This window comes from Passer domesticus, chromosome 1, assembly GCF_036417665.1.
Source record: "Passer domesticus isolate bPasDom1 chromosome 1, bPasDom1.hap1, whole genome shotgun sequence".
NCBI lineage: Eukaryota > Metazoa > Chordata > Aves > Passeriformes > Passeridae > Passer > Passer domesticus.
This window is the reverse complement of record NC_087474.1, coordinates 95,312,030-95,383,771: the sequence shown is the minus strand read 5'-3', so window position 1 is coordinate 95,383,771 and position 71,742 is coordinate 95,312,030. Positions and strand designations below refer to the sequence as shown.

At 42.4% G+C, this 71,742-nt stretch overlaps 2 long non-coding RNA genes across 3 annotated transcripts; one reads left to right on the top strand and one right to left on the bottom strand.

The window, feature by feature from the left end:
* Nucleotides 1–39,326: 39,326 nt before the first annotated feature.
* On the bottom strand, nt 39,327–43,693 carry LOC135288935 (uncharacterized). Of its 2 annotated transcripts, none has more exons than XR_010351760.1 (3): nt 43,299–43,693; nt 42,450–42,972; nt 39,327–41,353 (listed from the first exon to the last, which is right to left on the bottom strand). It is a non-coding gene; the product is annotated as an uncharacterized LOC135288935 (long non-coding RNA). The 2 variants fall into 2 exon arrangements; XR_010351759.1 differs by having other exon boundaries at nt 42,660–42,972.
* Nucleotides 43,694–51,695: 8,002 nt separating this feature from the next.
* On the top strand, nt 51,696–56,992 carry LOC135288927 (uncharacterized). The gene is made up of 3 exons (XR_010351757.1): nt 51,696–51,888; nt 56,291–56,535; nt 56,632–56,992. It is a non-coding gene; the product is annotated as an uncharacterized LOC135288927 (long non-coding RNA).
* The last annotated feature ends 14,750 nt before the right edge of the window (nt 56,993–71,742 follow it).

Sequence of the window (71,742 nt, the reverse complement as noted above, 5' to 3'; positions counted from 1 at the left end):
GGAAGATATGAGAGCCATGGCATTGTTGCTGAAAAAAATAACAGAAAAATCATCGCAAAAGACAAACCCATCAAAAGGCATGAGACGCTGTTGAGTGCTGGGACTTGGTCCAAAGATAGCCCAATTGATTCCCATTGAAAAGGCAAGATTTCGTTTCCCTTCCCGAAAGGAAATTTCATTTCCTTTCGGGAAGGGAAACGAAATCTTGCCACCCTGCAAAGAAAGGCTTCCAAACGCTCTGGAAAGGAGAGATGATCAAATGAAATGCGCCGGAAAAAAATCCCAAAACCCAGAAAATTTGGCCATTTAGTGACTACAAGAAAATGGTGTGGGAGGAAACGTGGGGCAGTGCAAGGGACCAAAAGGTACAAAAACTAAGCTCACAGATGCTGGGAAGGCAGGGCAAATAGTGGAGGAGGAAGACACAACTTGCAGGGAAAGATATGAGAGCCATGGCATGGTTGCTGAAGAAAAAAAAAAAAAAAATTTGCAAATTTAGTGAGCGCAAGAAAATGGACCAGGATTACATGAGGTGCAGTGCAAAGGACCAAAAGATGCCAAAGCTAAGCTCACAGCTGCTGCAAAGGCAGGAAAAAAGTCGAGGAAGAAGACACAACTTGCAGGGGAAGACATGAGAGCCATGGCATTGTTGCTGAAAAAAATAACAGAAAAATCATCGCAAAAGACAAACCCATCAAAAGGCATGAGACGCTGTTGAGTGCTGGGACTTGGTCCAAAGATAGCCCAATTGATTCCCATTGAAAAGGCAAGATTTCGTTTCCCTTCCCGAAAGGAAATGAAATTTCCTTTCGGGAAGGGAAACGAAATCTTGCCACCCTGCAAAGAAAGGCTTCCAAACGCTCTGGAAAGGAGAGATGATCAAATGAAATGCGCCGGAAAAAAATCCCAAAACCCAGAAAATTTGGCCATTTAGTGACTACAAGAAAATGGTGTGGGAGGAAACGTGGGGCAGTGCAAGGGACCAAAAGGTACAAAAACTAAGCTCACAGATGCTGGGAAGGCAGGGCAAATAGTGGAGGAGGAAGACACAACTTGCAGGGAAAGATATGAGAGCCATGGCATGGTTGCTGAAGAAAAAAAAAAAAAAAATTTGCAAATTTAGTGAGCGCAAGAAAATGGAGCAGGATTACATGAGGTGCAGTGCAAAGGACCAAAAGATGCCAAAGCTAAGCTCACAGCTGCTGCAAAGGCAGGAAAAAAGTCGAGGAAGAAGACACAACTTGCAGGGGAAGATATGAGAGCCATGGCATTGTTGCTGAAAAAAATAACAGAAAAATCATCGCAAAAGACAAACCCATCAAAAGGCATGAGACGCTGTTGAGTGCTGGGACTTGGTCCAAAGATAGCCCAATTGATTCCCATTGAAAAGGCAAGATTTCGTTTCCCTTCCCGAAAGGAAATGAAATTTCCTTTCGGGAAGGGAAACGAAATCTTGCCACCCTGCAAAGAAAGGCTTCCAAACGCTCTGGAAAGGAGAGATGATCAAATGAAATGCGCCGGAAAAAAATCCCAAAACCCAGAAAATTTGGCCATTTAGTGACTACAAGAAAATGGTGTGGGAGGAAACGTGGGGCAGTGCAAGGGACCAAAAGGTACAAAAACTAAGCTGACAGATGCTGGGAAGGCAGGGCAAATAGTGGAGGAGGAAGACACAACTTGCAGGGAAAGATATGAGAGCCATGGCATGGTTGCTGAAGAAAAAAAAAAAAAAAATTTGCAAATTTAGTGAGCGCAAGAAAATGGACCAGGATTACATGAGGTGCAGTGCAAAGGACCAAAAGATGCCAAAGCTAAGCTCACAGCTGCTGCAAAGGCAGGAAAAAAGTCGAGGAAGAAGACACAACTTGCAGGGGAAGATATGAGAGCCATGGCATTGTTGCTGAAAAAAATAACAGAAAAATCATCGCAAAAGACAAACCCATCAAAAGGCATGAGACGCTGTTGAGTGCTGGGACTTGGTCCAAAGATAGCCCAATTGATTCCCATTGAAAAGGCAAGATTTCGTTTCCCTTCCCGAAAGGAAATGAAATTTCCTTTCGGGAAGGGAAACGAAATCTTGCCACCCTGCAAAGAAAGGCTTCCAAACGCTCTGGAAAGGAGAGATGATCAAATGAAATGCGCCGGAAAAAAATCCCAAAACCCAGAAAATTTGGCCATTTAGTGACTACAAGAAAATGGTGTGGGAGGAAACGTGGGGCAGTGCAAGGGACCAAAAGGTACAAAAACTAAGCTCACAGATGCTGGGAAGGCAGGGCAAATAGTGGAGGAGGAAGACACAACTTGCAGGGAAAGATATGAGAGCCATGGCATGGTTGCTGAAGAAAAAAAAAAAAAAAATTTGCAAATTTAGTGAGCGCAAGAAAATGGACCAGGATTACATGAGGTGCAGTGCAAAGGACCAAAAGATGCCAAAGCTAATCTCACAGCTGCTGCAAAGGCAGGAAAAAAGTCGAGGAAGAAGACACAACTTGCAGGGGAAGATATGAGAGCCATGGCATTGTTGCTGAAAAAAATAACAGAAAAATCATCGCAAAAGACAAACCCATCAAAAGGCATGAGACGCTGTTGAGTGCTGGGACTTGGTCCAAAGATAGCCCAATTGATTCCCATTGAAAAGGCAAGATTTCGTTTCCCTTCCCGAAAGGAAATGAAATTTCCTTTCGGGAAGGGAAACGAAATCTTGCCACCCTGCAAAGAAAGGCTTCCAAACGCTCTGGAAAGGAGAGATGATCAAATGAAATGCACCGGAAAAAAATCCCAAAACCCAGAAAATTTGGCCATTTAGGGACTACAAGAAAATGGTGTGGGAGGAAACGTGGGGCAGTGCAAGGGACCAAAAGGTACAAAAACTAAGCTCACAGATGCTGGGAAGGCAGGGCAAATAGTGGAGGAGGAAGACACAACTTGCAGGGAAAGATATGAGAGCCATGGCATGGTTGCTGAAGAAAAAAAAAAAAAAAATTTGCAAATTTAGTGAGCGCAAGAAAACGGACCAGGATTACATGAGGTGCAGTGCAAAGGACCAAAAGATGCCAAAGCTAAGCTCACAGCTGCTGCAAAGGCAGGAAAAAAGTCGAGGAAGAAGACACAACTTGCAGGGGAAGATATGAGAGCCATGGCATTGTTGCTGAAAAAAATAACAGAAAAATCATCGCAAAAGACAAACCCATCAAAAGGCATGAGACGCTGTTGAGTGCTGGGACTTGGTCCAAAGATAGCCCAATTGATTCCCATTGAAAAGGCAAGATTTCGTTTCCCTTCCCGAAAGGAAATTTCATTTCCTTTCGGGAAGGGAAACGAAATCTTGCCACCCTGCAAAGAAAGGCTTCCAAACGCTCTGGAAAGGAGAGATGATCAAATGAAATGCGCCGGAAAAAAATCCCAAAACCCAGAAAATTTGGCCATTTAGTGACTACAAGAAAATGGTGTGGGAGGAAACGTGGGGCAGTGCAAGGGACCAAAAGGTACAAAAACTAAGCTCACAGATGCTGGGAAGGCAGGGCAAATAGTGGAGGAGGAAGACACAACTTGCAGGGAAAGATATGAGAGCCATGGCATGGTTGCTGAAGAAAAAAAAAAAAAAAATTTGCAAATTTAGTGAGCGCAAGAAAATGGACCAGGATTACATGAGGTGCAGTGCAAAGGACCAAAAGATGCCAAAGCTAAGCTCACAGCTGCTGCAAAGGCAGGAAAAAAGTCGAGGAAGAAGACACAACTTGCAGGGGAAGACATGAGAGCCATGGCATTGTTGCTGAAAAAAATAACAGAAAAATCATCGCAAAAGACAAACCCATCAAAAGGCATGAGACGCTGTTGAGTGCTGGGACTTGGTCCAAAGATAGCCCAATTGATTCCCATTGAAAAGGCAAGATTTCGTTTCCCTTCCCGAAAGGAAATGAAATTTCCTTTCGGGAAGGGAAACGAAATCTTGCCACCCTGCAAAGAAAGGCTTCCAAACGCTCTGGAAAGGAGAGATGATCAAATGAAATGCGCCGGAAAAAAATCCCAAAACCCAGAAAATTTGGCCATTTAGTGACTACAAGAAAATGGTGTGGGAGGAAACGTGGGGCAGTGCAAGGGACCAAAAGGTACAAAAACTAAGCTCACAGATGCTGGGAAGGCAGGGCAAATAGTGGAGGAGGAAGACACAACTTGCAGGGAAAGATATGAGAGCCATGGCATGGTTGCTGAAGAAAAAAAAAAAAAAAATTTGCAAATTTAGTGAGCGCAAGAAAATGGAGCAGGATTACATGAGGTGCAGTGCAAAGGACCAAAAGATGCCAAAGCTAAGCTCACAGCTGCTGCAAAGGCAGGAAAAAAGTCGAGGAAGAAGACACAACTTGCAGGGGAAGATATGAGAGCCATGGCATTGTTGCTGAAAAAAATAACAGAAAAATCATCGCAAAAGACAAACCCATCAAAAGGCATGAGACGCTGTTGAGTGCTGGGACTTGGTCCAAAGATAGCCCAATTGATTCCCATTGAAAAGGCAAGATTTCGTTTCCCTTCCCGAAAGGAAATGAAATTTCCTTTCGGGAAGGGAAACGAAATCTTGCCACCCTGCAAAGAAAGGCTTCCAAACGCTCTGGAAAGGAGAGATGATCAAATGAAATGCGCCGGAAAAAAATCCCAAAACCCAGAAAATTTGGCCATTTAGTGACTACAAGAAAATGGTGTGGGAGGAAACGTGGGGCAGTGCAAGGGACCAAAAGGTACAAAAACTAAGCTGACAGATGCTGGGAAGGCAGGGCAAATAGTGGAGGAGGAAGACACAACTTGCAGGGAAAGATATGAGAGCCATGGCATGGTTGCTGAAGAAAAAAAAAAAAAAAATTTGCAAATTTAGTGAGCGCAAGAAAATGGACCAGGATTACATGAGGTGCAGTGCAAAGGACCAAAAGATGCCAAAGCTAAGCTCACAGCTGCTGCAAAGGCAGGAAAAAAGTCGAGGAAGAAGACACAACTTGCAGGGGAAGATATGAGAGCCATGGCATTGTTGCTGAAAAAAATAACAGAAAAATCATCGCAAAAGACAAACCCATCAAAAGGCATGAGACGCTGTTGAGTGCTGGGACTTGGTCCAAAGATAGCCCAATTGATTCCCATTGAAAAGGCAAGATTTCGTTTCCCTTCCCGAAAGGAAATGAAATTTCCTTTCGGGAAGGGAAACGAAATCTTGCCACCCTGCAAAGAAAGGCTTCCAAACGCTCTGGAAAGGAGAGATGATCAAATGAAATGCGCCGGAAAAAAATCCCAAAACCCAGAAAATTTGGCCATTTAGTGACTACAAGAAAATGGTGTGGGAGGAAACGTGGGGCAGTGCAAGGGACCAAAAGGTACAAAAACTAAGCTCACAGATGCTGGGAAGGCAGGGCAAATAGTGGAGGAGGAAGACACAACTTGCAGGGAAAGATATGAGAGCCATGGCATGGTTGCTGAAGAAAAAAAAAAAAAAAATTTGCAAATTTAGTGAGCGCAAGAAAATGGACCAGGATTACATGAGGTGCAGTGCAAAGGACCAAAAGATGCCAAAGCTAAGCTCACAGCTGCTGCAAAGGCAGGAAAAAAGTCGAGGAAGAAGACACAACTTGCAGGGGAAGATATGAGAGCCATGGCATTGTTGCTGAAAAAAATAACAGAAAAATCATCGCAAAAGACAAACCCATCAAAAGGCATGAGACGCTGTTGAGTGCTGGGACTTGGTCCAAAGATAGCCCAATTGATTCCCATTGAAAAGGCAAGATTTCGTTTCCCTTCCCGAAAGGAAATGAAATTTCCTTTCGGGAAGGGAAACGAAATCTTGCCACCCTGCAAAGAAAGGCTTCCAAACGCTCTGGAAAGGAGAGATGATCAAATGAAATGCGCCGGAAAAAAATCCCAAAACCCAGAAAATTTGGCCATTTAGTGACTACAAGAAAATGGTGTGGGAGGAAACGTGGGGCAGTGCAAGGGACCAAAAGGTACAAAAACTAAGCTGACAGATGCTGGGAAGGCAGGGCAAATAGTGGAGGAGGAAGACACAACTTGCAGGGAAAGATATGAGAGCCATGGCATGGTTGCTGAAGAAAAAAAAAAAAAATTTGCAAATTTAGTGAGCGCAAGAAAATGGAGCAGGATTACATGAGGTGCAGTGCAAAGGACCAAAAGATGCCAAAGCTAAGCTCACAGCTGCTGCAAAGGCAGGAAAAAAGTCGAGGAAGAAGACACAACTTGCAGGGGAAGATATGAGAGCCATGGCATTGTTGCTGAAAAAAATAACAGAAAAATCATCGCAAAAGACAAACCCATCAAAAGGCATGAGACGCTGTTGAGTGCTGGGACTTGGTCCAAAGATAGCCCAATTGATTCCCATTGAAAAGGCAAGATTTCGTTTCCCTTCCCGAAAGGAAATGAAATTTCCTTTCGGGAAGGGAAACGAAATCTTGCCACCCTGCAAAGAAAGGCTTCCAAACGCTCTGGAAAGGAGAGATGATCAAATGAAATGCGCCGGAAAAAAATCCCAAAACCCAGAAAATTTGGCCATTTAGTGACTACAAGAAAATGGTGTGGGAGGAAACGTGGGGCAGTGCAAGGGACCAAAAGGTACAAAAACTAAGCTGACAGATGCTGGGAAGGCAGGGCAAATAGTGGAGGAGGAAGACACAACTTGCAGGGAAAGATATGAGAGCCATGGCATGGTTGCTGAAGAAAAAAAAAAAAAAAATTTGCAAATTTAGTGAGCGCAAGAAAATGGACCAGGATTACATGAGGTGCAGTGCAAAGGACCAAAAGATGCCAAAGCTAAGCTCACAGCTGCTGCAAAGGCAGGAAAAAAGTCGAGGAAGAAGACACAACTTGCAGGGGAAGACATGAGAGCCATGGCATTGTTGCTGAAAAAAATAACAGAAAAATCATCGCAAAAGACAAACCCATCAAAAGGCATGAGACGCTGTTGAGTGCTGGGACTTGGTCCAAAGATAGCCCAATTGATTCCCATTGAAAAGGCAAGATTTCGTTTCCCTTCCCGAAAGGAAATGAAATTTCCTTTCGGGAAGGGAAACGAAATCTTGCCACCCTGCAAAGAAAGGCTTCCAAACGCTCTGGAAAGGAGAGATGATCAAATGAAATGCGCCGGAAAAAAATCCCAAAACCCAGAAAATTTGGCCATTTAGTGACTACAAGAAAATGGTGTGGGAGGAAACGTGGGGCAGTGCAAGGGACCAAAAGGTACAAAAACTAAGCTGACAGATGCTGGGAAGGCAGGGCAAATAGTGGAGGAGGAAGACACAACTTGCAGGGAAAGATATGAGAGCCATGGCATGGTTGCTGAAGAAAAAAAAAAAAAAATTTGCAAATTTAGTGAGCGCAAGAAAACGGACCAGGATTACATGAGGTGCAGTGCAAAGGACCAAAAGATGCCAAAGCTAAGCTCACAGCTGCTGCAAAGGCAGGAAAAAAGTCGAGGAAGAAGACACAACTTGCAGGGGAAGATATGAGAGCCATGGCATTGTTGCTGAAAAAAATAACAGAAAAATCATCGCAAAAGACAAACCCATCAAAAGGCATGAGACGCTGTTGAGTGCTGGGACTTGGTCCAAAGATAGCCCAATTGATTCCCATTGAAAAGGCAAGATTTCGTTTCCCTTCCCGAAAGGAAATGAAATTTCCTTTCGGGAAGGGAAACGAAATCTTGCCACCCTGCAAAGAAAGGCTTCCAAACGCTCTGGAAAGGAGAGATGATCAAATGAAATGCGCCGGAAAAAAATCCCAAAACCCAGAAAATTTGGCCATTTAGTGACTACAAGAAAATGGTGTGGGAGGAAACGTGGGGCAGTGCAAGGGACCAAAAGGTACAAAAACTAAGCTGACAGATGCTGGGAAGGCAGGGCAAATAGTGGAGGAGGAAGACACAACTTGCAGGGAAAGATATGAGAGCCATGGCATGGTTGCTGAAGAAAAAAAAAAAAAAAATTTGCAAATTTAGTGAGCGCAAGAAAATGGACCAGGATTACATGAGGTGCAGTGCAAAGGACCAAAAGATGCCAAAGCTAAGCTCACAGCTGCTGCAAAGGCAGGAAAAAAGTCGAGGAAGAAGACACAACTTGCAGGGGAAGATATGAGAGCCATGGCATTGTTGCTGAAAAAAATAACAGAAAAATCATCGCAAAAGACAAACCCATCAAAAGGCATGAGACGCTGTTGAGTGCTGGGACTTGGTCCAAAGATAGCCCAATTGATTCCCATTGAAAAGGCAAGATTTCGTTTCCCTTCCCGAAAGGAAATGAAATTTCCTTTCGGGAAGGGAAACGAAATCTTGCCACCCTGCAAAGAAAGGCTTCCAAACGCTCTGGAAAGGAGAGATGATCAAATGAAATGCGCCGGAAAAAAATCCCAAAACCCAGAAAATTTGGCCATTTAGTGACTACAAGAAAATGGTGTGGGAGGAAACGTGGGGCAGTGCAAGGGACCAAAAGGTACAAAAACTAAGCTGACAGATGCTGGGAAGGCAGGGCAAATAGTGGAGGAGGAAGACACAACTTGCAGGGAAAGATATGAGAGCCATGGCATGGTTGCTGAAGAAAAAAAAAAAAAAATTTGCAAATTTAGTGAGCGCAAGAAAACGGACCAGGATTACATGAGGTGCAGTGCAAAGGACCAAAAGATGCCAAAGCTAAGCTCACAGCTGCTGCAAAGGCAGGAAAAAAGTCGAGGAAGAAGACACAACTTGCAGGGGAAGACATGAGAGCCATGGCATTGTTGCTGAAAAAAATAACAGAAAAATCATCGCAAAAGACAAACCCATCAAAAGGCATGAGACGCTGTTGAGTGCTGGGACTTGGTCCAAAGATAGCCCAATTGATTCCCATTGAAAAGGCAAGATTTCGTTTCCCTTCCCGAAAGGAAATGAAATTTCCTTTCGGGAAGGGAAACGAAATCTTGCCACCCTGCAAAGAAAGGCTTCCAAACGCTCTGGAAAGGAGAGATGATCAAATGAAATGCGCCGGAAAAAAATCCCAAAACCCAGAAAATTTGGCCATTTAGTGACTACAAGAAAATGGTGTGGGAGGAAACGTGGGGCAGTGCAAGGGACCAAAAGGTACAAAAACTAAGCTGACAGATGCTGGGAAGGCAGGGCAAATAGTGGAGGAGGAAGACACAACTTGCAGGGAAAGATATGAGAGCCATGGCATGGTTGCTGAAGAAAAAAAAAAAAAAATTTGCAAATTTAGTGAGCGCAAGAAAACGGACCAGGATTACATGAGGTGCAGTGCAAAGGACCAAAAGATGCCAAAGCTAAGCTCACAGCTGCTGCAAAGGCAGGAAAAAAGTCGAGGAAGAAGACACAACTTGCAGGGGAAGATATGAGAGCCATGGCATTGTTGCTGAAAAAAATAACAGAAAAATCATCGCAAAAGACAAACCCATCAAAAGGCATGAGACGCTGTTGAGTGCTGGGACTTGGTCCAAAGATAGCCCAATTGATTCCCATTGAAAAGGCAAGATTTCGTTTCCCTTCCCGAAAGGAAATGAAATTTCCTTTCGGGAAGGGAAACGAAATCTTGCCACCCTGCAAAGAAAGGCTTCCAAACGCTCTGGAAAGGAGAGATGATCAAATGAAATGCGCCGGAAAAAAATCCCAAAACCCAGAAAATTTGGCCATTTAGTGACTACAAGAAAATGGTGTGGGAGGAAACGTGGGGCAGTGCAAGGGACCAAAAGGTACAAAAACTAAGCTGACAGATGCTGGGAAGGCAGGGCAAATAGTGGAGGAGGAAGACACAACTTGCAGGGAAAGATATGAGAGCCATGGCATGGTTGCTGAAGAAAAAAAAAAAAAAAATTTGCAAATTTAGTGAGCGCAAGAAAATGGACCAGGATTACATGAGGTGCAGTGCAAAGGACCAAAAGATGCCAAAGCTAAGCTCACAGCTGCTGCAAAGGCAGGAAAAAAGTCGAGGAAGAAGACACAACTTGCAGGGGAAGATATGAGAGCCATGGCATTGTTGCTGAAAAAAATAACAGAAAAATCATCGCAAAAGACAAACCCATCAAAAGGCATGAGACGCTGTTGAGTGCTGGGACTTGGTCCAAAGATAGCCCAATTGATTCCCATTGAAAAGGCAAGATTTCGTTTCCCTTCCCGAAAGGAAATGAAATTTCCTTTCGGGAAGGGAAACGAAATCTTGCCACCCTGCAAAGAAAGGCTTCCAAACGCTCTGGAAAGGAGAGATGATCAAATGAAATGCGCCGGAAAAAAATCCCAAAACCCAGAAAATTTGGCCATTTAGTGACTACAAGAAAATGGTGTGGGAGGAAACGTGGGGCAGTGCAAGGGACCAAAAGGTACAAAAACTAAGCTGACAGATGCTGGGAAGGCAGGGCAAATAGTGGAGGAGGAAGACACAACTTGCAGGGAAAGATATGAGAGCCATGGCATGGTTGCTGAAGAAAAAAAAAAAAAAATTTGCAAATTTAGTGAGCGCAAGAAAACGGACCAGGATTACATGAGGTGCAGTGCAAAGGACCAAAAGATGCCAAAGCTAAGCTCACAGCTGCTGCAAAGGCAGGAAAAAAGTCGAGGAAGAAGACACAACTTGCAGGGGAAGACATGAGAGCCATGGCATTGTTGCTGAAAAAAATAACAGAAAAATCATCGCAAAAGACAAACCCATCAAAAGGCATGAGACGCTGTTGAGTGCTGGGACTTGGTCCAAAGATAGCCCAATTGATTCCCATTGAAAAGGCAAGATTTCGTTTCCCTTCCCGAAAGGAAATGAAATTTCCTTTCGGGAAGGGAAACGAAATCTTGCCACCCTGCAAAGAAAGGCTTCCAAACGCTCTGGAAAGGAGAGATGATCAAATGAAATGCGCCGGAAAAAAATCCCAAAACCCAGAAAATTTGGCCATTTAGTGACTACAAGAAAATGGTGTGGGAGGAAACGTGGGGCAGTGCAAGGGACCAAAAGGTACAAAAACTAAGCTGACAGATGCTGGGAAGGCAGGGCAAATAGTGGAGGAGGAAGACACAACTTGCAGGGAAAGATATGAGAGCCATGGCATGGTTGCTGAAGAAAAAAAAAAAAAAAATTTGCAAATTTAGTGAGCGCAAGAAAATGGAGCAGGATTACATGAGGTGCAGTGCAAAGGACCAAAAGATGCCAAAGCTAAGCTCACAGCTGCTGCAAAGGCAGGAAAAAAGTCGAGGAAGAAGACACAACTTGCAGGGGAAGACATGAGAGCCATGGCATTGTTGCTGAAAAAAATAACAGAAAAATCATCGCAAAAGACAAACCCATCAAAAGGCATGAGACGCTGTTGAGTGCTGGGACTTGGTCCAAAGATAGCCCAATTGATTCCCATTGAAAAGGCAAGATTTCGTTTCCCTTCCCGAAAGGAAATGAAATTTCCTTTCGGGAAGGGAAACGAAATCTTGCCACCCTGCAAAGAAAGGCTTCCAAACGCTCTGGAAAGGAGAGATGATCAAATGAAATGCGCCGGAAAAAAATCCCAAAACCCAGAAAATTTGGCCATTTAGTGACTACAAGAAAATGGTGTGGGAGGAAACGTGGGGCAGTGCAAGGGACCAAAAGGTACAAAAACTAAGCTGACAGATGCTGGGAAGGCAGGGCAAATAGTGGAGGAGGAAGACACAACTTGCAGGGAAAGATATGAGAGCCATGGCATGGTTGCTGAAGAAAAAAAAAAAAAAAATTTGCAAATTTAGTGAGCGCAAGAAAATGGACCAGGATTACATGAGGTGCAGTGCAAAGGACCAAAAGATGCCAAAGCTAAGCTCACAGCTGCTGCAAAGGCAGGAAAAAAGTCGAGGAAGAAGACACAACTTGCAGGGGAAGATATGAGAGCCATGGCATTGTTGCTGAAAAAAATAACAGAAAAATCATCGCAAAAGACAAACCCATCAAAAGGCATGAGACGCTGTTGAGTGCTGGGACTTGGTCCAAAGATAGCCCAATTGATTCCCATTGAAAAGGCAAGATTTCGTTTCCCTTCCCGAAAGGAAATGAAATTTCCTTTCGGGAAGGGAAACGAAATCTTGCCACCCTGCAAAGAAAGGCTTCCAAACGCTCTGGAAAGGAGAGATGATCAAATGAAATGCGCCGGAAAAAAATCCCAAAACCCAGAAAATTTGGCCATTTAGTGACTACAAGAAAATGGTGTGGGAGGAAACGTGGGGCAGTGCAAGGGACCAAAAGGTACAAAAACTAAGCTGACAGATGCTGGGAAGGCAGGGCAAATAGTGGAGGAGGAAGACACAACTTGCAGGGAAAGATATGAGAGCCATGGCATGGTTGCTGAAGAAAAAAAAAAAAAAATTTGCAAATTTAGTGAGCGCAAGAAAACGGACCAGGATTACATGAGGTGCAGTGCAAAGGACCAAAAGATGCCAAAGCTAAGCTCACAGCTGCTGCAAAGGCAGGAAAAAAGTCGAGGAAGAAGACACAACTTGCAGGGGAAGACATGAGAGCCATGGCATTGTTGCTGAAAAAAATAACAGAAAAATCATCGCAAAAGACAAACCCATCAAAAGGCATGAGACGCTGTTGAGTGCTGGGACTTGGTCCAAAGATAGCCCAATTGATTCCCATTGAAAAGGCAAGATTTCGTTTCCCTTCCCGAAAGGAAATGAAATTTCCTTTCGGGAAGGGAAACGAAATCTTGCCACCCTGCAAAGAAAGGCTTCCAAACGCTCTGGAAAGGAGAGATGATCAAATGAAATGCGCCGGAAAAAAATCCCAAAACCCAGAAAATTTGGCCATTTAGTGACTACAAGAAAATGGTGTGGGAGGAAACGTGGGGCAGTGCAAGGGACCAAAAGGTACAAAAACTAAGCTCACAGATGCTGGGAAGGCAGGGCAAATAGTGGAGGAGGAAGACACAACTTGCAGGGAAAGATATGAGAGCCATGGCATGGTTGCTGAAGAAAAAAAAAAAAAAAATTTGCAAATTTAGTGAGCGCAAGAAAATGGACCAGGATTACATGAGGTGCAGTGCAAAGGACCAAAAGATGCCAAAGCTAAGCTCACAGCTGCTGCAAAGGCAGGAAAAAAGTCGAGGAAGAAGACACAACTTGCAGGGGAAGATATGAGAGCCATGGCATTGTTGCTGAAAAAAATAACAGAAAAATCATCGCAAAAGACAAACCCATCAAAAGGCATGAGACGCTGTTGAGTGCTGGGACTTGGTCCAAAGATAGCCCAATTGATTCCCATTGAAAAGGCAAGATTTCGTTTCCCTTCCCGAAAGGAAATGAAATTTCCTTTCGGGAAGGGAAACGAAATCTTGCCACCCTGCAAAGAAAGGCTTCCAAACGCTCTGGAAAGGAGAGATGATCAAATGAAATGCGCCGGAAAAAAATCCCAAAACCCAGAAAATTTGGCCATTTAGTGACTACAAGAAAATGGTGTGGGAGGAAACGTGGGGCAGTGCAAGGGACCAAAAGGTACAAAAACTAAGCTCACAGATGCTGGGAAGGCAGGGCAAATAGTGGAGGAGGAAGACACAACTTGCAGGGAAAGATATGAGAGCCATGGCATGGTTGCTGAAGAAAAAAAAAAAAAAAATTTGCAAATTTAGTGAGCGCAAGAAAACGGACCAGGATTACATGAGGTGCAGTGCAAAGGACCAAAAGATGCCAAAGCTAAGCTCACAGCTGCTGCAAAGGCAGGAAAAAAGTCGAGGAAGAAGACACAACTTGCAGGGGAAGATATGAGAGCCATGGCATTGTTGCTGAAAAAAATAACAGAAAAATCATCGCAAAAGACAAACCCATCAAAAGGCATGAGACGCTGTTGAGTGCTGGGACTTGGTCCAAAGATAGCCCAATTGATTCCCATTGAAAAGGCAAGATTTCGTTTCCCTTCCCGAAAGGAAATGAAATTTCCTTTCGGGAAGGGAAACGAAATCTTGCCACCCTGCAAAGAAAGGCTTCCAAACGCTCTGGAAAGGAGAGATGATCAAATGAAATGCGCCGGAAAAAAATCCCAAAACCCAGAAAATTTGGCCATTTAGTGACTACAAGAAAATGGTGTGGGAGGAAACGTGGGGCAGTGCAAGGGACCAAAAGGTACAAAAACTAAGCTCACAGATGCTGGGAAGGCAGGGCAAATAGTGGAGGAGGAAGACACAACTTGCAGGGAAAGATATGAGAGCCATGGCATGGTTGCTGAAGAAAAAAAAAAAAAAAATTTGCAAATTTAGTGAGCGCAAGAAAACGGACCAGGATTACATGAGGTGCAGTGCAAAGGACCAAAAGATGCCAAAGCTAAGCTCACAGCTGCTGCAAAGGCAGGAAAAAAGTCGAGGAAGAAGACACAACTTGCAGGGGAAGACATGAGAGCCATGGCATTGTTGCTGAAAAAAATAACAGAAAAATCATCGCAAAAGACAAACCCATCAAAAGGCATGAGACGCTGTTGAGTGCTGGGACTTGGTCCAAAGATAGCCCAATTGATTCCCATTGAAAAGGCAAGATTTCGTTTCCCTTCCCGAAAGGAAATGAAATTTCCTTTCGGGAAGGGAAACGAAATCTTGCCACCCTGCAAAGAAAGGCTTCCAAACGCTCTGGAAAGGAGAGATGATCAAATGAAATGCGCCGGAAAAAAATCCCAAAACCCAGAAAATTTGGCCATTTAGTGACTACAAGAAAATGGTGTGGGAGGAAACGTGGGGCAGTGCAAGGGACCAAAAGGTACAAAAACTAAGCTGACAGATGCTGGGAAGGCAGGGCAAATAGTGGAGGAGGAAGACACAACTTGCAGGGAAAGATATGAGAGCCATGGCATGGTTGCTGAAGAAAAAAAAAAAAAAAATTTGCAAATTTAGTGAGCGCAAGAAAATGGACCAGGATTACATGAGGTGCAGTGCAAAGGACCAAAAGATGCCAAAGCTAAGCTCACAGCTGCTGCAAAGGCAGGAAAAAAGTCGAGGAAGAAGACACAACTTGCAGGGGAAGATATGAGAGCCATGGCATTGTTGCTGAAAAAAATAACAGAAAAATCATCGCAAAAGACAAACCCATCAAAAGGCATGAGACGCTGTTGAGTGCTGGGACTTGGTCCAAAGATAGCCCAATTGATTCCCATTGAAAAGGCAAGATTTCGTTTCCCTTCCCGAAAGGAAATGAAATTTCCTTTCGGGAAGGGAAACGAAATCTTGCCACCCTGCAAAGAAAGGCTTCCAAACGCTCTGGAAAGGAGAGATGATCAAATGAAATGCGCCGGAAAAAAATCCCAAAACCCAGAAAATTTGGCCATTTAGTGACTACAAGAAAATGGTGTGGGAGGAAACGTGGGGCAGTGCAAGGGACCAAAAGGTACAAAAACTAAGCTGACAGATGCTGGGAAGGCAGGGCAAATAGTGGAGGAGGAAGACACAACTTGCAGGGAAAGATATGAGAGCCATGGCATGGTTGCTGAAGAAAAAAAAAAAAAAATTTGCAAATTTAGTGAGCGCAAGAAAACGGACCAGGATTACATGAGGTGCAGTGCAAAGGACCAAAAGATGCCAAAGCTAAGCTCACAGCTGCTGCAAAGGCAGGAAAAAAGTCGAGGAAGAAGACACAACTTGCAGGGGAAGACATGAGAGCCATGGCATTGTTGCTGAAAAAAATAACAGAAAAATCATCGCAAAAGACAAACCCATCAAAAGGCATGAGACGCTGTTGAGTGCTGGGACTTGGTCCAAAGATAGCCCAATTGATTCCCATTGAAAAGGCAAGATTTCGTTTCCCTTCCCGAAAGGAAATGAAATTTCCTTTCGGGAAGGGAAACGAAATCTTGCCACCCTGCAAAGAAAGGCTTCCAAACGCTCTGGAAAGGAGAGATGATCAAATGAAATGCGCCGGAAAAAAATCCCAAAACCCAGAAAATTTGGCCATTTAGTGACTACAAGAAAATGGTGTGGGAGGAAACGTGGGGCAGTGCAAGGGACCAAAAGGTACAAAAACTAAGCTGACAGATGCTGGGAAGGCAGGGCAAATAGTGGAGGAGGAAGACACAACTTGCAGGGAAAGATATGAGAGCCATGGCATGGTTGCTGAAGAAAAAAAAAAAAAAAATTTGCAAATTTAGTGAGCGCAAGAAAATGGACCAGGATTACATGAGGTGCAGTGCAAAGGACCAAAAGATGCCAAAGCTAAGCTCACAGCTGCTGCAAAGGCAGGAAAAAAGTCGAGGAAGAAGACACAACTTGCAGGGGAAGATATGAGAGCCATGGCATTGTTGCTGAAAAAAATAACAGAAAAATCATCGCAAAAGACAAACCCATCAAAAGGCATGAGACGCTGTTGAGTGCTGGGACTTGGTCCAAAGATAGCCCAATTGATTCCCATTGAAAAGGCAAGATTTCGTTTCCCTTCCCGAAAGGAAATGAAATTTCCTTTCGGGAAGGGAAACGAAATCTTGCCACCCTGCAAAGAAAGGCTTCCAAACGCTCTGGAAAGGAGAGATGATCAAATGAAATGCGCCGGAAAAAAATCCCAAAACCCAGAAAATTTGGCCATTTAGTGACTACAAGAAAATGGTGTGGGAGGAAACGTGGGGCAGTGCAAGGGACCAAAAGGTACAAAAACTAAGCTCACAGATGCTGGGAAGGCAGGGCAAATAGTGGAGGAGGAAGACACAACTTGCAGGGAAAGATATGAGAGCCATGGCATGGTTGCTGAAGAAAAAAAAAAAAAAAATTTGCAAATTTAGTGAGCGCAAGAAAACGGACCAGGATTACATGAGGTGCAGTGCAAAGGACCAAAAGATGCCAAAGCTAAGCTCACAGCTGCTGCAAAGGCAGGAAAAAAGTCGAGGAAGAAGACACAACTTGCAGGGGAAGATATGAGAGCCATGGCATTGTTGCTGAAAAAAATAACAGAAAAATCATCGCAAAAGACAAACCCATCAAAAGGCATGAGACGCTGTTGAGTGCTGGGACTTGGTCCAAAGATAGCCCAATTGATTCCCATTGAAAAGGCAAGATTTCGTTTCCCTTCCCGAAAGGAAATGAAATTTCCTTTCGGGAAGGGAAACGAAATCTTGCCACCCTGCAAAGAAAGGCTTCCAAACGCTCTGGAAAGGAGAGATGATCAAATGAAATGCGCCGGAAAAAAATCCCAAAACCCAGAAAATTTGGCCATTTAGTGACTACAAGAAAATGGTGTGGGAGGAAACGTGGGGCAGTGCAAGGGACCAAAAGGTACAAAAACTAAGCTCACAGATGCTGGGAAGGCAGGGCAAATAGTGGAGGAGGAAGACACAACTTGCAGGGAAAGATATGAGAGCCATGGCATGGTTGCTGAAGAAAAAAAAAAAAAAAATTTGCAAATTTAGTGAGAGCAAGAAAATGGACCAGGATTACATGAGGTGCAGTGCAAAGGACCAAAAGATGCCAAAGCTAAGCTCACAGCTGCTGCAAAGGCAGGAAAAAAGTCGAGGAAGAAGACACAACTTGCAGGGGAAGATATGAGAGCCATGGCATTGTTGCTGAAAAAAATAACAGAAAAATCATCGCAAAAGACAAACTCATCAAAAGGCATGAGACGCTGTTGAGTGCTGGGACTTGGTCCAAAGATAGCCCAATTGATTCCCATTGAAAAGGCAAGATTTCGTTTCCCTTCCCGAAAGGAAATGAAATTTCCTTTCGGGAAGGGAAACGAAATCTTGCCACCCTGCAAAGAAAGGCTTCCAAATGCTCTGGAAAGGAGAGATGATCAAATGAAATGCGCCGGAAAAAAATCCCAAAACCCAGAAAATTTGGCCATTTAGTGACTACAAGAAAATGGTGTGGGAGGAAACGTGGGGCAGTGCAAGGGACCAAAAGGTACAAAAACAAAGCTCACAGATGCTGGGAAGGCAGGGCAAATAGTGGAGGAGGAAGACACAACTTGCAGGGAAAGATATGAGAGCCATGGCATGGTTGCTGAAGAAAAAAAAAAAAAAAATTTGCAAATTTAGTGAGCGCAAGAAAACGGACCAGGATTACATGAGGTGCAGTGCAAAGGACCAAAAGATGCCAAAGCTAAGCTCACAGCTGCTGCAAAGGCAGGAAAAAAGTCGAGGAAGAAGACACAACTTGCAGGGGAAGATATGAGAGCCATGGCATTGTTGCTGAAAAAAATAACAGAAAAATCATCGCAAAAGACAAACCCATCAAAAGGCATGAGACGCTGTTGAGTGCTGGGACTTGGTCCAAAGATAGCCCAATTGATTCCCATTGAAAAGGCAAGATTTCGTTTCCCTTCCCGAAAGGAAATGAAATTTCCTTTCGGGAAGGGAAACGAAATCTTGCCACCCTGCAAAGAAAGGCTTCCAAACGCTCTGGAAAGGAGAGATGATCAAATGAAATGCGCCGGAAAAAAATCCCAAAACCCAGAAAATTTGGCCATTTAGTGACTACAAGAAAATGGTGTGGGAGGAAACGTGGGGCAGTGCAAGGGACCAAAAGGTACAAAAACTAAGCTCACAGATGCTGGGAAGGCAGGGCAAATAGTGGAGGAGGAAGACACAACTTGCAGGGAAAGATATGAGAGCCATGGCATGGTTGCTGAAGAAAAAAAAAAAAAAAATTTGCAAATTTAGTGAGCGCAAGAAAATGGACCAGGATTACATGAGGTGCAGTGCAAAGGACCAAAAGATGCCAAAGCTAAGCTCACAGCTGCTGCAAAGGCAGGAAAAAAGTCGAGGAAGAAGACACAACTTGCAGGGGAAGACATGAGAGCCATGGCATTGTTGCTGAAAAAAATAACAGAAAAATCATCGCAAAAGACAAACCCATCAAAAGGCATGAGACGCTGTTGAGTGCTGGGACTTGGTCCAAAGATAGCCCAATTGATTCCCATTGAAAAGGCAAGATTTCGTTTCCCTTCCCGAAAGGAAATGAAATTTCCTTTCGGGAAGGGAAACGAAATCTTGCCACCCTGCAAAGAAAGGCTTCCAAACGCTCTGGAAAGGAGAGATGATCAAATGAAATGCGCCGGAAAAAAATCCCAAAACCCAGAAAATTTGGCCATTTAGTGACTACAAGAAAATGGTGTGGGAGGAAACGTGGGGCAGTGCAAGGGACCAAAAGGTACAAAAACTAAGCTCACAGATGCTGGGAAGGCAGGGCAAATAGTGGAGGAGGAAGACACAACTTGCAGGGAAAGATATGAGAGCCATGGCATGGTTGCTGAAGAAAAAAAAAAAAAAAATTTGCAAATTTAGTGAGCGCAAGAAAATGGACCAGGATTACATGAGGTGCAGTGCAAAGGACCAAAAGATGCCAAAGCTAAGCTCACAGCTGCTGCAAAGGCAGGAAAAAAGTCGAGGAAGAAGACACAACTTGCAGGGGAAGACATGAGAGCCATGGCATTGTTGCTGAAAAAAATAACAGAAAAATCATCGCAAAAGACAAACCCATCAAAAGGCATGAGACGCTGTTGAGTGCTGGGACTTGGTCCAAAGATAGCCCAATTGATTCCCATTGAAAAGGCAAGATTTCGTTTCCCTTCCCGAAAGGAAATTTCATTTCCTTTCGGGAAGGGAAACGAAATCTTGCCACCCTGCAAAGAAAGGCTTCCAAACGCTCTGGAAAGGAGAGATGATCAAATGAAATGCGCCGGAAAAAAATCCCAAAACCCAGAAAATTTGGCCATTTAGTGACTACAAGAAAATGGTGTGGGAGGAAACGTGGGGCAGTGCAAGGGACCAAAAGGTACAAAAACTAAGTTCACAGATGCTGGGAAGGCAGGGCAAATAGTGGAGGAGGAAGACACAACTTGCAGGGAAAGATATGAGAGCCATGGCATGGTTGCTGAAGAAAAAAAAAAAAAAAATTTGCAAATTTAGTGAGCGCAAGAAAACGGACCAGGATTACATGAGGTGCAGTGCAAAGGACCAAAAGATGCCAAAGCTAAGCTCACAGCTGCTGCAAAGGCAGGAAAAAAGTCGAGGAAGAAGACACAACTTGCAGGGGAAGATATGAGAGCCATGGCATTGTTGCTGAAAAAAATAACAGAAAAATCATCGCAAAAGACAAACCCATCAAAAGGCATGAGACGCTGTTGAGTGCTGGGACTTGGTCCAAAGATAGCCCAATTGATTCCCATTGAAAAGGCAAGATTTCGTTTCCCTTCCCGAAAGGAAATGAAATTTCCTTTCGGGAAGGGAAACGAAATCTTGCCACCCTGCAAAGAAAGGCTTCCAAACGCTCTGGAAAGGAGAGATGATCAAATGAAATGCGCCGGAAAAAAATCCCAAAACCCAGAAAATTTGGCCATTTAGTGACTACAAGAAAATGGTGTGGGAGGAAACGTGGGGCAGTGCAAGGGACCAAAAGGTACAAAAACTAAGCTCACAGATGCTGGGAAGGCAGGGCAAATAGTGGAGGAGGAAGACACAACTTGCAGGGAAAGATATGAGAGCCATGGCATGGTTGCTGAAGAAAAAAAAAAAAAAAATTTGCAAATTTAGTGAGCGCAAGAAAACGGACCAGGATTACATGAGGTGCAGTGCAAAGGACCAAAAGATGCCAAAGCTAAGCTCACAGCTGCTGCAAAGGCAGGAAAAAAGTCGAGGAAGAAGACACAACTTGCAGGGGAAGATATGAGAGCCATGGCATTGTTGCTGAAAAAAATAACAGAAAAATCATCGCAAAAGACAAACCCATCAAAAGGCATGAGACGCTGTTGAGTGCTGGGACTTGGTCCAAAGATAGCCCAATTGATTCCCATTGAAAAGGCAAGATTTCGTTTCCCTTCCCGAAAGGAAATGAAATTTCCTTTCGGGAAGGGAAACGAAATCTTGCCACCCTGCAAAGAAAGGCTTCCAAACGCTCTGGAAAGGAGAGATGATCAAATGAAATGCGCCGGAAAAAAATCCCAAAACCCAGAAAATTTGGACATTTAGTGACTACAAGAAAATGGTGTGGGAGGAAACGTGGGGCAGTGCAAGGGACCAAAAGGTACAAAAACTAAGCTCACAGATGCTGGGAAGGCAGGGCAAATAGTGGAGGAGGAAGACACAACTTGCAGGGAAAGATATGAGAGCCATGGCATGGTTGCTGAAGAAAAAAAAAAAAAAAATTTGCAAATTTAGTGAGCGCAAGAAAATGGACCAGGATTACATGAGGTGCAGTGCAAAGGACCAAAAGATGCCAAAGCTAAGCTCACAGCTGCTGCAAAGGCAGGAAAAAAGTCGAGGAAGAAGACACAACTTGCAGGGGAAGATATGAGAGCCATGGCATTGTTGCTGAAAAAAATAACAGAAAAATCATCGCAAAAGACAAACCCATCAAAAGGCATGAGACGCTGTTGAGTGCTGGGACTTGGTCCAAAGATAGCCCAATTGATTCCCATTGAAAAGGCAAGATTTCGTTTCCCTTCCCGAAAGGAAATGAAATTTCCTTTCGGGAAGGGAAACGAAATCTTGCCACCCTGCAAAGAAAGGCTTCCAAACGCTCTGGAAAGGAGAGATGATCAAATGAAATGCGCCGGAAAAAAATCCCAAAACCCAGAAAATTTGGCCATTTAGTGACTACAAGAAAATGGTGTGGGAGGAAACGTGGGGCAGTGCAAGGGACCAAAAGGTACAAAAACTAAGCTCACAGATGCTGGGAAGGCAGGGCAAATAGTGGAGGAGGAAGACACAACTTGCAGGGAAAGATATGAGAGCCATGGCATGGTTGCTGAAGAAAAAAAAAAAAAAATTTGCAAATTTAGTGAGCGCAAGAAAATGGACCAGGATTACATGAGGTGCAGTGCAAAGGACCAAAAGATGCCAAAGCTAAGCTCACAGCTGCTGCAAAGGCAGGAAAAAAGTCGAGGAAGAAGACACAACTTGCAGGGGAAGATATGAGAGCCATGGCATTGTTGCTGAAAAAAATAACAGAAAAATCATCGCAAAAGACAAACCCATCAAAAGGCATGAGACGCTGTTGAGTGCTGGGACTTGGTCCAAAGATAGCCCAATTGATTCCCATTGAAAAGGCAAGATTTCGTTTCCCTTCCCGAAAGGAAATGAAATTTCCTTTCGGGAAGGGAAACGAAATCTTGCCACCCTGCAAAGAAAGGCTTCCAAACGCTCTGGAAAGGAGAGATGATCAAATGAAATGCGCCGGAAAAAAATCCCAAAACCCAGAAAATTTGGCCATTTAGTGACTACAAGAAAATGGTGTGGGAGGAAACGTGGGGCAGTGCAAGGGACCAAAAGGTACAAAAACTAAGCTCACAGATGCTGGGAAGGCAGGGCAAATAGTGGAGGAGGAAGACACAACTTGCAGGGAAAGATATGAGAGCCATGGCATGGTTGCTGAAGAAAAAAAAAAAAAAAATTTGCAAATTTAGTGAGCGCAAGAAAACGGACCAGGATTACATGAGGTGCAGTGCAAAGGACCAAAAGATGCCAAAGCTAAGCTCACAGCTGCTGCAAAGGCAGGAAAAAAGTCGAGGAAGAAGACACAACTTGCAGGGGAAGATATGAGAGCCATGGCATTGTTGCTGAAAAAAATAACAGAAAAATCATCGCAAAAGACAAACCCATCAAAAGGCATGAGACGCTGTTGAGTGCTGGGACTTGGTCCAAAGATAGCCCAATTGATTCCCATTGAAAAGGCAAGATTTCGTTTCCCTTCCCGAAAGGAAATGAAATTTCCTTTCGGGAAGGGAAACGAAATCTTGCCACCCTGCAAAGAAAGGCTTCCAAACGCTCTGGAAAGGAGAGATGATCAAATGAAATGCGCCGGAAAAAAATCCCAAAACCCAGAAAATTTGGCCATTTAGTGACTACAAGAAAATGGTGTGGGAGGAAACGTGGGGCAGTGCAAGGGACCAAAAGGTACAAAAACTAAGCTCACAGATGCTGGGAAGGCAGGGCAAATAGTGGAGGAGGAAGACACAACTTGCAGGGAAAGATATGAGAGCCATGGCATGGTTGCTGAAGAAAAAAAAAAAAAAAATTTGCAAATTTAGTGAGCGCAAGAAAATGGACCAGGATTACATGAGGTGCAGTGCAAAGGACCAAAAGATGCCAAAGCTAAGCTCACAGCTGCTGCAAAGGCAGGAAAAAAGTCGAGGAAGAAGACACAACTTGCAGGGGAAGATATGAGAGCCATGGCATTGTTGCTGAAAAAAATAACAGAAAAATCATCGCAAAAGACAAACCCATCAAAAGGCATGAGACGCTGTTGAGTGCTGGGACTTGGTCCAAAGATAGCCCAATTGATTCCCATTGAAAAGGCAAGATTTCGTTTCCCTTCCCGAAAGGAAATGAAATTTCCTTTCGGGAAGGGAAACGAAATCTTGCCACCCTGCAAAGAAAGGCTTCCAAACGCTCTGGAAAGGAGAGATGATCAAATGAAATGCGCCGGAAAAAAATCCCAAAACCCAGAAAATTTGGCCATTTAGTGACTACAAGAAAATGGTGTGGGAGGAAACGTGGGGCAGTGCAAGGGACCAAAAGGTACAAAAACTAAGCTGACAGATGCTGGGAAGGCAGGGCAAATAGTGGAGGAGGAAGACACAACTTGCAGGGAAAGATATGAGAGCCATGGCATGGTTGCTGAAGAAAAAAAAAAAAAAAATTTGCAAATTTAGTGAGCGCAAGAAAATGGAGCAGGATTACATGAGGTGCAGTGCAAAGGACCAAAAGATGCCAAAGCTAAGCTCACAGCTGCTGCAAAGGCAGGAAAAAAGTCGAGGAAGAAGACACAACTTGCAGGGGAAGATATGAGAGCCATGGCATTGTTGCTGAAAAAAATAACAGAAAAATCATCGCAAAAGACAAACCCATCAAAAGGCATGAGACGCTGTTGAGTGCTGGGACTTGGTCCAAAGATAGCCCAATTGATTCCCATTGAAAAGGCAAGATTTCGTTTCCCTTCCCGAAAGGAAATGAAATTTCCTTTCGGGAAGGGAAACGAAATCTTGCCACCCTGCAAAGAAAGGCTTCCAAACGCTCTGGAAAGGAGAGATGATCAAATGAAATGCGCCGGAAAAAAATCCCAAAACCCAGAAAATTTGGCCATTTAGTGACTACAAGAAAATGGTGTGGGAGGAAACGTGGGGCAGTGCAAGGGACCAAAAGGTACAAAAACTAAGCTCACAGATGCTGGGAAGGCAGGGCAAATAGTGGAGGAGGAAGACACAACTTGCAGGGAAAGATATGAGAGCCATGGCATGGTTGCTGAAGAAAAAAAAAAAAAAAATTTGCAAATTTAGTGAGCGCAAGAAAATGGACCAGGATTACATGAGGTGCAGTGCAAAGGACCAAAAGATGCCAAAGCTAAGCTCACAGCTGCTGCAAAGGCAGGAAAAAAGTCGAGGAAGAAGACACAACTTGCAGGGGAAGATATGAGAGCCATGGCATTGTTGCTGAAAAAAATAACAGAAAAATCATCGCAAAAGACAAACCCATCAAAAGGCATGAGACGCTGTTGAGTGCTGGGACTTGGTCCAAAGATAGCCCAATTGATTCCCATTGAAAAGGCAAGATTTCGTTTCCCTTCCCGAAAGGAAATGAAATTTCCTTTCGGGAAGGGAAACGAAATCTTGCCACCCTGCAAAGAAAGGCTTCCAAACGCTCTGGAAAGGAGAGATGATCAAATGAAATGCGCCGGAAAAAAATCCCAAAACCCAGAAAATTTGGCCATTTAGTGACTACAAGAAAATGGTGTGGGAGGAAACGTGGGGCAGTGCAAGGGACCAAAAGGTACAAAAACTAAGCTGACAGATGCTGGGAAGGCAGGGCAAATAGTGGAGGAGGAAGACACAACTTGCAGGGAAAGATATGAGAGCCATGGCATGGTTGCTGAAGAAAAAAAAAAAAAAAATTTGCAAATTTAGTGAGCGCAAGAAAATGGAGCAGGATTACATGAGGTGCAGTGCAAAGGACCAAAAGATGCCAAAGCTAAGCTCACAGCTGCTGCAAAGGCAGGAAAAAAGTCGAGGAAGAAGACACAACTTGCAGGGGAAGATATGAGAGCCATGGCATTGTTGCTGAAAAAAATAACAGAAAAATCATCGCAAAAGACAAACCCATCAAAAGGCATGAGACGCTGTTGAGTGCTGGGACTTGGTCCAAAGATAGCCCAATTGATTCCCATTGAAAAGGCAAGATTTCGTTTCCCTTCCCGAAAGGAAATGAAATTTCCTTTCGGGAAGGGAAACGAAATCTTGCCACCCTGCAAAGAAAGGCTTCCAAACGCTCTGGAAAGGAGAGATGATCAAATGAAATGCGCCGGAAAAAAATCCCAAAACCCAGAAAATTTGGCCATTTAGTGACTACAAGAAAATGGTGTGGGAGGAAACGTGGGGCAGTGCAAGGGACCAAAAGGTACAAAAACTAAGCTCACAGATGCTGGGAAGGCAGGGCAAATAGTGGAGGAGGAAGACACAACTTGCAGGGAAAGATATGAGAGCCATGGCATGGTTGCTGAAGAAAAAAAAAAAAAAAATTTGCAAATTTAGTGAGCGCAAGAAAACGGACCAGGATTACATGAGGTGCAGTGCAAAGGACCAAAAGATGCCAAAGCTAAGCTCACAGCTGCTGCAAAGGCAGGAAAAAAGTCGAGGAAGAAGACACAACTTGCAGGGGAAGATATGAGAGCCATGGCATTGTTGCTGAAAAAAATAACAGAAAAATCATCGCAAAAGACAAACCCATCAAAAGGCATGAGACGCTGTTGAGTGCTGGGACTTGGTCCAAAGATAGCCCAATTGATTCCCATTGAAAAAGCAAGATTTCGTTTCCCTTCCCGAAAGGAAATGAAATTTCCTTTCGGGAAGGGAAACGATATCTTGCCACCCTGCAAAGAAAGGCTTCCAAACGCTCTGGAAAGGAGAGATGATCAAATGAAATGCGCCGGAAAAAAATCCCAAAACCCAGAAAATTTGGCCATTTAGTGACTACAAGAAAATGGTGTGGGAGGAAACGTGGGGCAGTGCAAGGGACCAAAAGGTACAAAAACTAAGCTCACAGATGCTGGGAAGGCAGGGCAAATAGTGGAGGAGGAAGACACAACTTGCAGGGAAAGATATGAGAGCCATGGCATGGTTGCTGAAGAAAAAAAAAAAAAAATTTGCAAATTTAGTGAGCGCAAGAAAATGGACCAGGATTACATGAGGTGCAGTGCAAAGGACCAAAAGATGCCAAAGCTAAGCTCACAGCTGCTGCAAAGGCAGGAAAAAAGTTGAGGAAGAAGACACAACTTGCAGGGGAAGATATGAGAGCCATGGCATTGTTGCTGAAAAAAATAACAGAAAAATCATCGCAAAAGACAAACCCATCAAAAGGCATGAGACGCTGTTGAGTGCTGGGACTTGGTCCAAAGATAGCCCAATTGATTCCCATTGAAAAGGCAAGATTTCGTTTCCCTTCCCGAAAGGAAATGAAATTTCCTTTCGGGAAGGGAAACGAAATCTTGCCACCCTGCAAAGAAAGGCTTCCAAACGCTCTGGAAAGGAGAGATGATCAAATGAAATGCGCCGGAAAAAAATCCCAAAACCCAGAAAATTTGGCCATTTAGTGACTACAAGAAAATGGTGTGGGAGGAAACGTGGGGCAGTGCAAGGGACCAAAAGGTACAAAAACTAAGCTCACAGATGCTGGGAAGGCAGGGCAAATAGTGGAGGAGGAAGACACAACTTGCAGGGAAAGATATGAGAGCCATGGCATGGTTGCTGAAGAAAAAAAAAAAAAAAATTTGCAAATTTAGTGAGCGCAAGAAAACGGACCAGGATTACATGAGGTGCAGTGCAAAGGACCAAAAGATGCCAAAGCTAAGCTCACAGCTGCTGCAAAGGCAGGAAAAAAGTCGAGGAAGAAGACACAACTTGCAGGGGAAGATATGAGAGCCATGGCATTGTTGCTGAAAAAAATAACAGAAAAATCATCGCAAAAGACAAACCCATCAAAAGGCATGAGACGCTGTTGAGTGCTGGGACTTGGTCCAAAGATAGCCCAATTGATTCCCATTGAAAAGGCAAGATTTCGTTTCCCTTCCCGAAAGGAAATGAAATTTCCTTTCGGGAAGGGAAACGAAATCTTGCCACCCTGCAAAGAAAGGCTTCCAAACGCTCTGGAAAGGAGAGATGATCAAATGAAATGCGCCGGAAAAAAATCCCAAAACCCAGAAAATTTGGCCATTTAGTGACTACAAGAAAATGGTGTGGGAGGAAACGTGGGGCAGTGCAAGGGACCAAAAGGTACAAAAACTAAGCTGACAGATGCTGGGAAGGCAGGGCAAATAGTGGAGGAGGAAGACACAACTTGCAGGGAAAGATATGAGAGCCATGGCATGGTTGCTGAAGAAAAAAAAAAAAAAATTTGCAAATTTAGTGAGCGCAAGAAAACGGACCAGGATTACATGAGGTGCAGTGCAAAGGACCAAAAGATGCCAAAGCTAAGCTCACAGCTGCTGCAAAGGCAGGAAAAAAGTCGAGGAAGAAGACACAACTTGCAGGGGAAGATATGAGAGCCATGGCATTGTTGCTGAAAAAAATAACAGAAAAATCATCGCAAAAGACAAACCCATCAAAAGGCATGAGACGCTGTTGAGTGCTGGGACTTGGTCCAAAGATAGCCCAATTGATTCCCATTGAAAAGGCAAGATTTCGTTTCCCTTCCCGAAAGGAAATGAAATTTCCTTTCGGGAAGGGAAACGAAATCTTGCCACCCTGCAAAGAAAGGCTTCCAAACGCTCTGGAAAGGAGAGATGATCAAATGAAATGCGCCGGAAAAAAATCCCAAAACCCAGAAAATTTGGCCATTTAGTGACTACAAGAAAATGGTGTGGGAGGAAACGTGGGGCAGTGCAAGGGACCAAAAGGTACAAAAACTAAGCTCACCGATGCTGGGAAGGCAGGGCAAATAGTGGAGGAGGAAGACACAACTTGCAGGGAAAGATATGAGAGCCATGGCATGGTTGCTGAAGAAAAAAAAAAAAAAATTTGCAAATTTAGTGAGCGCAAGAAAACGGACCAGGATTACATGAGGTGCAGTGCAAAGGACCAAAAGATGCCAAAGCTAAGCTCACAGCTGCTGCAAAGGCAGGAAAAAAGTCGAGGAAGAAGACACAACTTGCAGGGGAAGATATGAGAGCCATGGCATTGTTGCTGAAAAAAATAACAGAAAAATCATCGCAAAAGACAAACCCATCAAAAGGCATGAGACGCTGTTGAGTGCTGGGACTTGGTCCAAAGATAGCCCAATTGATTCCCATTGAAAAGGCAAGATTTCGTTTCCCTTCCCGAAAGGAAATGAAATTTCCTTTCGGGAAGGGAAACGAAATCTTGCCACCCTGCAAAGAAAGGCTTCCAAACGCTCTGGAAAGGAGAGATGATCAAATGAAATGCGCCGGAAAAAAATCCCAAAACCCAGAAAATTTGGCCATTTAGTGACTACAAGAAAATGGTGTGGGAGGAAACGTGGGGCAGTGCAAGGGACCAAAAGGTACAAAAACTAAGCTCACAGATGCTGGGAAGGCAGGGCAAATAGTGGAGGAGGAAGACACAACTTGCAGGGAAAGATATGAGAGCCATGGCATGGTTGCTGAAGAAAAAAAAAAAAAATTTGCAAATTTAGTGAGCGCAAGAAAATGGACCAGGATTACATGAGGTGCAGTGCAAAGGACCAAAAGATGCCAAAGCTAAGCTCACAGCTGCTGCAAAGGCAGGAAAAAAGTCGAGGAAGAAGACACAACTTGCAGGGGAAGATATGAGAGCCATGGCATTGTTGCTGAAAAAAATAACAGAAAAATCATCGCAAAAGACAAACCCATCAAAAGGCATGAGACGCTGTTGAGTGCTGGGACTTGGTCCAAAGATAGCCCAATTGATTCCCATTGAAAAGGCAAGATTTCGTTTCCCTTCCCGAAAGGAAATGAAATTTCCTTTCGGGAAGGGAAACGAAATCTTGCCACCCTGCAAAGAAAGGCTTCCAAACGCTCTGGAAAGGAGAGATGATCAAATGAAATGCGCCGGAAAAAAATCCCAAAACCCAGAAAATTTGGCCATTTAGTGACTACAAGAAAATGGTGTGGGAGGAAACGTGGGGCAGTGCAAGGGACCAAAAGGTACAAAAACTAAGCTCACAGATGCTGGGAAGGCAGGGCAAATAGTGGAGGAGGAAGACACAACTTGCAGGGAAAGATATGAGAGCCATGGCATGGTTGCTGAAGAAAAAAAAAAAAAAAATTTGCAAATTTAGTGAGCGCAAGAAAATGGAGCAGGATTACATGAGGTGCAGTGCAAAGGACCAAAAGATGCCAAAGCTAAGCTCACAGCTGCTGCAAAGGCAGGAAAAAAGTCGAGGAAGAAGACACAACTTGCAGGGGAAGACATGAGAGCCATGGCATTGTTGCTGAAAAAAATAACAGAAAAATCATCGCAAAAGACAAACCCATCAAAAGGCATGAGACGCTGTTGAGTGCTGGGACTTGGTCCAAAGATAGCCCAATTGATTCCCATTGAAAAGGCAAGATTTCGTTTCCCTTCCCGAAAGGAAATGAAATTTCCTTTCGGGAAGGGAAACGAAATCTTGCCACCCTGCAAAGAAAGGCTTCCAAACGCTCTGGAAAGGAGAGATGATCAAATGAAATGCGCCGGAAAAAAATCCCAAAACCCAGAAAATTTGGCCATTTAGTGACTACAAGAAAATGGTGTGGGAGGAAACGTGGGGCAGTGCAAGGGACCAAAAGGTACAAAAACTAAGCTCACAGATGCTGGGAAGGCAGGGCAAATAGTGGAGGAGGAAGACACAACTTGCAGGGAAAGATATGAGAGCCATGGCATGGTTGCTGAAGAAAAAAAAAAAAAAAATTTGCAAATTTAGTGAGCGCAAGAAAATGGACCAGGATTACATGAGGTGCAGTGCAAAGGACCAAAAGATGCCAAAGCTAAGCTCACAGCTGCTGCAAAGGCAGGAAAAAAGTCGAGGAAGAAGACACAACTTGCAGGGGAAGATATGAGAGCCATGGCATTGTTGCTGAAAAAAATAACAGAAAAATCATCGCAAAAGACAAACCCATCAAAAGGCATGAGACGCTGTTGAGTGCTGGGACTTGGTCCAAAGATAGCCCAATTGATTCCCATTGAAAAGGCAAGATTTCGTTTCCCTTCCCGAAAGGAAATGAAATTTCCTTTCGGGAAGGGAAACGAAATCTTGCCACCCTGCAAAGAAAGGCTTCCAAACGCTCTGGAAAGGAGAGATGATCAAATGAAATGCGCCGGAAAAAAATCCCAAAACCCAGAAAATTTGGCCATTTAGTGACTACAAGAAAATGGTGTGGGAGGAAACGTGGGGCAGTGCAAGGGACCAAAAGGTACAAAAACTAAGCTCACAGATGCTGGGAAGGCAGGGCAAATAGTGGAGGAGGAAGACACAACTTGCAGGGAAAGATATGAGAGCCATGGCATGGTTGCTGAAGAAAAAAAAAAAAAAAATTTGCAAATTTAGTGAGCGCAAGAAAACGGACCAGGATTACATGAGGTGCAGTGCAAAGGACCAAAAGATGCCAAAGCTAAGCTCACAGCTGCTGCAAAGGCAGGAAAAAAGTTGAGGAAGAAGACACAACTTGCAGGGGAAGATATGAGAGCCATGGCATTGTTGCTGAAAAAAATAACAGAAAAATCATCGCAAAAGACAAACCCATCAAAAGGCATGAGACGCTGTTGAGTGCTGGGACTTGGTCCAAAGATAGCCCAATTGATTCCCATTGAAAAGGCAAGATTTCGTTTCCCTTCCCGAAAGGAAATGAAATTTCCTTTCGGGAAGGGAAACGAAATCTTGCCACCCTGCAAAGAAAGGCTTCCAAACGCTCTGGAAAGGAGAGATGATCAAATGAAATGCGCCGGAAAAAAATCCCAAAACCCAGAAAATTTGGCCATTTAGTGACTACAAGAAAATGGTGTGGGAGGAAACGTGGGGCAGTGCAAGGGACCAAAAGGTACAAAAACTAAGCTCACAGATGCTGGGAAGGCAGGGCAAATAGTGGAGGAGGAAGACACAACTTGCAGGGAAAGATATGAGAGCCATGGCATGGTTGCTGAAGAAAAAAAAAAAAAAAATTTGCAAATTTAGTGAGCGTAAGAAAATGGACCAGGATTACATGAGGTGCAGTGCAAAGGACCAAAAGATGCCAAAGCTAAGCTCACAGCTGCTGCAAAGGCAGGAAAAAAGTCGAGGAAGAAGACACAACTTGCAGGGGAAGATATGAGAGCCATGGCATTGTTGCTGAAAAAAATAACAGAAAAATCATCGCAAAAGACAAACCCATCAAAAGGCATGAGACGCTGTTGAGTGCTGGGACTTGGTCCAAAGATAGCCCAATTGATTCCCATTGAAAAGGCAAGATTTCGTTTCCCTTCCCGAAAGGAAATGAAATTTCCTTTCGGGAAGGGAAACGAAATCTTGCCACCCTGCAAAGAAAGGCTTCCAAACGCTCTGGAAAGGAGAGATGATCAAATGAAATGCGCCGGAAAAAAATCCCAAAACCCAGAAAATTTGGCCATTTAGTGACTACAAGAAAATGGTGTGGGAGGAAACGTGGGGCAGTGCAAGGGACCAAAAGGTACAAAAACTAAGCTGACAGATGCTGGGAAGGCAGGGCAAATAGTGGAGGAGGAAGACACAACTTGCAGGGAAAGATATGAGAGCCATGGCATGGTTGCTGAAGAAAAAAAAAAAAAAAATTTGCAAATTTAGTGAGCGCAAGAAAATGGACCAGGATTACATGAGGTGCAGTGCAAAGGACCAAAAGATGCCAAAGCTAAGCTCACAGCTGCTGCAAAGGCAGGAAAAAAGTCGAGGAAGAAGACACAACTTGCAGGGGAAGATATGAGAGCCATGGCATTGTTGCTGAAAAAAATAACAGAAAAATCATCGCAAAAGACAAACCCATCAAAAGGCATGAGACGCTGTTGAGTGCTGGGACTTGGTCCAAAGATAGCCCAATTGATTCCCATTGAAAAGGCAAGATTTCGTTTCCCTTCCCGAAAGGAAATGAAATTTCCTTTCGGGAAGGGAAACGAAATCTTGCCACCCTGCAAAGAAAGGCTTCCAAACGCTCTGGAAAGGAGAGATGATCAAATGAAATGCGCCGGAAAAAAATCCCAAAACCCAGAAAATTTGGCCATTTAGTGACTACAAGAAAATGGTGTGGGAGGAAACGTGGGGCAGTGCAAGGGACCAAAAGGTACAAAAACTAAGCTCACAGATGCTGGGAAGGCAGGGCAAATAGTGGAGGAGGAAGACACAACTTGCAGGGAAAGATATGAGAGCCATGGCATGGTTGCTGAAGAAAAAAAAAAAAAAATTTGCAAATTTAGTGAGCGCAAGAAAACGGACCAGGATTACATGAGGTGCAGTGCAAAGGACCAAAAGATGCCAAAGCTAAGCTCACAGCTGCTGCAAAGGCAGGAAAAAAGTCGAGGAAGAAGACACAACTTGCAGGGGAAGATATGAGAGCCATGGCATTGTTGCTGAAAAAAATAACAGAAAAATCATCGCAAAAGACAAACCCATCAAAAGGCATGAGACGCTGTTGAGTGCTGGGACTTGGTCCAAAGATAGCCCAATTGATTCCCATTGAAAAGGCAAGATTTCGTTTCCCTTCCCGAAAGGAAATGAAATTTCCTTTCGGGAAGGGAAACGAAATCTTGCCACCCTGCAAAGAAAGGCTTCCAAACGCTCTGGAAAGGAGAGATGATCAAATGAAATGCGCCGGAAAAAAATCCCAAAACCCAGAAAATTTGGCCATTTAGTGACTACAAGAAAATGGTGTGGGAGGAAACGTGGGGCAGTGCAAGGGACCAAAAGGTACAAAAACTAAGCTCACCGATGCTGGGAAGGCAGGGCAAATAGTGGAGGAGGAAGACACAACTTGCAGGGAAAGATATGAGAGCCATGGCATGGTTGCTGAAGAAAAAAAAAAAAAAAATTTGCAAATTGAGTGAGCGCAAGAAAATGGACCAGGATTACATGAGGTGCAGTGCAAAGGACCAAAAGATGCCAAAGCTAAGCTCACAGCTGCTGCAAAGGCAGGAAAAAAGTCGAGGAAGAAGACACAACTTGCAGGGGAAGACATGAGAGCCATGGCATTGTTGCTGAAAAAAATAACAGAAAAATCATCGCAAAAGACAAACCCATCAAAAGGCATGAGACGCTGTTGAGTGCTGGGACTTGGTCCAAAGATAGCCCAATTGATTCCCATTGAAAAGGCAAGATTTCGTTTCCCTTCCCGAAAGGAAATGAAATTTCCTTTCGGGAAGGGAAACGAAATCTTGCCACCCTGCAAAGAAAGGCTTCCAAACGCTCTGGAAAGGAGAGATGATCAAATGAAATGCGCCGGAAAAAAATCCCAAAACCCAGAAAATTTGGCCATTTAGTGACTACAAGAAAATGGTGTGGGAGGAAATGTGGGGCAGTGCAAGGGACCAAAAGGTACAAAAACTAAGCTCACAGATGCTGGGAAGGCAGGGCAAATAGTGGAGGAGGAAGACACAACTTGCAGGGAAAGATATGAGAGCCATGGCATGGTTGCTGAAGAAAAAAAAAAAAAAAATTTGCAAATTTAGTGAGCGCAAGAAAACGGACCAGGATTACATGAGGTGCAGTGCAAAGAACCAAAAGATGCCAAAGCTAAGCTCACAGCTGCTGCAAAGGCAGGAAAAAAGTCGAGGAAGAAGACACAACTTGCAGGGGAAGACATGAGAGCCATGGCATTGTTGCTGAAAAAAATAACAGAAAAATCATCGCAAAAGACAAACCCATCAAAAGGCATGAGACGCTGTTGAGTGCTGGGACTTGGTCCAAAGATAGCCCAATTGATTCCCATTGAAAAGGCAAGATTTCGTTTCCCTTCCCGAAAGGAAATGAAATTTCCTTTCGGGAAGGGAAACGAAATCTTGCCACCCTGCAAAGAAAGGCTTCCAAACGCTCTGGAAAGGAGAGATGATCAAATGAAATGCGCCGGAAAAAAATCCCAAAACCCAGAAAATTTGGCCATTTAGTGACTACAAGAAAATGGTGTGGGAGGAAACGTGGGGCAGTGCAAGGGACCAAAAGGTACAAAAACTAAGCTCACAGATGCTGGGAAGGCAGGGCAAATAGTGGAGGAGGAAGACACAACCTGCAGGGAAAGATATGAGAGCCATGGCATGGTTGCTGAAGAAAAAAAAAAAAAAAATTTGCAAATTTAGTGAGCGCAAGAAAATGGACCAGGATTACATGAGGTGCAGTGCAAAGGACCAAAAGATGCCAAAGCTAAGCTCACAGCTGCTGCAAAGGCAGGAAAAAAGTCGAGGAAGAAGACACAACTTGCAGGGGAAGACATGAGAGCCATGGCATTGTTGCTGAAAAAAATAACAGAAAAATCATCGCAAAAGACAAACCCATCAAAAGGCATGAGACGCTGTTGAGTGCTGGGACTTGGTCCAAAGATAGCCCAATTGATTCCCATTGAAAAGGCAAGATTTCGTTTCCCTTCCCGAAAGGAAATGAAATTTCCTTTCGGGAAGGGAAACGAAATCTTGCCACCCTGCAAAGAAAGGCTTCCAAACGCTCTGGAAAGGAGAGATGATCAAATGAAATGCGCCGGAAAAAAATCCCAAAACCCAGAAAATTTGGCCATTTAGTGACTACAAGAAAATGGTGTGGGAGGAAATGTGGGGCAGTGCAAGGGACCAAAAGGTACAAAAACTAAGCTCACAGATGCTGGGAAGGCAGGGCAAATAGTGGAGGAGGAAGACACAACTTGCAGGGAAAGATATGAGAGCCATGGCATGGCTGCTGAAGAAAAAAAAAAAAAAAATTTGCAAATTTAGTGAGCGCAAGAAAACGGACCAGGATTACATGAGGTGCAGTGCAAAGAACCAAAAGATGCCAAAGCTAAGCTCACAGCTGCTGCAAAGGCAGGAAAAAAGTCGAGGAAGAAGACACAACTTGCAGGGGAAGACATGAGAGCCATGGCATTGTTGCTGAAAAAAATAACAGAAAAATCATCGCAAAAGACAAACCCATCAAAAGGCATGAGACGCTGTTGAGTGCTGGGACTTGGTCCAAAGATAGCCCAATTGATTCCCATTGAAAAGGCAAGATTTCGTTTCCCTTCCCGAAAGGAAATGAAATTTCCTTTCGGGAAGGGAAACGAAATCTTGCCACCCTGCAAAGAAAGGCTTCCAAACGCTCTGGAAAGGAGAGATGATCAAATGAAATGCGCCGGAAAAAAATCCCAAAACCCAGAAAATTTGGCCATTTAGTGACTACAAGAAAATGGTGTGGGAGGAAACGTGGGGCAGTGCAAGGGACCAAAAGGTACAAAAACTAAGCTCACAGATGCTGGGAAGGCAGGGCAAATAGTGGAGGAGGAAGACACAACTTGCAGGGAAAGATATGAGAGCCATGGCATGGTTGCTGAAGAAAAAAAAAAAAAAAATTTGCAAATTTAGTGAGCGCAAGAAAACGGACCAGGATTACATGAGGTGCAGTGCAAAGGACCAAAAGATGCCAAAGCTAAGCTCACAGCTGCTGCAAAGGCAGGAAAAAAGTCGAGGAAGAAGACACAACTTGCAGGGGAAGACATGAGAGCCATGGCATTGTTGCTGAAAAAAATAACAGAAAAATCATCGCAAAAGACAAACCCATCAAAAGGCATGAGACGCTGTTGAGTGCTGGGACTTGGTCCAAAGATAGCCCAATTGATTCCCATTGAAAAGGCAAGATTTCGTTTCCCTTCCCGAAAGGAAATGAAATTTCCTTTCGGGAAGGGAAACGAAATCTTGCCACCCTGCAAAGAAAGGCTTCCAAACGCTCTGGAAAGGAGAGATGATCAAATGAAATGCGCCGGAAAAAAATCCCAAAACCCAGAAAATTTGGCCATTTAGTGACTACAAGAAAATGGTGTGGGAGGAAACGTGGGGCAGTGCAAGGGACCAAAAGGTACAAAAACTAAGCTCACAGATGCTGGGAAGGCAGGGCAAATAGTGGAGGAGGAAGACACAACCTGCAGGGAAAGATATGAGAGCCATGGCATGGTTGCTGAAGAAAAAAAAAAAAAAAATTTGCAAATTTAGTGAGCGCAAGAAAATGGACCAGGATTACATGAGGTGCAGTGCAAAGGACCAAAAGATGCCAAAGCTAAGCTCACAGCTGCTGCAAAGGCAGGAAAAAAGTCGAGGAAGAAGACACAACTTGCAGGGGAAGACATGAGAGCCATGGCATTGTTGCTGAAAAAAATAACAGAAAAATCATCGCAAAAGACAAACCCATCAAAAGGCATGAGACGCTGTTGAGTGCTGGGACTTGGTCCAAAGATAGCCCAATTGATTCCCATTGAAAAGGCAAGATTTCGTTTCCCTTCCCGAAAGGAAATGAAATTTCCTTTCGGGAAGGGAAACGAAATCTTGCCACCCTGCAAAGAAAGGCTTCCAAACGCTCTGGAAAGGAGAGATGATCAAATGAAATGCGCCGGAAAAAAATCCCAAAACCCAGAAAATTTGGCCATTTAGTGACTACAAGAAAATGGTGTGGGAGGAAACGTGGGGCAGTGCAAGGGACCAAAAGGTACAAAAACTAAGCTCACAGATGCTGGGAAGGCAGGGCAAATAGTGGAGGAGGAAGACACAACCTGCAGGGAAAGATATGAGAGCCATGGCATGGTTGCTGAAGAAAAAAAAAAAAAAAATTTGCAAATTTAGTGAGCGCAAGAAAATGGACCAGGATTACATGAGGTGCAGTGCAAAGGACCAAAAGATGCCAAAGCTAAGCTCACAGCTGCTGCAAAGGCAGGAAAAAAGTCGAGGAAGAAGACACAACTTGCAGGGGAAGATATGAGAGCCATGGCATTGTTGCTGAAAAAAATAACAGAAAAATCATCGCAAAAGACAAACCCATCAAAAGGCATGAGACGCTGTTGAGTGCTGGGACTTGGTCCAAAGATAGCCCAATTGATTCCCATTGAAAAGGCAAGATTTCGTTTCCCTTCCCGAAAGGAAATGAAATTTCCTTTCGGGAAGGGAAACGAAATCTTGCCACCCTGCAAAGAAAGGCTTCCAAACGCTCTGGAAAGGAGAGATGATCAAATGAAATGCGCCGGAAAAAAATCCCAAAACCCAGAAAATTTGGCCATTTAGTGACTACAAGAAAATGGTGTGGGAGGAAACGTGGGGCAGTGCAAGGGACCAAAAGGTACAAAAACTAAGCTCACAGATGCTGGGAAGGCAGGGCAAATAGTGGAGGAGGAAGACACAACTTGCAGGGAAAGATATGAGAGCCATGGCATGGTTGCTGAAGAAAAAAAAAAAAAAAATTTGCAAATTTAGTGAGCGCAAGAAAATGGACCAGGATTACATGAGGTGCAGTGCAAAGGACCAAAAGATGCCAAAGCTAAGCTCACAGCTGCTGCAAAGGCAGGAAAAAAGTCGAGGAAGAAGACACAACTTGCAGGGGAAGACATGAGAGCCATGGCATTGTTGCTGAAAAAAATAACAGAAAAATCATCGCAAAAGACAAACCCATCAAAAGGCATGAGACGCTGTTGAGTGCTGGGACTTGGTCCAAAGATAGCCCAATTGATTCCCATTGAAAAGGCAAGATTTCGTTTCCCTTCCCGAAAGGAAATGAAATTTCCTTTCGGGAAGGGAAACGAAATCTTGCCACCCTGCAAAGAAAGGCTTCCAAACGCTCTGGAAAGGAGAGATGATCAAATGAAATGCGCCGGAAAAAAATCCCAAAACCCAGAAAATTTGGCCATTTAGTGACTACAAGAAAATGGTGTGGGAGGAAACGTGGGGCAGTGCAAGGGACCAAAAGGTACAAAAACTAAGCTCACAGATGCTGGGAAGGCAGGGCAAATAGTGGAGGAGGAAGACACAACTTGCAGGGAAAGATATGAGAGCCATGGCATGGTTGCGGAAGAAAAAAAAAAAAAAAATTTGCAAATTTAGTGAGCGCAAGAAAACGGACCAGGATTACATGAGGTGCAGTGCAAAGGACCAAAAGATGCCAAAGCTAAGCTCACAGCTGCTGCAAAGGCAGGAAAAAAGTCGAGGAAGAAGACACAACTTGCAGGGGAAGATATGAGAGCCATGGCATTGTTGCTGAAAAAAATAACAGAAAAATCATCGCAAAAGACAAACCCATCAAAAGGCATGAGACGCTGTTGAGTGCTGGGACTTGGTCCAAAGATAGCCCAATTGATTCCCGTTGAAAAGGCAAGATTTCGTTTCCCTTCCCGAAAGGAAATTTCATTTCCTTTCGGGAAGGGAAACGAAATCTTGCCACCCTGCAAAGAAAGGCTTCCAAACGCTCTGGAAAGGAGAGATGATCAAATGAAATGCGCCGGAAAAAAATCCCAAAACCCAGAAAATTTGGCCATTTAGTGACTACAAGAAAATGGTGTGGGAGGAAACGTGGGGCAGTGCAAGGGACCAAAAGGTACAAAAACTAAGCTCACAGATGCTGGGAAGGCAGGGCAAATAGTGGAGGAGGAAGACACAACTTGCAGGGAAAGATATGAGAGCCATGGCATGGTTGCTGAAGAAAAAAAAAAAAAAAAATTTGCAAATTTAGTGAGCCCAAGAAAACGGACCAGGATTACATGAGGTGCAGTGCAAAGGACCAAAAGATGCCAAAGCTAAGCTCACAGCTGCTGCAAAGGCAGGAAAAAAGTCAAGGAAGAAGACACAACTTGCAGGGGAAGATATGAGAGCCATGGCATTGTTGCTGAAAAAAATAACAGAAAAATCATCGCAAAAGACAAACCCATCAAAAGGCACGAGACGCTGTTGAGTGCTGGGACTTGGTCCAAAGATAGCCCAATTGATTCCCATTGAAAAGGCAAGATTTCGTTTCCCTTCCCGAAAGGAAATTTCATTTCCTTTCGGGAAGGGAAACGAAATCTTGCCACCCTGCAAAGAAAGGCTTCCAAACGCTCTGGAAAGGAGAGATGATCAAATGAAATGCGCCGGAAAAAAATCCCAAAACCCAGAAAATTTGGCCATTTAGTGACTACAAGAAAATGGTGTGGGAGGAAATGTGGTGCAGTGCAAAGGGACAAATGATGTCAAAACTAACCTCACAGAGGCAGCAGGATCAGGGGGAAAATTCAAGGAGGAATACACAACTTTCGGGGGAATAGAGCTGTGACATGACCTCGATCCTGAAAAAAAGTTATTTTCATCAATTTCAAAGCCATTCGAAGTTGATTCCCAGAAGCAAAACATCTCCACAACTTTGTGAAAGGTTTAAAACCAGTGTGTTAATTACAGCGCTGGACACATGGTGCATTTTTTTCCCCAAAATGACATGCATACCTCTGGGAACTCCAGATCCTTTTTATCTCCCTCTCAAATAGATACGCATGCAATTTCAGAATAGATACATACATATTCCTTCTACTGATTTCACATGACATTTACTGCTAATTCTTCTTTATCAGAAAGAATACCTGCTTCGTGATGCCCTGCCGTCCATAGAATCCTTTCTGTCTGTCCCCATCCTCCCCCCTTATCTCTTTTCATTCTGCTGAAGCAGTTTTTCCAAGCATAGGTTTTTGTGAGAACAGGCAGTCAGCCTAAACAGCTATGTTCGCAGGCTACTCAAAGCTTAACGCAAATATGTACATTTCACCTAAATCAAAATGGATTTCTACGCTGGAAAATTTCCGCTCTGTCTCATTTCCCTCCTTCCCTAGAACATAAGTATACTCTTTTACTTAATGCAAATCCCTACAATAATACGTGTCTTAATGCTTTACCATGTACATTTAATAAGGAGGTTAACAAAACTACAAATACGAACGTTAGAATGATTTCTACTAGACAAAATAACATAGTTGTTATGAATTTATACAATAGCACAAACAGTTCTCAAGCACACAGAACCTTTACTAGTATATACGAGCACAGTTTTCTGATCAGTGACCGGATGAACCTCAAAGTGGCAAATACTTTGTTCAGTGTCTGGACACACATCTTGAGCATTAATAGTGTTGCCTTCAAAAATGAGTCCTAGTTGTTCCCTAGTAATACAAGATTCTAAGTTTACTGTTTGCCACTTTTCATTCACCTTTCGTGCCCACACCCTATGTTCTTAAGGGTAGAGCACCGTTTTTTCATTATTTAATCCTAGTGCAACGATGGGGTGGATAATATAAAGAGTGGCATTATTACGTATGGTAAGCACAAAGGCAGTGGCCACATTAGAAGCAGGATCATAGGTGAAATTTACCATAGTCCAGCAGGATTGAAACTTCCTTTCAAAATAAATCGCATTATCCCAGACAACCTTCTGAATTTCTGGAAAATTACCTTCACCCCCTTCCCATATGATAAAAGCTGCTGCTGCCTACATCCATAACTGTGCTTGTATACAACTGAAAGCTAAAAACACATTACCTTGAATTGTACTAAGCGCTTCTAGTATTAGCTTGTGGTGTTGGCCCCCAGTCTTTTCCCACTTTGGCAATACTTTTGAAATCTGCCACTGACCAGATCCTAATGCCAATAGATATGACTGTAAAGGCTGCTTCAATTTTGCTAGGCCACCTGCTGTAGTGGCCAGCTTCTTCATCAGTATTTCTGAATCAATTCCATTTAAAACTCCCAATCCTGTCTTTAATACTCCAGTTAGATCTTTTCTTCTTCTGCTTCTGAAGTATACTTGTCTTTGTAACTACATTGTCCAGCTCTCAAAGGATTTCTTAGCAAAGAGGAGCAGGCTGGTTAGATTTTTGAGTTGTTAATTTGCATTAGCAATTCAACACGTTTGAGAGACCATTCTGGATTGAACAACAGTTGTTGTTCATCCACATTCTTCCTGGTGTTTGTATACAGGAGAGGTTAATACACTAATTGCATCTGATCTCTCATGAGCAATCCCATTGACCACTCGGCACATTACCTTGATTTCTTCTTCTCTGATCCCTTGAAGTGTCCACAGTTCCTGCTACTCCTGCTCCTCATATACCTGATTCCCATGGATTGCCACACTGCACAGGTTTAAATCTTTTATCTCAGAAGGTTCTCCCATGGATCCAGCATACTGATTAAAAGCTTGGGACCAAGGCCATTCAGCATTGCTTTGGATAGAGGTACTCTCGAATTCTAAGGCTCCAGTTATAATTACATACAAAACAATTCTGTAAATAAAATTACAAACTACCCCCAGCCGCAATATACTCATTTTGCCTGAGTAAGCTTTAGTCTCAGTTCATTGTTTCCTGGTGTTACTCTCCAAGGGGCTTCTGGGGCCTTCTTCACTCAAGAGTGGTGGATCCAGGCATTCTGCTCCTTGATCTTGATTGTGGTGAAGGTGGTGAGAAGCACCTGGAATGGTCTCTCCCACTGTGGTTCCAAAGTCTTTTCTGTAAGAGACTTAACATATACATAACCCTCAGGCTGTATGTCATGTACTGGTCCATCTAGCTGCCTGCTCTGAGTTCCAGCCATGTGTTTCTCAATTTCTCTGAGCTGTTTGCTTAAAGCCACCATGTAGGTGGCCAATGTTACCTCCCCAATGTGGGTGGACATTCCCTTTTGTATTCCATATGGCCTTCCATGAAACATTTCAAAGGGACTCATCTTTTCTTTAGCCCGAGGTTTAGATAGAATTTGCAATAGTGCCAGTGGAAGAGCTTGGGACCAGGGCAGATTAACTTCCTGCCGCAATACTACAATCTGCTGCTTAATCAAATGATTCATTTTCTCCACCTGGGGGTGCTCAGCTGGGGGCAGTATGGAGTATGAAGTTCCCAGTCTATGCCCAGGTGGCTACCAATCTGTTGCACTATTTCAGAAATGAAATGTGATCCTCTATCCGAGGATATTGTGGCTGGAACACCAAAGTGTGGTATTATTTCATGTAATAATACCCTGGTCACCTCTCTAGCCTTGACAGTTCTGGTGGGGAACGTTTCTGGTCATCCTGAAAATGTATCTATCAGTACTAATGAATACTGATATCCCCCTTCCTTGGGAGTTCTGGAAAGTCAATTTGCCACTGCTGTCCAGTGGCCCATGGCCCCACCCAATCTGACTGAGTTTCAGTCTGGGGGTATTCTTGGGGTTAGTCTGCAGGTAAGGATCTCACTGCCAGTTTACCTGAGTAACAGTGGCATATAAATTCCTAGCAATGATTCTTTCAATCAGATATGTATTCTAGAAAGCCTATGGAAACTACTACTTAAAAGTCAACACTTCATTTCAATGCACTCTGTAACACCAGCAGCCTTGGTCATTCTGGGAAAGGAGCCACACTTCATAAAAGCTTTTAAGTAGTAAGGCCCCAGTGTGTTTTCTGATGCTCTCCCCTTACTAGCGACCACACAAATGGGAAGGGATTACCAGCTTCCCTTCAATGGTAGCCCACCCTTCTTGGTTATATGTCCCTTTTTGATCTTCAATTAGATTTCTATCTTTCTTATTACATTCTGGCTTACCTTCAAGGGAAACCTGTCCATAATTACCTCACCTTTTGCTACTTTCTTTGCCTCTCCATCCACCAGCTCATTTCCTTCCTCTAATTCTGAGCTCGCTCTCTGGTGTGCCTTAATATGCATAGTTGCTACCTTTTCAGGCAGCTGAACTACTTCCAGCAGCCAGATTATCTCTCCTTTCCTTGTGAGGTCAGCAGTCCCCTCTCTGTCCAGATAGCTCCATGTGCATGCATCCGAATGCGTACCTCAAGTCTGTATAGATGTTTATTCTCTTTCCTTTTGCCATTTCCAAGGCACGGGTCAGTGCAATCATCTCGGCCTTCTGCGTAGATGTGTCTGTTGGTAAGGGTCTGAATTCTATTACCTCTCTGCATGTAGTCACTGTGTACCCAGCACATCGCTTGACACTGGCAACGTAGCTGCTCCCGTCAGTGAACTAAGTCTCTGCATTGTCCAAAGGAGTGTTCTTCAAGTCTGGGCAGCTGGAGTAAGTAGCTTCAAGGGTCTCCATGCAACCATGGTGTACTGCTTCTCCTTGATTTCCACTAAGAAAAGAAGCTGGGTTGACAATATTAGTTACCACTATCTCTACATCATCATGTTCTACCATGATGGCCTGGTATTTCAGGAACCTCTGTGGTGAAAGCCAGTGGCCGCCCTTTACTTCCAGTACTGTGGACATTGTGTGGGACACTAGCACAGTCATTTTCTGTCCCAGTTGTGTGTCTCATATATTCAGCACAACTGTTGCTACAGCTCTGAGGCAACCTGGCCATCCTTTGGCTGTTGCATCTAGCCCTCTGGTATGGACCCAAGTCCTGAGCCAATATTCCCAGGGCAATACCCTGTCTTTCATGGGAAAATAGAAAGAATGGTTTACTTACATCTGGGAGTCTCAAAGCTGGAGCTGACATGAGGGCACTCTTTAGCTGGTGAAAGGCTCACGTGGCTTCCTTTGTCCACTGGAGATCTCTATATGATGTACAGTCCGTAATTATAAACCACAGCCAGCACCACCCTGCCATGCTTTAGAAGGCTCGGAGTTCCTTTGCTGTCTGGAGTTTCAGGGTTTGGCATATGGTTTTTGCGAGCCTGCCCTAAAGTCTGTTGCCCAGCAGTGACTTCGTATCCCAGGTAGATTACTTTCTGTTCCACTACTTGTGCCTTTTTCTTTGTTACTTGTTGTCATCTTATTTGCAAAAGTTCCATACCTTCTTCATGATTTCTCATGGGCAGCTCCTCGCAGTACTGACTCCGTCCTCACAGCACAGCCAACAAACTCTAATTTCCTTCTCAACCAGCCAGCCACTCTCTTATAGCACTCCTCTTCTCATTGGTTACAGCTGTGGCCTGTTAAGGGCAGGCCTGTTCCTAATCTTCGGTAGTTAGTACAGCTGCAACTCCTCAGGGGTGTGATTACCTTCTGCACTATCTTTACTTTCTTCTATTCCATCCCCCCACAGATACTGTGTATCCTTAGAGTCCTAGGAAATTCAAAAGCCTTACCATCCAGGCCACACATGCTTCCCTCATCCGAGTGGCTACTAGAAGATCATCCATGTACTGCAATAGCCTTCCTTCTTCCTGTGGAGCTTCCCAGGACTCCAGATCTTTTGCAAGTTGCTCTCCAAGGCTCCATAGCTAGCCAGAGTGGACCCCAACAGCCCAGCAGAAAACATGATATTTCAGGGGGGGTGATATGACCCATCAGATTTCTGAATGGGTAAAATGGGAGTATTGAAATCAGATTGGCATTCTTTCAATAACCCTAACTGCAGAAAATTTTCAGTTATTGGGCTGATTCCTTCCCTGTCTTCTTTTTTTAGGTGATACTGCTTAATTCTCACTGGTTGTATCCCTTTCTTAAGCTTAATTACTATGGGGGAGGCATTTTTTGCCCTCCCTGGTACATCAGAGGCCCATAACCTGGGAAATACTTGACTTAATATCTCTTCATCAATTTCCTCCTTAATTTCAATAGCTGTTAAGGTTAAACTTAATACGTCTATGTACTTTTGATCATTCACCTCCAAAGTAAGCTCTCAATTTTTGAATGTAATGGTTGCTTGTAACTGCTCCAATAAATCTCTCCCTAAAAGTGCCTTGGGCGAATTGGGCATATACAAGAACTTATGAACACCCCATTATTTTCCCAATTTATACCTTAAAGGTTTGCAAAAATATGCCTTTTCAGGCTGGCCAGTCGCCTCCTGCACTACAACATAATTATTTTCCACAGGTACTAAAGTTTTATTTAAAACTGAATATGTGGCCCCTGAGTGACTTACTCAGACTTACTCAGCAGTCCTCCTCACACGGCTTCCTCTCCAGACCCTTCGTCATGTTTGCTGCCTTCTTTTGGACACTCTCTAGTATTTTAATGTCTTTTTTATATTGTGGCACCCAAAACTGCCCCCAGAACCTGGGGTAAGGCTGCCCCAGCACAGAGCAGAGCGGGAAAATCCCATGGCCTGGATGGCCATGCTGTGTCTGACACACTCCAGGACAGGGGTGATGGGCTAACCAAGAAGCATGAATTGTGTTTGGCCCACCCTAACAGCAGGCTGTGGTGCTAAAAGCTACTGCTCCTGGCCAGGACACTCAAATATGTGCATAAGGGAAGCTGATGAACTAAGGCTTAGCATGATGACCCTTCCTGCAGTCTTTTACCAGGTCAGCAATTTCTAGATATGTATTTTGTTTAAGGCCTACAACCATTTGGCAGGCTTTATTTCTGCTTAATTAGCTTAATGATTTAAAACTATTTGTAGACCTCTAATGAACTGGGAAAAACCCAGCAGTTGTTAGCAGCTGGCTGGGATTTTAACAGCAGCCATGTGCCTTTAGCAGAGCAGCAATAAAATAGTGAGAAGAAAAGTCTGGCAGTACTGGCAGGGGTCAGGACTTGTGAGGGCTATCCTCAGCTCTGTTAATGATCACCATGAGCACAGAACAGAATTTCAGCTAAACAGCCTTGTTAAGTGACAGTGACAACAAAGGCTTTGACAGAAGGCCCTGCACCCTGTGAGAGGATTTGAACTAAGATGCTGGATGTGGACGGGAGCAGCTGAGGGTGTGTTGCCATCATATTTTCAACAACTCCCTAGCCCTGACAAGATTTTGGAGGGAAAATCTGTCAAAACCTTAGGCATTAAGTTGCCTGGTATTATATCCAGTTTCTCTGGGAGGTGGACACGACTGCTACTGGGTGGTAATAAATCTACTTGCTCTGGTTGTGCTGTGCCTTGCAGCCCAGCCCTCTGAACATTGTTTTGCTCATCACCACTTCAGTGCTTTCCCAGACAAAGTGACTGAGCCTGTATCCTGATTTCCCCATGATATGGAGAAGGTGTCTGCCAATCTTTACAAGCATATGGCAATAGAGGTGACCATCTCCCACAACTTCAGTCTGTTCCCTTGGACATTCCTCCTTCATGTAGTGGCTCTCAGTTATTTGTGTGGTGCAGATTTTCACAGATTTATTTTGTCCCTTTCTGAAACCCCAGACCACAAGTCTGCTCCATCTCTCATGAAGATTTTTTGGCACTGGTCTGTCAAAAGATATAATATAGCCTTATAATTAAGACAGGTATATTGAAATGTAGTTTATAACACTTAATGCTCCATTTTAGCCGATCTGCAAAAACTAAATACAGACCACAGTCTCAGCATGCCTACTTTTTGTAGCCAACTTTCCTGTTTGGATTACATATTCCTAAGTTTAGAGGTAATGGAAAACAGTTACAATTCTGCTGAACTTGTGTTTCAGTGATGACTACTTCAGGAAAAAAAGCACCATGTATAAAAGAAACTATATGTAGTCTAGTGAAAATGCTGTTTAGATGCATAAAAGGCTTGGCTAGCTGAGGTATCTGTAGGAAGGCCGATGGCAGGGGCGAAGAGCATTCCCTTAGATCATTCTAGCTCTTTAGGAAGCCCACCCCATCTCTGCTCTGGAGACAGATTTTTTTTTTTTTTTTTTTTCCCCGCTTATATCACAAACATGTCTTCTTTTGTAGGAATAAGATGATTACACTTTGGATGTATGATAAAAGGTGAAGAGTTGCCTTATTATCTGCCAGTGCACCTTTGAGTCAAATATGAAGTACATCTGACTCTGGTTTAGGTTTTTCAATCTAAAAATGATCTTTGCGTGTCCTTTTAACCCATATTTGTGGGACATTTTTGTGCCTTTGAAAAAAATTGTCTCTGGAGACCTGTGCACACTTCCTTTTTCTATCTCAGGTGCTAATTATATCAAGCACAGCCTCCTCCCCATATGCTTTATTTTTGGGGGTAGATGGATTTCTTATGTTTTGTTTTAATCAGGTCAATATGCACATATCATAGTGACTTTTAATTTACTGTTGTTTTTTTCAAAAGCTCTGAAAAATCTCTCTGCAGCCACTATATAATACCCTGGTGTGGTATTGTTATGAAAATGGTACTTAAAGGAAACAGAAATAGCAAAAAATAACTGTATCACTGTGGGAATTTAAATGTCTCTTCTGGATAGGCTTTCATAGTTCAAGCCAGGCTTCCTTAGGTCTCTTTCCTTGAATAATTTTCTGGGATTTGACATCAGCAGAGCCCCTTGCTAAGCTAAGGAAAGTATCATAAGAAATCAAAGCAATGTGTAGGGCTTTTAACATACAAAGTACTTCAAGAAAATACATGTGAAAATTGAGAACCTATCAGTCCCTTTGATTTCCTGACAATGTGATTTGGGATGCACCTCTCACCAACAGGACTGGCAGGTCTCTCAGGTAAGGGTGATGTAGTGTTCCCTGCAAAACTGAGACTGCTGCTCCTGAGCACCTTCTCTTTCCAACCACAGTTTGCTGTTCCTGGAGGATGACTGCCCCCATGATCTCCACGTGTGACAGGGGCTGCTGCTGTTTTGGTGTGGGAATAACAGAGAATTTGCATTTTAATATCAAAACTAGACACTAGTAATCTGCTTTGTCCTCACTGCAACCAGAAATACCTTTCCCTGACCTTGTCTGTCTTCCAGTCATCAGGGGTCTGTGAGTCTTGAGGAAAGGAAAGCTGACCTGAAGCTGATAACCTCTTTCAGTTACCCACTTCATATTGTAAATAATGCTGTTAAAAGAATTGACAAAATTTTCATGCATTTGAGGATTTTTCTCCTCTTCTGCTGCCAAATTTTGTATCCTTCCCCATTTATTTATCTGGCTGGTTTGGAAACAGACTTCTTAATGAGTGATAAACTTCACCACCAGAGGATCTCTGCTTTACTTCTCCACCTTAAATTGACCGTGATTTTGTTTTTCCTTTTCCTGCCTTTTCCCACGCTTAGTATAAAAATTTATGACAGTTCCTGACATAGATATTTACATTTTGAAAGTAAATTGAACTTTAAGAATTGTTTTTTGGCTTTCAGTGAGGATGGTCTAACCAACCTTGACTGCAGTTTTAGCCACTGTCCCCTCAAGTCAGTAGTGCTGTCTTTATCTTTTCATTCATGACGTGTATTTGCAACATGATCAGCCTCTTCAGAATAGTGGCAACTGCCAACCAATTTGACCAAGCTGCTTCTGGGAGAAACAGCAGCAGCAGAGAGAATATCTTATGGAAGCAGCTTTTCACAACCATTTCTGTTGAAGTGGGATAAACCACCTCCAGTAAAAAAACTTTGCTTTCTGTCATCCAAGTACTTTCCCCAGCTCTTTCTGGAGCTCTTCCTTTGGAAAATAGTTATTTGGCCGTTTTTGGGGTACTCCAATTCTTTCCCCCACTTTTTTTCCTATTTTCCTTCTAGAGAGAACTCTTGTATAAAGAGGAAATCTCTGACAGTATACAAAGTGCAAAGTTTCTCAACTTTCTGTAACACAACTTCTTAGTCAGTCTTTGAAGAAACTTGAAAAACTTTTACAAGTCCTCCTACAAGTTGTCAAAAATTACTTTACCTTCAAGCAACATTTTGTGTGTGTTTGTATCATTCCTTACAAATCCAACATGTCTGTTTTAAATCCCCAGTCTGAGAGCATATCAGCTCTGTTGGAGCTTTGAACCACTCTGGGTTTTTTTACTTCACTTTATTCTAATTAATTTGTGTCAGTCTGTAATCTCTCAAAGTCTAAAAGAGACTGGTTTTATTTCTGCAAAGTAGAGCAGCTCACTCCAACTGAAAATTATATCAGCCATCAAAAATAAAAACCCTCACAAATGTTACTTTTTGCTCTTTTATTTCTACTTGCCTGACAGGGAGGTCACAGTAACAACTCTTTTTTTCCTGAAAATAACAGAGAAAAATGGGATTTTAAAACAAAGTTAATATCTGTCCTGAAAGTATCTTTTATCTGTTGTTGACCCTTCACACATTGCTCATTCACAGCTGTTAAGTCTGGGGGACCATTATGATTCTGGAATGTGACTCAATAATTCTTATATTAGTCTCAGTAATTGATGGTGGGATGCAGAAATAGTATCATGGGTCAGCTTAAGCCTTTTTGTAACCAGTAGGTGAACTGATATCCTTTTGTGATACTCTAAATTGTAATGAATGGTGGGTCTTCCTCACTGAACAAAAGTGTTGAAATTGTAACAGCTTTGATCGAAAGCTCAAGCGTGTATCTTTGCTTGCAAAAAGGCTTATGTGTGTATAGACTGGGCAGTGAGGTGCTGAAGAGAAGTGCCATCAAAAGGGACTTGGGGGTCCTGGTCTATGTCATGTTGAACATGAGTCAGCGGTGCCCTGGCAGGCACGAGGGCCAGCCTGGAGTGTGTCAGGCACAGCATCACCAGCCAGGCAAGGGATTGTCCTGCTCTGCTCTGCACTGGGGAGACTTCACCTCAAGTACTGGGGGCAGTTTTGGGTATCACAATATAAAAAAGATATTAAACTATTGGAGAGCATCCAAGGAAGGGCCAGGAGGATGGTGAAGACTCTGGAAGAGAAGCCATGTGAGGAGCAGCTAAAGTCTGTTCAGCCTGGAGGAGACTGAGGAGAGACCTCATCATGGTTACAAATTCCTCGTGAGGGGAAGCAAAGGCCCAGGCACTGATGTCTTCTTAGTGGTGACCAGTGACAGGACCCAAGGGAATGGCCTGGATTTGTGTCTGGGAAGGTTTAGATTGGATACTAAAACAACATTCTTCAGCCCAAGGGTGGTTGGGACTAGAACGGGCTCCCCAGGGAAGTGGTCACAGCACCAGCCTGACAGAGTTTAGGAAGTGTTGGGATACCACCCTCAGGCACATGTTGTGACTCTTGGGGTGTCCTGTGCAGGGCCAGGAGTTGGACTCAGTGGTCTTGATGGGTTCCTTCCCACTCAGGAGATTCTGTGATTCTATGATTATACTTTTTCTGTTGCCAGGAAAAAAGCAATTATAACTACAGATCAGTGGACAGAGGAGAAGCAAGAAGTCAAGCAAAACAAGCATTAAGTGAAAATCCTGAGGGATGAAAGGGAACTGACAAAGAGAGGGGGTTGAGTTCATTGTCAGCTAGATGGAAGTTGAGCACAGTGAGCAAATAAGCTATCTCCTACTGTGTTCAGGGAAATAGATTTTCTAGTACTCTCTTTGTAAATAACAAGACCATGTAAGAGATGTGCATCCTCTATATAAACTTCTTTTTTAGAATAAAATGACATTTTGACCCTGAATTTCTGCTAACTTCTTGGGTGAGAAGCAAGTAACAATATTTATGCCTAAACAATCTGGTCCTGATTTTAAATGTATTTACTGCTGGAAAATCTGACACCTTGTGATAAACTGTTCAAATCATTATATGTCCCCACTGTTTAAAAATATGTACTGTAGTTAAAAGAATTTCAAAGAAAACTGAAAATGGCCTGAGGGAAGAATTGATGAGAAAGCTGTAGTTATCTGCATTTAGAAACAGATGAATATTTGGAAGCCTTTTTTGGTTACTGTTTGCCTTTTATGCTTGTATTTTTTTTTTCAGATTGTAATTTTTTTTTTCTTGGAAAACATCATCCCTTTATTTGACAGGCTGCCATTCACACACCTTCCCCCAAAAAGTCAACCATTGACACTTTCTTCTTCATTCTTATTTGCAGCCAAAAATGTTTGGATTAAGCTTTTGACAGTAGTCAAGAAATTCTGAAGATGGTAGACACTCTCTGTGAAAGCAGTTATTTCTGTAAGCCTGTTTATTTCTGTCTGAGCCTTGCTGAATAGTATCAGAATTCGTTTTCATCACTGCCAAAATCTGAATTCTGGAGGTGTCACTAAGCAGATCTCTGATTGGAGTTTTATTTCCATGCTATTTGATTTCTGAAGTAATTCCAAACACATTAAGATGGGAAAAGAACAAGTTGAAAGATATAAACAGAGTAAGGAGAGCAAAATTGACAGAGAAAGGAAAAATAGGGAAGAATGCTTCTGTAAAATAGTAGAAACAGAGTGGATCTATTTATCTGCAGAATATAGATTGGCTTTGGTTAGTGGTTGATAAAAGACTACTCCCATCTCTCTTTTTTTTTTAATAATCTATTTCTTTTTTGTATTTTAAAATTATTTTAATCCCCTTTATTTCTTATTTGCTTACTTTTCAGTCCCTGTGCCTCCTTTTTTGGGCAGGTAATTTTAGACACAACTCTTCACTGCACTTCACACTTGCCAGACTTAGTCTTTTGACAAGTTTTTCAAAGTCAAATATACATTTATAGTGTCTAAGACAATGCTGCTGTTTGGGGTGGTTATGTTGGCTTTTTTTCTAGCTTGTAAATTACAGGTGCAGTTCATGCCTGTACTTTCCAGACTCACATTTGTGGTTATAAATGAGTATTAATTGATTTGGGCTAGTAATTTATGTATTCATGTTCCATTCTCTACAAAATTGAAGTTAGAAATAGCTGCCCCAAATTTCCACCTTGGCTAGTGGTGTCCCTCATTGTCAACGAGAAGCTGAAATATTCCATCAGAACTTTGTTACATCTTTATGACAGGACACGCTGTTATGGTTTAAACTCAGACAGCAACTAAGCCCCATGCAGCCACTGGCTCACTCTCCTCCCAGTGGGATGGTGGAGAGAATTGGAAGGGTAAAAGTGAAAAACAACTTGTGGGTGAATGATATAAGTAAAGCAAAACAAGGAATTCCTTCACCATTACCCATGGGAAGGCCAGTGTTTGACCATCCACAGGAAAGCAGGGCTCCCTGATTTCGGAAGACATTTGCTGTTCCTCTGAATGTCCCCTCGTTCCTCCCTTCTTCCCCCAGTTCTATAGGCTGAGCATGATGTCATAGAGGCACGGAATGTGCCTTGGGTCAGTTGGGATCAGCTGTCCTGGCTGTGTCCCCTCCCAGCTTGTGCACGCCCAGCCTTTTTGCTGGTGGGATGGGGTGAGGAGCCGAAGAGCCCTTGGCTCAGCACCAACCAAAACAGCAATGTGCCATGAGCATTATTGTCATCCTGAGTCTAAATCAGCACTATACCAGTTACTGGGAAGTAAACTTACTCTATCCCAGCTGAAACCTGGGTATGTGCTCACGCCTTTGTGTGGAGTAGAAGTAGTTCACACATTTCCTAGGCCACACTCACGTCAGTACCAGGGGTTTATTTCATTTGTTGTTTCCTCCTCTCAATTCACCATCCATTTCTCACTCATTTTGTATCTTCTTTGGGCTCTCTGCCATCCCCCAGCTTGTTCCAGAATCTGTGTTATCATGTCATCATGGTTGCTAATCTTTTCTTCTCAGCCATCTGGAAGATAGGAGTTCTTTTGCTGAGTATCTAAACAAAACAGTCTCCTCCTTCTGCTGTCCCATCAGTGACATCTGAAGTGAAATACTTCATTGGTTTACATTGGGCCTGATCCTCCAGAGCAATTTTAGTTAAGAATTTGTCCAATGCACTGAAGTTTTTGTGAGAATTTCTTTTATTAAAAAAAAGAAAAAAAAGAAAGGGCAGAGGAGCACAATCTCCTTCCAAGGGAGGTATGGTAAGAGGTTACTTGCCCCTTTCCAGTGAGATCCTGGTTGCAGTACTGCGCTTATTCTTTTTCCAGCAGTATGGCAAAGTTTAAGGTAAATCAGAGGAGGTCCACAATGCAACAATAGGAATGACAGGAGATTTAGAAATTACTTATAAGGAAAACATGAGGAACTTTCCTTTTTTTTGTTGTTTTTTTTTTTTCCTCCTTTCCCATCCAAAAAAGATGGTGTACACTTACGGCTTCCAGTATAGCAAGATCTATTAATAGATAATAAAGAGGTCAGCAGTACTTGTTCTGCAGGTTTGTGATCACAAGGGAAATAAAACCAGTGAGTTTGCAACAGAGATTAGCTCCTATATTAGAAAAAATGTATTTTTAAGGGAGCAAAGTGGTGAAACAGACTAACTAGGAAGATTGTGAACTTGCCTTAGGAAGAATTGGTGTAAGACATTGCTGTCATAGATGCTCTAGGAAGTGTTTTGCTTGCTTTGTGTCAGGGGACCTCTTCCATTTCTGTGGGGGAAGAGTGGTTTTGCTGGAGGCAGTGCACCAATGGTTGCCATCAGCCAGTTTGATCTGCAGGCAATTCCTCTCCTGGCTGAAGCTGATAGCAATTCAGACAAGTTGCCATGAGCTCAGAATGGCCTCATTTCCCAAGCCAACATTAACAAGCTGCTGATCTCTCCTGCCTGAAGTATCCCCTTACATTCTGTGCTCTTCAAGGGGTGTTGGGTTACTGCTAAGCAGACAAAACAGTGCTGCTAGAGCAAAAAGCAGACTTGATTTTGTTCCTCCTTCAGTAGTTAGCAGTCATCATCATTACCACAAGACTGGGTGTCAACATGTAGCTCAGCCTATGAGGAACACTGAAATATGTTCTGGCCCAGATTCAAGTGAAAGAAATGCTGCCTTGGTCCCAGAACCAGCCATTAGTACAGAAGGACAATGGTGACATTCAGGCTGTCTGATACCATGTTCCTGTGCCTCAGCCAAAGGCATCCTGGTACCATGACTTTAGCAAACCTTGTGAAGTCCTGGGATCACTGATTCACTAATCTTTCTCTATGAATAAAACTCTCTGTTTCTCCCCAGGATTCATCTCTTTCTTTCTAATTATTTTTTTTCCCCTGTCTCTAGTTGATGGATAGACGGATGGTATTGCAGAAGGATTTATATTAGAGAACGGGCTGAATCAAGTACCCTTTTGTGGTGGTTATTGTTTGTTTGTGTTTTGTTTTGGTTGTGTTTTTTTTGTAATGAGTAGTGAGTGCTCAGGAATTCATACCCCACTGCTGTGTTAAATATTAGCTCTCTAGCTGTTGAACATTGGCCCTCTACTCTGTAACACTGCTTTGCTTGGGAATGACACTGTTTGGATCCTGTTCCCCCTTGCTTTGCTGCTATTAAAACTGAGATTCTAATGAAAATAACATTTTGTTATCTGCAGGCCTGAGGTGCTAATGTTTTGCTTCTTTCTTTTTCTCAGGAGGGGATGAATGTGCATATTTTAGTTTGTAGCATCCATTACAAATTCTGTACCTTTACTTTTTTCTGCCTCTCTGCTACTTATTTGGGCAGGATTGCTTTCCCTCAATGGACTCCACCCTCCAGAACGGGAAAGTGTAGGACATGATCCATCACCTTACCTAGGAAACTTTTCAGATCAAGAGCCAGCCTGCTGGCAACTTACTCAGAGGCTGCATTACTGTGCATGTGATGGATCATACATTCCTGGCTGGCTTACAGATGGACTGGTCCATTTGCCTTGTCTGCAGGCATGAGTGAGAGCTTCCTGCCATCGACTCTCCCAAAAAATCCTCCCTGTCACATCATTCAGGGAAGCATTTTTCATGGGGGAAAGCAGTGAAAACTTGAAGCACAGGCTGCCTGTAGAGCATGACTTCCATGACTGATGGCATGAGGAGACAGTCCCAGCTCTGCTCTCCATGTCAAAAATACAGACACCAGAGGGAGAAAAAGTAAGGGAGAAAGTAAGGTCAACAGCTAGGACCAGTGATTTAGGAGAGCGGAAGTGTTGTAAATGTCTGTGAGAAGAAGAAAGTGGCAGAGGTGCTTGAAAGAGGAAGAGATCTGAGAGAAGAACACGAGTGAAAGCCAGCGAGATAAGGAATAAAAAAACCCAAGGGACTGGCTGACACCTAGCAGCTGGATGTATGGTACACTTCCAGCTGAATTTAAATAATAACTTACTATTTAAATCCTGTGTTGCTGTTTTCCCTGTCCTGATATTTTCTTGGTGTGAACTCAAATTTAGGACTCTTCTTCAGGAAAAAGAGTAAAATAGAAAACCAAAAATTAAGAGATGTTATGAGAAGGAAAAAAACTGTCAGTGTTTTAAAGCTTCTTTCACAGGTGAAAATGTTTAGAAGGAAGTATATTTTTCATCTGTCACTTAGATGCCTTGTTCACTTTATGCTACTTCCTTGAAAGTGGATCTCCAGCAAACCATTCATCACCTGCTTTCCTAGCATTCTTTCCAGCATTTCTAAGCCTTGGCACTTTTCCATTTCTGTGCTCTCATTTTGAAAAGTTACTTCTGTTGTTACATATCGAGAATAGTAATCTTTCTGATACCAAAAAGTAATATATTTTCAGGAATGACTGTTTAACTGCTTAAAAACCAACAGTTCATGTTTCACTATTGCTTTAAAAAATGTTTTGTTAGCAGGTCTTCATGTCTTTGTGGTTATTATTTTTGGAACACTCTAGAACACAATATTTTGGGTGTTTGTCTTTCTTTGATGATTCTGTGAGTTGTTATAGAGTCTGCAAAACCCACATTAAAAACTGTAGCTAATGAAATAGGGAAAAGCAAGACAGAGGGTAAAAAGCAGAGCAGGTGAGCTGAAAGGCCAAGAAACTAGGTGGTTTGGCAAAGTAGCTTGACAGCTGGAAATTTCAAGACAAATTAGGAGGAGCTCTGGGATCTAGACATGCAGTCTGCACTAAATATCTTTGTCTCCTGTTCTCCCACCCTACCGATGAGTAATCTCCAGTGATGTCAGTGGGCGTTTTCCTCATGTTCTGAGGGTAATAGATTGGGCCCCCATAGTGTAAGTAATGCCTCATTTTCTGTTAAGCTGGAAAATCATCTGAGTTTCCCCTAAATGTTCCACAAGGGAGCTGAGAGGGAGGAAGAAAGGCTTAATATTCCTTTCTAGTTGCATCACTTGCGTGTTTCACAGTTGAGCTGCAAAGTACAAATGCAGATTTGGAATTGTTTAAATGACAAGAGTGATTGCTTAGCTTCTCAAATATTTTGGCTGTTTAGATACTCAGCCAAGCCGCAGTTCTTCCCCCAAAAAATGCACTCATGGGAGAGCAAATGGTAAAGAACATGAACAGCCTGAAGTTGAGGGACTGTGCTTTTGGCAGCAAGGTGCCAGCTGTCATTGGAAACAAGTCCAGAATTTGTTGTGAGGATCTTCCTAAAGAAAGTGGATCTTCAAATAAGTTATAAAAGGAATGCAGCAATTCAGCAGTGATTGCTAATGATGTTTATGCTACTTTATATTAGAAAAATGGCTAGTTCATAAACTACTGACAATGAAGTTCCTTGTTCTCTACAAAGATACACACACAAAATTTTGGGAGGAAAAAGATGTTCTGATTCTTTAGGCTCATGAGTCTTGAGTAAATTTAATTTTTAAAAAAGTAAATAAAACCCAAAGTGTATGTTCAGAGAACATGAAAGCCTACCCATGTGAAATCTTTATGAATTATGAAAATGTAGGAAACCTCCTGATGTAGGAAACACCCAAGGAAATTCTGTAGCTTTCTAGAGGAAGCCTAGCACAGAGCTAGGTGCTTTTCAGATGTTTAAGGGTTCATCCTTCATGTAAATACTTATTTTAATTTAACAATGAAGAAAGAGGAAGTTGGGAAAGATGGGAAAAAATAACTAGAACAAATGTTAATTTTGCAGATCCCAAGTGGAAGCAACACAAAGAGAGTGAGAGTAATTTCAGACCTAACCCTTCCAGGAGCTGAAGCTCTGCATCATACTAGACAGAGGTGGTTAAACATCAGCCCTGGCACATGGAGATTGACGTGCCACATAAAAATGAAATTAGGGAGGGCTCAGAGCAGCCCATTGCTCCCTCTTTTTCATTGAATGATTTTCTTAGCTGTCCTGAGGTTTTGGCTTGAGTTGACCAGAGCTCACTCGAAGTAAGTATTTCTCTTTGATGTGAGAAAAGCAGATCCATAGCCCATGCATACTGAAGTTTAATAAAATATATCCTTTATTTATAACTGCCTTTCCAGCATTGCTGCAGCAATTCAGATTTAATTTGTGGGTAGGAATGATTTGCATGGAAAGAAAAAGTACTTCAAAGTATGTGAAGATAAGAGACTTATGTAAAAATTAAGCGGCCTATGGTCTGCAGGATAACGGCAGTGGCTTTTGCATCCCAGCCAGAGACCTCAGAGAAGTACCAGACTGAGAGAACACTCCAACTGGAACAGCACAAAACAGATCTTTAATGAAAGCAATTGAAACAACACTAAATAAACTGTTTTAATGGAGTTCCAAGGAGATGTGTAAAAGCTGCTAGTAAAATCAATTGAAGGCCTGTCACAGTGCCTCAAAAGTCCCTTCACAGCCCTCCTGCTGGCAGCAGTTCAAGTCTCTTTACAGCACATTAGAGGTAAGTGCAGCAGTATTATACCAGGCCCTTTGAAAAACTAATAAAAATATTCTCCCTGTGAGAGAAACCCACTGCTGCTAGGAGAGGAACTGTGTGCCCTTTGGTCTGGGAATCATTTGTTTTTTCACCTGGGATAAAGAAGAGTCTCTAATAATTTGCAAAGCTATTGTTAATAGTTGTATTCCCCGAGCTTGCCTCCTAATAGCAGGGGACTTGCATTAAAATGTGCTGCTCAAAATCAGGCCTAAATAATGAAGTTCAGTGGCCCAAAAGTCCTTTTTCAAATTGTAGCCTGCATTGGATAGGTTAAACTGTAGCTTATGCTGAGTAGCACTAACCTGCTGTGAGACCATACTCAGAAGTTCTCACGCAGAAACCTTCTTTGCCTGGCCAATGATCTCGTGCTGTGTGAGGATGTGAACATGGGTGAAGTGTATGAGGTGAAGTTCTGGTCCTTTTTATTTGTCAGTACTGACCTGTGCCATAGGGAGGCTTCTGTGGAAGCACAATGCAGCGGGATGCAGGGAGCAGTGCCCTTCCCCTGTGGTGATGGCTCACCTGGGAGAGCACAGCTTCTGCAGCATCTGTAATGGGTGCCCACCTTAAAAATTAACAGTAGATTGCCTCTGCTATGGAAACTGATTTTTTCCCTTGCCACGTACCTAGACCTATAAAAAAACTTACCTAATAGGATTTTTTGTCCAGGCCCATAAAACCAACATGGCAGCATTAAATCTTCTGTCTCCTGGGAGTGCTGAGAGCAGGTTCTGTGACTGCTGAGAAGATGACCCCACACTAGGCATGAATGCAAAAGCTGTTGAAGGTGCATCTGTGTTACTGATACTGTGTATGTATTGCTACATTGGATGCAGAGTATGAGAAGATTCATGGTGTCAAATGAAAGATTTTGAACTAACAAATTGAGTTGGAACAGAGGATCAAGAGCCCGACTTGCACAATATTTTAAACAAAAGATTCTGAAAAGGAGTGTTTAATTTAATTTAATCATCTGTATTTTAACTTTAATTTTGAAATTTCTATTCTGATATGTGATTGGTAAAAATAATTTGTACTATCATAAAAAGAATATTGGATAATTTCATTCCAAAACCAAAAAACAATGCTCATTTTCTGCTGAATGTTTTAATTCCTATCAGGGCAATAATTTTTTTATATGTGGGGTAGTTCAGATGGCAAGATTTCAGGTGGCCCTTTTGACAGTAATTTGGAACACGTACCAAAAAGTGAAAAAGCCTAGGAAAACTCTTCTTAAATGAGGATTTTTTTGGCCCTTTCTGCCATAATCACTACATTCTGTGCAATTCACATGTTTTCTAAAGAAATTATTCAAGTTGTGGTACAGAAGCATTTTAAAGAATCATTTTTAAATCTCTCCTTGTGAGCCTATGCTCTGCTTAATACCATAAGCAGAGCTGCATAGCCTTAGCAGGAAAGAAGATATGAAACAAGCTAATATTAAGCTACTCAAAGTTGAATTGTTTTCAGCAGGAAAAATATTTGAAGACACCAGATATTAGGCCAAGCAAATGCAAGGATAGTTGGATATGTTACGAGATTTGGGGCATGGGAAGAAGATGCTGGTTTGTAGTTTGCAGTTGTCAGATGTAAGATCTGACCTGTGTCTGGTGGCAGGGGATTAGTGTTTGGGACTCCAGTAAAAAGGCTTATCTTTTGGTGGGGAAAAGAGAGACAATGTGGTGGCCAAAAGGATGGCAGGCACTGGGTTGCCCAGAGCCCTGCACGACCGCAGAATAACTTTCTCACAGGCACTGGATTAGCAGGTTTGCACTGAGAAGAGTAAAATAATCAGTGTTTATAGTAAGTGCATTCATCTCATGGCTGCTGCTGCTGTTTTAGTTCCAAATTTGTATGCACACATGATTCTGTTTAGATCCAGACAGATGGAGAAAACTTTTAGCTGTCATTTTTGTTACATTTTAGACAATCAAAGTATCTCCCTGTGGCCTCTTCTGCTGCACCCAGCCTAGGATATGGATCACTAGTGGCACATAAAGATACATGCCTATGCTGTGTGATTCTGTATCTTTGTTTTTACTATCTGCCATAACCAGTAACAAAGAGATTTGTGCAGATGACTATCAACAGTCGCTGGAAAGACACTGAAGCCCCAAGGTCCTAGTAAACCTGGCATCTCCCCTAGCAGGCTGGGGGAATTTGAGCTGCGATCTGGTTTCCTCACCTCCAAGGGCACAACACATAAGCTGATTAATGGAGTGGATGGCATTGCCACAGCCTCCCAAGGCCTCCATGTTTTACATACACAACAGCTCCCCTCGATAGGAATAGGGGGTAAGAAAAGACCAATAGACATCTGTTGTTTGTGTTTTGTAATGCCTTGGGTGGGCAAATTGTGTTCCCTTTGCCTTTGCAGTGATGTACAATTGTCCATTTGATTGTACTGTGATAAACTGCATCAGCAAAAAGAGGCATAAGACATCTGTACATTTGGAAAATGGGGAATTAAATCATGGGAGTAGTTTTAAAACCTCAATGTACGTACCTGCTGATGCTGTATTCTGCTTTTGGGCCACATGTGGTGGCATCTGGATCTATCATTCATTGTGATCTTAAAAAGGGCAAGGGCATCTTAAAAACTGTATGTGTTGAATAAAATATTCCATAGTAGTGATACAACAGTTCAGAAAAGGCATCAGAAGATGTTTTTGTGTGTTTATCTCTGCATTCAAGATGAAAGCAGGACAGTATTGAGCCAAAAATTAGCAAATGGACTGGAAGAGAGCAGATTTGGGCAAGGCTTCAGATGTCATTCTTTGGCTGTTTGTTGCTGGGGTTTAGGATCCTGCCATTGTGCTGCCTGGTACCTGGATGTGACACCTGTGTGGCAGGTGGGTACAAGCACGCTGTTACCCTGCCAGCGAGCGCTCGGTGCCTCTCCACTGCACCTCTGCAAAAGCCCTGTGCTCTGGCAACCCTTCTTCCGTGCAAAATGCTTTTGAGCTTCTCAGAGTAATTGGATGGGAGGATTATGTGTTTAGGATGAACTTGGATTTGTTCCATTTGAACTGTAAATGCAGGGTTTATTTAAACGTCCTGTGCTGAGAAAGACCTATTGCTTTGTAGCTATTGTACAAGCAAGTCCATACATGATAAAAATCAAGAAAACTGAAGGAAAGCTTAGATTATTTGTAGGCTCAGGTGATAAATAAGCTGAATAATTTAAAAAAAGAAATTGGAAACTCATTCTCAAATGCACCCTTTGTATGTCTGTTCCTGGCAAAGTAGGTGAGAGAGTAGTTCTTTCTTCTGTACTTCTCTCTTCCCTTTGATTTTTTCCAGCCTCCTTTTCCTTGCAAAGTCTTTAAAAGATAAAGGCTTCCCTCCTTCCTGCTTGACTCTTCTGATGATGATTTCCCTTACACCTTTGCTTTGGTTATTTCAAACTTGAATCGCTCCTAAAGAAATGCCAAATGCCATGGAAACAAACTCAGCCCTCATGTAATGGGCTTGACCATTAGCCTCCTGTCTTACTGACTCCTCAGCAGAAGGAATTGAGATCTTGAGCCATGGCAAAGCTCCAAAAGCATAAAAGGACAAATATTGAGGTCATTTTTAAATGCTATTCTGCTGACAACAAACACAAGAAGTAATAGAGGCAAAAGGTCTTCTATGACCTCAATTAAGGAGACACCAGAAATGCCAGGTTAGATGAATCCTGCTTACTGCTTTCAAAACATTTTTTTACCCTAAGGAAAGGGTTTTTATTCCTCCACAAATGCTCTAAACTTTTTTTTTGCTGTTTACTTTTATTTTATTCTGGGCCATCTGATATGCATGAGCATCCACAACAGTTTTCATGGAATCCCATTGACTCCTTGGTAACAACTGAGTAAATGCTTATTTTGGCCCTACAGTAGTACTGAATTAAATCCTCCAGAATAAAGTTTAAAAACTTATTTCCTAGTGTACTCTAGGCAAAAAAAAAAAAAAAAAAAAATCATCTTATGTAGCACATACAGTTAAGCTGTAAGTGCCTGAAAATTGATAACAAATAATCGTTAAAGAATGCGGTGGGGGATAAAATGGATGACCCAAGGTTTACAATCCATGATAAAGACTATAGGTGTTGAATGGGAACTTGCACTGTATTGTATGTTATTAGTTTCTTAAACTTCTTGCGAGAATTTTGATCAAGTTGATCAACAAAGACTAGCGCCCTTTTGGATTACAAATTAGATCATTAATCCATCTTTCAGAGACTAAAGTTCTGTTCTTTGTCTCTGCATAGCTTCCCACTGTTTTCTTTTCAGTCTTCACCTGATATTTCTCCCCTTTTTTGTGTATTTACTTTGTGAGTGCATTCCAAGCGCTCTGATTTTGAGCCCCTGACTTGCTCATTGTACAGGAGCAAGAATTTGTCTTCTCAGGAGAAAAATTATTTGAAGGCAGAAACATCTTCTGGTTCTGCAGCAGTCAGAAAAACCTTGCAGAAGATAGATTCTGTCCATCCAGTTCAGAAGTGATTTTCTGTCTAAAAACTGATTTAGAAAAAAACCCCAAACACGATGTACTGAATTTTCATTAGAAGTGCCACACATCTTTGTGTAGTTCAAATCAGTAATGCAGTGGAGTAAGTTGTTGTTTAAATAAACATCTCAAAGGAGAAGAAAGGCAAATGTATTGTCTGCTTTTGCAACTGCTTGAAGTCTGGGGCTTGTCCAGCTAGGTGATTGCTGGGTGTGTTCCCTAACTAGATATACATGTGTACTTTCTTAGTAGGTCACACAAATCTCTGTGGTGCAACCCTTTTCTCTTGCTTAAAGATATTGATTGGCATCATTACACATTTAACACTGGAGATTAGAATGCAAAAACCATTTTTTGGATCACATTAGGAGACTTCAGCCTTTCCCAGCCTCTCTTATTTCATCCTACTAATGAAACTGTGGATTTTGAGGCCACTCTCCTAAGTAGTTTTCCCACTTCCCAGAGTACTATCTGACCTAGTCTGCAGCATGGGGCCCTTATCCTGCATTTTCATCAGGGGTCCATGATCACTAAGCATTGACTCAACAGAGAGATTGGTAAGAAACAGTTCTATCTCTTGGTTGAATATCTTGATTCAAAAAGGATATAAGAGTCTATGCATTTCATTGCCTGATATGGCTTTCCTGAAAATTCTTAGATTTCTAGAGAAATGTCACTCAGGGGTAGAAATCTCTAATTTTGATAATTCAGCATTTTTCTCAGTTGTGTGCCACATTTTGAAGAAGTGGCTATTGTTTCTCACTGTTGTAACAGAAAGGTAGCTGAGGATTTCTGCCAGGTGTCATACAATTAAAATCACTGTCCTGGCTTTTTGTCAACAAGATAAAAAGAATATACATAGGAAATTATAAGCTTATACACTTAAGTAAATCCAATATTAAGCACAAGAACAATATATCATTAAATGGTTCTACTTTATTGAAATGAATGCTGGTTAAAAAATTTGTGTGATAGCAGCAAGTACATAAATGTCATGTGAGGAGTTACTATTTGGACCTTACGGAACATTTTTCGCTGATATCTTACTTCACATCTTTCAAGAAATACTGCTTCAACATACAGGTGGGAAACAGAAAGACAGAATTAAAGCTTATTACACTTACTTTAAAGTGTGTCCTGAGAAGAGATACTTCCTTAAAAAATACCATGTGTACTTTCAGCTTCCTCTAGGAGCAAAAAGAGAAGCACTCTGCCACTTCACTTTGTCTAGTGTCAGATTAGTTTGATGTACACCTTTGTGCTGACATAACTCACTCTTTCAGACCCCATCTCATTGCTGCTCATACTGGGAAAAACCATTGGCTGTTTTCTTGTCCTAGACCTACTCTCATGGAAATAATGTGATGTGGGAAGATGAGAAGCAGAAGCATCCTCTGCTTTCTGTGCTGCATATTTGAGAGGAAAGAAGAACATGTCTGGGAAGGTACAGATAAAGAAATACTACAAATCTGGTAAATAGCATAAAAACCCAGCATTAAAAAATGTATTTTAAAGTAAGTTCTCTTCCATGTAGCATATAATCAACTTATGGAGTTTTATGTCAGAAGATGTAACTCAGCCAAATAGATAGCAAGAGTAATAACAAATAAATAAATAAAATTAGGCACTTCTATAAAAAGTAGTAGTAATTGAGGCTTTGTTGGGTAGACCAAAAACTTATAAGGGTCTTGGCAAGTCTTTATTTCCAGGGCATAAACTGAAAATAAAGGTTTTTCTTCAGTGTGTATCATAGGTTTTATATTTAGCCAGAAGTTCAGGAATCTGGCCTTGTCTAAAGACCCAGACCCTAAAGCACCAGCAGAGATCAGTCTCACAAACTGCACCATGAGCTGGTGGGGATGGTTGCTTGTTTAATTGTGTTGTTTCTTGTTTTCCCCTTAGAAATGGTTTTGTAGCAGAGAGCCATGGGATGAATCAAAATTGAAGAAGGTGGTAGTGGATCACTGAGAATTTCTGTCATTCAGTGTTTTAAAATTGACTGCAGCTTTTACTGGCTCACTGTTTGCTGATTGTTGGTGACCATCTGAATACCTACCAAGCCAGCAGTAGTTACTGGGTGAATGAGCTGGGTGAAGATGATCTACTACAAACACAACGTGAAGCTAAACTCTGTTTTGAATGCCACTTTCTAGATTGCAGAAACTTCCAAAGCCTGATCAGGTTCTAGCCAGGCTAATTTAATTCTTCCTTTCTATGTTTTATTTTCTGAGTTGAACTAGAGCGTGTACAAATCAGTGAAATCTGTGAAGTGGATCCGCTTTTACATTTTCTATAAGTTAATCTCACCAAGGACAAAAAAAAAAGAGAAACAGGTTTTTGTGAGAGTGTCTGTTTCAGGAAGAACTTAACAGTTCTAAGAATTTTTCAAACACAGAGTAAGTCAGTGTAGAAATTAGAAACAATTTCCAAAGAACCTTCTTCCCTCACCTACTGTGACTTTGCAGGTGGTCTCGCCTCCCAGCATTTATTTTAATCAATACAGTGAATTTTTCTAGTTGCTTCAAATTATGGCAAGATTGTTCTGATGTGTAGGAAGGTCTTGCTATTGCTCCTGAGGCCTGTCTTCTTTTCTCCTCCCAGGGGTTTCTCAGTATGCTCTATAGCTGCAGGCTCCCAACTTGATACTGCAGCTCTTTCCTTCCAAGTCCCCCTGCAATTTACAGTCTTCTCTCCCATTTGCACACTCAGTTAGTCACCAAGGAGCAAGTAATCCTGTGTCCTTTCAGCAGTCTGCTGCTCTTAAGTGAAAAAAACACTCAAAGATAGGGGGGAAAACCCCAATAAATTAAACAGACAACAACTTTCTTTAACACATAGCAGATTCTTAATTTCTTTTTGTTTTTCTCTAAATCTCACTGTAGCATTGGTGGGTTTTGAGAGCGCATATGACTTCTAGGTAGTGAGATATAGAAAAGAGATGCCTCATCTCTATGGTCTTGCCCAGGCTTGGGAGTGGAGACACAAGAGGCATAAAGAGCTCAGTCCTTTGTCTTGTTAAGAGGCCAAGCTTAGTGCAGCACAGAAGTCATGACAATTCATCCCAGCTAAACCAACATGTCAGCATCACACTCAGTGTTTAAACAAACTGATTCAGCAGATTTTACTGAGCAGGAGGGTGTCTCTGTACCCCTGCCTTCTGTGGCATGGATTAAAAATAAGAGTGCATGAATCTTAATCCAGGTTGCATTTTCAGACATGAAAATAATGTGTATAGCTCATGCTTATAGCATTTATGAAGAAGACATGAATTCTTTTTGGTGTAGTAAACTAGGCTAGAAGTAAAACTAGTGGGTAGATCATGACCAATTTCAATTTTCCATGGTGTTTCCTGAATTAGCCAACATTTCATAGTAAGACACCTTTAACTTAGAGGACCAGTGTTCACTTAGTATATTGCTGTATGTGTTGACTCTAAGATTTATGAGGAGCTTAAAGTGGTCTCTAGAAAAAGTCAGACATTGACTACCTGATAATAAAAAAGAAGATTTTTTCTTAGGAGCATATTCAGGCCAGCACAGCTCACTTTAAATGCATTAATATTGTCATTCCTTTATTTGATAAAAACAGAAACATGGAACTGGTGAAGTAATGGAGATGAACTGTTTGGAAACTTTGTGTGATCTGAGGCACACAGGAACAAGGATGGCATGTTGCACCTTAATATAGTCACGTGCTTCTATGGCCAAATGAATGGTCCCTTCAGCAGAGTCTTATGCCAAAGAATAGTTTAGCAATGCCAAATGAATGCAAACTAAGTTTAGATTTGTTATGGATAGAAATGAATAGGACAGTCTTTGTATGCTTGCCTGTAGGATGGAAATTCTGATTTCACTCCCTCACTACCTTGTCTTCATCCCTTTTTCAAAGTTAATTTGGAGTTGCTAGATAAAAGGAGGGATGATCCATTCTTTAATTACTCATTTAGCTTGCTGTAAATTTGTGCTTATTAAGAACTAGAGGATTACATCTAAACATGAGCCCAGCTGGTGCACAGCTTTTCATTGTTTCTCTTTGTAAGCAGAGGTGAGCTTACAGGGTGCTGTAGAAGTTCTGGGATAATGTGCTTGTCTCCTTCAGTGCTCTTCCACCTACTTCTAGAATGATTGAATTAATGAGTATTTGAAGAATTGCTTAGCAGAATACTTTAATCTGAATGTCAGCATCCTTAAGGTATGACAATCATGGCAACTATTCCTGGTAACAGAGAGCCATGATCCTGGTGGGCAGGGGAGAAAAACTTGGAAAGGTGTCGAGGTACAGCTAAAAGTCACCTCCTCAGACTGCAGGCATAATCTGCTGCAAATGTGTGAAAAAGCAAACATAAATCATTCCTGTTGTTCTTGTCTCAGAGAAACGTGAGTGCTGTACAAAGAACAAAGCACATGCTCATAAATGAATTCTTTATAGTATGTATATTCTTATCTAATATACCAGCAGTATTCTGTATATAACATTATACAGATGTTTATATATTTGTGAGAAATCTGCATTTTTAGAGATCTGCTCTGATTTTACTGTGATGTGTTGCAGTAAATTCAAAAAGAAAATATTATTTATGTCATGGTAATACTAATTTTGTTGTTGTTCACTTGCAACAACTATTCATTATACAGCTCTGTGGACATGTACAAACTGGAACAAACCCATCTGCAAATTCACAGCAAATTTGAATCAAATTAGATGAAGGATTTGCATTTTATGAACATTTGAAAATTACATCTTTTTTTTTTCAATGTTTCCCTAACTTTCTATTTGGCTCATTATAGCTATGGAAGGGCTTGTCCTAGAAATTTAAATTTATTTAATCTGTTAGTTTTGGCAAAGACTGATGTCTTGACTAGTTGCAGAGACCTTGTTGGCAGAATTAATTAGCACTAATAACATTAATAACATGGTTTCTTGCATACCTCAAGGGCATCACAGTGCTGATGAATTCCACATGGTCCTAAAAAGGAATAAAGCAGTGGAGCAAATCAAAAGGGGATATACAGCCTCATTCTTGCTTATCATTGACATACATTCTTGAAAGCCAAAATCATAAACTATGTATTCTGGAACATAGCTCATTGGGAAATTTATGCTGACAAAACAGCTTTAGTGCATTCAAGGTGGCTACAGTGTATGGGCTATTTAGTTATGATGAATGGATGAACTGAGGATTAGCATTACAGCAGCAGAGTCAAGGATGTGGAAACAACCTTAATCATGTCTCTTCTTGACTCATAGTATTTGAGTTCATGAGTAAGTGTGCAGATGAATGTTCGTTTATAAGATTGGTTCATTTTTCTAAATATTTTTTCCCTTGAAAATATTTAAATTGAGTGACAATTTTAGTAGCTTTTTTCTCTGTGTTTATTCACATACAGGTGAAACAGCAAATATATTAGCTCTTAGGATGTAAATCAGTCCCACTCTGTAACCCAGGGCGTGCCCACTTGCTTTTCTGTGCATCTGTTTGTTCATTTTCCATCTTACTTTACAATTTGATTATGAGGATTTGTTCACCCACATCTAGATACCCTGAACACCAGGGTACTGTAGCAAAGCAGATAAACGCAGCATTTTAAATATATTTTGTGAAGTGTTTCTGTGACAGGGCTTTAAGTTAATGCAATGCTACGAAGCCCTTAACAAGGAGAAAGACTTGTTGGTGGTGCCAGGCAACTCAGGTAGTAAGTCTGAGGTGTGACATGAGCAATTAAATGCTGCACAGACAAGTAGGGTGTCTCTGGTTTAGAGAAGGATTATTAAGATTCTGCCCAAAGTGCCAGTAGAGTTGTATAGATTTGGAACATCTAAGAGCAGTCTTGAAAGGAAAAACTGGGAACTAATCTGATGGTATCAGTAAAGACTGGAATGGGTGCTCAGTATGCAGGTAAAGTCTCCTCTCAATTAGAAAGCTCATAGTAGAAGAGAACTGCTGCACAATGTGTGGTGTAAGGAAGCAATGAAATATTTATAAAGCATAGTCAGAGATGAAAATACTGGACTTCTAGTTACAGTACCACTAGATGCTACAATATGCAGTTTGATTGTGGTCATACATGGCTGATCCAGGGCCGACCCTAGCTGCATGTCTGGGTGAGCTGACTGAGATTGCTTCCTAAAGACAAGAGGATTGGAAAGAGGCTCTGGAGAAGCCAGTTATGGTGTGTGGATCAGCTGCACCCTAACATGGTGTTATGGAAATCATAACCCTGACATGGGTTGGCGGAAAGGTCAAAGAAAGGCCCTGGAAGATGCAGTGAGTGACGAGGATTTGAAGAACATGTCTAGTTTATGCATTTTTACAGTACCATCCAGGTTTGGGTAAGTGTGAGAGAATGAATAGTCTTCTGATGTCCTTCAATATGTGCTTTGTATTAAAGGAAGAAGAATTACTGCTTTCCTGCAAGTGTCTGGCCAGCTCAGATGTTAACTCGCCTGTGGGCTAGAAGGGCTAACATTTAAGTTCCAAAAAGGGAGTTCGTAGGTTTAATGAGCTCCAGAGCTTCACTTGTGCAAAATCAGATCTGAAATAAAAACTCTTAAATTTCACATGCACAAATATCTTGATTTTTCTGGTGCTAATTGAGGCATTTCAGACAGAAGCTTCTAAAGGACCACACGCAACATATAAACTGATCTGTGCTTAAGAAAGTTTTGCAAGTGTGGGCTTTGCATCTTATTTTGAGCCCAAATGTAAAACCTAAAATGCCAGGTGTACAATAACTCACCTTGGAAACAAAGTGTTTTTTAATTATGAGATATGGTGCTCACCTGATGAAGCATGGAAAAAAATTCATAGGTCTCAAAAATAGGATGTTGTAGCCTGTGGATCACTAAGCTAACAGCTATGCACTGTGGGAGGAAATTAATAGTCTTCTTTATGAAAAGAACTCAAGTCTGTTTATACTATTTATTGCTGCTTTGTGGGGATGCATGTTTATTATCTGGAACAGGTCCTAGCTCTTGCTCAACTCACTCTACTAATGGTGTTTTTCCTACCTGCCCATGCAGTGAACTCAGTGCTAGAGTCAGTCAGTAAAACTGTTTCTACACCATGCATCATCCTGAGAAGCAAAGGAAAGGGCTTCTAGCAAAGCAAAGTGTCATCAGCTAGGAGAGTGATATACAAAATATCTCCACAGTACAAAGCCTATAACTGTCTAACCATCCCTGCACGAGCATCACAGAAAGAGCTTGGTGGGAAAGCAATGAGGCAGGGAGTGACCTTCTTACACCAGATGAGAGCTGAGCCCACAGGCTCTTTTTTGTCATAACATTGTCAGCCACACAGTTCAGTGCCTTTCATCATGATTGATTAATCAGGTTCTAAGAAAAATTATATTAAGCCAGAAGTGGTTTTTTTGTTGTTGGTTTTGGTCTTGGTGGGGATTTTTTAGTATTATTATTTTAATCTATGTCCTCTGCAGGCTTTCATTGATAAAAACAGCCTTCATGCAGTGGTGAAAACATAAGCACATCATAAGAATATTCAAAAGTATCAAATGAACAGCACATTTCCTCTGACAGCCTCCTCAGAAGCTCTTAATCCATGCTGCCTGCTGTTCTGCATGTCAGCTGTTACCTGGCAGGAGGGACCAGCTGCTGCTCCAATGCACTGCGAGAGCTGTCCCCAGCCATGGCTGCCACTGAACAGTGCCTGGGCAGCACTGCTGGGGTGTCAGGTGGGGACATATCCTTCCCGCTCAAAATTCATCCCTGCTGAGGGATGTGCCAAGCCTCTGGAAGGCGTGGAGTCCCATGGCATTATCTCTGGCTTGCTTTTGTTTAGGATTTTCACTCTTTGTATGAGCAGCTTTGAATGGAATGACTTTTGGTGTATTGGGTGGGCCTAGGGATCTATGATTAATGCAAGCATACCAGGCTCATGCCAGTGTTCTCAGTAGGAGTCTGAGGGAGCTGGTGAGGGAAGAGTCAACTGTGTTCTCCGTTATCCTTGAAATACTTTCTGCTTTTTGGCATTTTTATAAAGATGTGTTTTTCAAAGGTTAATTATCATCTTAAGTCACAGATCTGTCACTAAGGTGGGATCTTCCACTTGTTAAGAAAAGGGATGGGACTGCTGGGAATAGAATAAAAAAGCAGAGAATAAATTCAGACATCTGAATGCAGTCAGACCTCTTACAGCTGGGGGTGATCTTGAAAATCTTTTATTTCAACAGGATGACAAACCCAGAGAAGATGAAGTTGTTGTTTTTTTCTAAACAGTTCTATCTGTTTTCCTAAGTTGTTCTTTTTTACCCTATGATTCCTCTCCTTGTCCTCCACCACTGGCATATATAGTTTACTAGGAAATCAGCAAGTCAGGAAATGAGGCATGTGGTATAATTTCTGGAAATACCTCAGATTAGAAGTTGAGGATGAGGGTACAATGTTAGCAAGCTTTTGTGAAAACCTACAGCCTTCATGACTGATTTTGGTGGATTTTTTTAATTTTCAGAATTATTTCTAAGGATAAAGGCTAGTAACATTTTATTTTTCAAAAATAGAGGTTATCCTTAAAATTTTGCCTAAAGTAGGCTGACCCATCACCTGCTAGCTCTCGGTGTTTACCTGTCTGTTCCCACAAATCTGTCACCAACAACTGTGAAGGAACCACTTTTCCTGCTTGGGGATTCTGAAGGTCTGCCTGCTGCACTTTGGCCTTCAATGTTCTTGCTAAATTATTCACATTAGTCTGAAGCCTACTGGGTTTGTTGTACTTCATATCAAGGGTTGCAAGAAAAATCCACTACTAAATTTCTAAATATTTTTGCTGCATTGCCAGTCTTTGGCATACTGAGGTTTATGAAAGCCTTCCTAGGAAAACCTGTGAGTCTCCCCAGGTGCTGAGAGGAGGGTAAAAGTGCTGGAAATCCCTTGGGGCAGCTCTGTGCCCAGTGAGATCCAGTGTGGTTCTCTTGCCCTCTTCTCAGATGGATGATGTTCGCCAGTACCAGGGCACAAATCACGTCACTCACAATGATGTCCTTTTGTAGATTCTCCTGCACCAACTCTTATGCTTAAAGTTAAATAGTAGCCATTTATTACTGTATAGTGCACTTCCAACAGCTCTAATCCATATGGATATGAAATCCAGAAGAGAAAGTGCTTTCAGAGATGCTATTAATGGCTGTAGAATTTATTCTTCATCAGACCCTTAATTTACTTTGACAAAACTGCTCTTGCTTTATTGATGACTCAGTTCTGTGCTGGTTTTGTGGCTTCTTGTAGCAGCTGGTGTATCAGCCTGTTAAGCATGTGCCCCAAGGCAGAAGAGAGACACAAACTACAAGTGCCAGGTCATGTGGGAGAAGGCTCTTAAGGTTTCCATCTATTTAAATGGGAGCCAGACACCTAAGTACTTAGAAAAAAATATCTGAGCCTTGTTTCTTAGTGTATCTATCATGTATAGCAAACACTCTTTTCCCCTAAATCTTGAAAGAACTAGACAAGATCTGTGGATAAACAGATGCTAGTGATGTGTTTGGAATAAAAATAAATTATGACTGGCAATGACCATGTAATTGAAGGGACCTCATTTGTTACACATGCCACAAAGGAACTCCATTGCAACAAACTGTAAACTAATTGCTACCCTTGTGTAAAAATTAGGGGAATAATTAGGGCTTTGTTTTATATTGGACACATGTACTTTTGTGTACCAAATTTGAGAGGAACTACCATGAGACGGTCAAAAGATCAAGGGAGAAGCAGAAACTTAGATGGAGAAATCTGTAATCTGAATTATACATATGCTGGTGTAAAAAGATCTTGCCAAAGCCTTAGATAATATAAGCAGGAATCCATGGTTGTATGGTCAGATTTTTTTTTTCTTTTTGTGCTGAGCACTCTCTCTGTTGCCTTTAAAATGTGTTATGTCTTCAACAGAATGGTTGGGGATCCCTGCATAAAAGAAGGAAGCGTGGGTGGGTGAGCCTTGGAGATTGCATGTATGGTTAGTTTTTTTGGTTCTTGACCTAGAACTCAAATTCTACCTCAGGAAGGAAAAGAGTCACAGCCCAAAACTGCAGCAAACCAGACCAGACACATTCAAACCAGACCAGAAATAGGTACAGGGTCTCAACTCCCTCTTTCTCGTGACATGTGGCTTGATGCAAGTATGCCTTGATGAAGACAGTAATTGCTCCTGCTGCCACATTCACCCGAGTCTCCTGTTTAAATACCTTCTAGG